General features: G+C 45.1%; 2 protein-coding genes across 2 annotated transcripts; both read left to right on the top strand.

Moving 5' to 3' along the window:
* The first annotated feature begins 20,418 nt into the window (after positions 1-20,418).
* On the top strand, positions 20,419-50,538 carry LOC119398718 (glucose dehydrogenase [FAD, quinone]-like). Its single transcript, XM_037665540.2, has 4 exons — positions 20,419-20,628; positions 28,607-28,809; positions 49,063-49,249; positions 50,528-50,538. Exons 1-4 carry the CDS (start codon positions 20,451-20,453, stop codon positions 50,536-50,538), a joined length of 579 nt encoding a protein of 192 aa, XP_037521468.1. The 5' UTR covers positions 20,419-20,450.
* Positions 50,539-54,761: 4,223 nt separating this feature from the next.
* Positions 54,762-63,905, top strand: LOC119400698 (L-sorbose 1-dehydrogenase-like). The gene is made up of 4 exons (XM_049417407.1): positions 54,762-54,894; positions 56,360-56,481; positions 61,816-61,983; positions 63,723-63,905. The coding sequence occupies exons 1-4, from the start codon at positions 54,762-54,764 to the stop codon at positions 63,903-63,905; spliced, it is 606 nt and encodes a 201-aa protein (XP_049273364.1).
* The last annotated feature ends 8,184 nt before the right edge of the window (positions 63,906-72,089 follow it).

Raw genomic sequence — 72,089 nt, 5'->3', positions numbered from 1 at the left:
TGAGCCATGTCGGTGCTTGAAACTACTCTGCAAAAAGGTCCTATACAGGTTTCATGTCGGGAAGGAACCACATTAGCATATGCAATATAGCGTAGTAGAAGAGTAAAATAAGCACCAAGCGTCGCACAACGCGAATTCTGTAACCAGGCGTCACACAATGCGAATTGCGCGACCAGTAGGTTGTGAAATCCTTCCAACTCATTACAAAGGGATCTGCCATAATACTTCGTCGTCATCAGGCACAGCATCAACAAAGTGCGCATAGTGCCTTACATGCGTTTAGCAGGTACGAACGCTCTCCGTAGAGTGACGAAAAATGGCACAGGGCCTACTGTCCTACTTCTAAAAAATTACAATGATTTATAGCGTAGTGGGTTCCTCGCAAGTGCACTTGTATTGGTTGCCAAGGAAGCCCATAAGCGCATGATCCATTTCCTCGGGGTCTGAGTAAAGTTATATAGTTTTATATAGTTTTTTGTATATAGTAAGTTTATATAGTTTTTATCTTAACTGTTTTTTATGCAGTCGGAGCGTAAGTCTTGTCCGATCAATGTTTTCGTTACGCTGTTCAAAACGCCTTGCGTGGTATCTTTTACTCATTATTTGGACCGATAATGCTTAACAATATAACGCCAAATTTACGAAATTATTTATTTCCGAACCTGAAAAAAAAAATAAAACTACTGATTTGTAATTCTTGGAGAATAAGCATGAATGCATCGTCACCCTGTGCACATAATTTTTGCCAACACATCAGTCCGCCTTGCGGGAAGGCTTAATAAAAACGATGCAGTTATGTTTCTCGGAGGACCGCGCCACCACAGCCCTCTGATAAGATGTGCATTGACTGTTGCACGAAAAAGTTGTTGCTACATATATTACCAACATACCCATGCATACACTCTTGTTCAATGCAGCTAAGCAGCGACGATTACACCATTCGGAAGAAAATTATTACGCATTAAACTTGAGATCTAAAGTTTGTGTGTTCGCAGTGTTAGTAGAATATGCCTATGCACAGAATCACTGAATTAGCATCGACTATCTGGAGCGGTATTTTTCTCGCTGAATAACGCCAGCTGAAAATGAACGAGGTTTTTATTGTGTCTGCATGAAAAGTCACAAAGGTGTCAATACCAACGCCTGGTAACGTGTTATTTGGTGTATTATAATTTTTCCCCAGCAGTGATTTATTATTGTCTACGTCAATATAGATTCAATGCTGTTCTCATGAAAATTTAGTTTTTTTTTTGGCTTGCACGGTCATTTACGCCCGTGCGTAAATGGTTAGGTATGTGAAACAAGTACATCGCTAAGGCATCTGTCCATGTTACACAGTAAACACAATCCGGTATTTCGATAACTAGGCAACTTTAAAAAGTATAACGGCAAGCAAAAGATCGATGTTGTGCTTTCTTAAAGAATACGTTGCTCTCATCCCTTCAATAACATTTAGCGAACATCCGCCACTTTGAGGATTTCTGTCTACGTATCTATCTAGCCGCCTACGTCTGGGTGCTGTCATGATCGCCTCCTTAACTTGGTGTAGACCGAAATTGGCATGGGAGGATAATAGCATTTGACGAATATGACTGGCGGGCCCTGAATAACGTAAAAATGCCGTCGCGTACGTCGTCAAACCCTTTCCTCCAGACACGTGCACACATACCCGTTTGCCACGCGCCGAGGTGTACGGGTATGCGCCACAGGTGATTGACAGTTTATATCTCCCCGAAACGGCGAGACCAGACATTGGTAATTTAAATGCCAGAGCGTTAAGAAAATCTGACATCGGTAGCGTTGACCCGACGAGTAAAAAGAATAAAAATTTGGATCCCATAGGAATCGAACCCAAGCATTCGGCGTGGCAATCTGGTATTCCACCAAAGAGGCACGCCAGGTCTATAAAGTGGTTTGGAAAAAGAGCCTATGCATGCGTAATGGCGGTGCAACAACGTCCATTCTGGTTTTGGTGCGGGCTGTCTAATTTTGCAAGAAAACAATAAACACTACATATGTCCTGCTATGATACAGGCGTCATATCAGATTAACGCCTTTGGTTGAAGTGTTGGCTCCCCTTTTATGGTGGTCTAGTGAATAGTACATTTCTATTCATATGATTCAGCAAGCTATGTTGAACTAACACGGCGATCTGGGTGAGTTGGTAGATGAATATCTTCGGGTAGACGTGCAACGGGGTTGAGAGTCAGCGCTCGTGTCGTCCGTTTCTCGGCCTTTTCTTTGACGCATTGCTCAAACCCGGAGGAATACATTAATGAAAGTTACGTATGTGGGCGAGGCAACAGCGGTGTGGGCACCATGCTAATCCGCTGTCTGTTCATCACGCAGTTTGCCGGCTACCTTGCTGCCTCGATGTTCGGGGATGCCACAGCGCATGCTCCTTACGTCATGCAGTGGAGAGCGTGGTCAACGTTCCCTCGCCGTGTCATGGATGTGAACGACAGCGCACGTGTGGACTGCCCTATCTTCCTTGCGGATAACAGCCATGATTTCACCTTCGCTTCTTCGACTTTCACCCTGGATCCTGCACCGGACAAGGCTAACGTCACACTCGACGGCCCAATCATCGACAGACCTAGTTCGACGTCTGCATGGTCTACAGCTATAAAAGCGTCCCCGGTGGATTCTTTCATCAGTGGGCGAGGCAACAGCGGTGTGGGCACCATGCTAATCCGCTGTCTGTTCATCACGCAGTTTGCCGGCTACCTTGCTGCCTCGATGTTCGGGGATGCCACAGCGCATGCTCCTTACGTCATGCAGTGGAGAGCGTGGTCAACGTTCCCTCGCCGTGTCATGGATGTGAACGACAGCGCACGTGTGGACTGCCCTATCTTCCTTGCGGATAACAGCCATGATTTCACCTTCGCTTCTTCGACTTTCACCCTGGATCCTGCACCGGACAAGGCTAACGTCACACTCGACGGCCCAATCATCGACAGACCTAGTTCGACGTCTGCATGGTCTACAGCTATAAAAGCGTCCCCGGTGGATTCTTTCATCAGTGGGCGAGGCAACAGCGGTGTGGGCACCATGCTAATCCGCTGTCTGTTCATCACGCAGTTTGCCGGCTACCTTGCTGCCTCGATGTTCGGGGATGCCACAGCGCATGCTCCTTACGTCATGCAGTGGAGAGCGTGGTCAACGTTCCCTCGCCGTGTCATGGATGTGAACGACAGCGCACGTGTGGACTGCCCTATCTTCCTTGCGGATAACAGCCATGATTTCACCTTCGCTTCTTCGACTTTCACCCTGGATCCTGCACCGGACAAGGCTAACGTCACACTCGACGGCCCAATCATCGACAGACCTAGTTCGACGTCTGCATGGTCTACAGCTATAAAAGCGTCCCCGGTGGATTCTTTCATCAGTGGGCGAGGCAACAGCGGTGTGGGCACCATGCTAATCCGCTGTCTGTTCATCACGCAGGTATGTTACCTTGCCAATCCTCGGTGCATTCGTTCGGATGACCGATGTATGCTGCTGTTCCCTCGCCCACATGATCGCTATCACGGTTTTGTTTATATTTCATTGTACTCTGTGCTTCTAAATGCCGCCCGCAGACTTTTACTGAGCGGTGATGTGGAATCTAACCCGGGTCCTAACACCCGTTCTCAGCGCGATGCTGCTTCACAACCTCAGTTGACAGATCTTAATAGTGAACCCACGGTAGTGGAAATGTTGGCTGAACTACTAAATGGTCAAAAGAAATTGGCTCAGGATATTGCTGAAATCAAAATGTTTCAGTCATCTGTCAATGCGAGGTTTGAAGCTTTGGAAGCTCGTGTATGTTCTCTGGAATCACCATCAACGTCTAGTGGTACGCAGATTTCGAATGATCACATGCATGCTCAAATTCAACAAATAAAGAGCGCCATATCAACTCTCTCTAACAAAAACGACAGCTTAGAAAACAGATCACGTAGAAACAATATTATCCTTCATGGCCTTAGTGAAGGACCTGGCGAGAATCGTGAGGAACTATCCGCCATCATTTCCAAGTGGTTCGACGACACTCTTAAGGTTGCATGTCCGCGCATAGAAAGATGCCACAGGCTTGGCAGTAATGTTAGAGACCGCCCACGTCCCGTTATCATGAAGCTCTTGGATTTTCAGGATAAGGTGGTCGTGTTAAAAAATTGCTATAAACTTAAAAACACTGGCTTCCGGGTCTCCGAAGACTTCTCTCCCCAGGTTCGTAATATTCGCAAAAGGCTCTGGGAGGCATCCGCCTGTTATAGGAATAACGGTGCATCTGTCCAAATTCGTTTTGATCATGTGTTCATTGACAAGGTGCGATACGACTGGGATAGTTCATCCAATACTCTTGTCAGATCATCCACTGGCTTAGCTAAACCCGCTGAATCAACCTCTGGGGAAACATCTTCTTGACCACGTGGCACCTACAATAAACTCTTCTTATTAAATATCAATGCCAGAAGTGTTGTTAGTAATTACTCCAAATTTCTTTCCCTCATCTCCTCTTATGCCCCACACATTGTCGGCGTTACTGAGACTTGGCTGCATGATGGAGTTCATGACTCTGAAATAACTCTCCCTGGCTTCAAGGTGGTTCGGAGAGACAGAGAATTCGGGAGAGGCGGCGGTGTGGCCCTATTTCTTCGGTCTCACCTGAACTTCTCTGTACTTCCTGCACCACCGAATACTGAGTCCTTGTGGTGTAAGGTCCAACTAGAAAATATGTCCTTGATTATCGGGGTCGTGTACCGACCGCCTGGTTCTGATGTAAAACATTTACATAATCTAAACCAATTTCTACAAAGTTATGTTGCTTCAGCGCCTAACATTATTTGCATGGGTGATTTTAATGCTCCTGGTGTGGACTGGTCATCTATGACAGTTAGTGGACATGAAGTATCCATCGGAAGAGAGCTAATCGACGTTTCGTTGTCTTGTGGCCTTCACCAAATTGTTAAGGACTCTACACGTAATGCTGCTATCCTGGACCTAGTTTTTGTCACTTCATCTCTAGCTAACTCCGGTTTTGAATGTGATATTATTGATGGCGTATCCGATCATAACGCTGTATTATTCTCAGTTCCGGGTATCGTCCCAAAATGCCGTTACACTTACTGCACGTTTCGTGACTTTAACCATGCTGATGATCTAGCAATTACAGACACCCTTTGCGACTCTTTTCAAGAATTTGAGCTAAAAAGCGCCACCAGTGATGTGAATACGTTATCAGCTTTTTTCGAAAGTCTTGTCAGTAAGTGTATCAATTGTTTCATTCCTTTGAAAACAAAGAAAACAAACACTGAAATACCTTGGATGACTAGGGACCTCTTGCATTTGTCGCGTCGTGTGACCAGACTACGTCGAGCAAGACGCTCTGGTGACTTAACAAAGCTCCAACAGTTTGTTAACGCCAAAAACGAACTTTGTGCTAAAATTAAGGCAGCGAAAGAATTTTATTACAGGGTTACCTTGCCGAGGCTAATGAAAGCAAATCCCCGTAAATTCTGGAAGGCTATCCAACCATCTGGGTCTTCATCACACACGATGACAATTGACAACGTTGCAGTTTCTGATCCACAGACAATCGCTTCTGCCTTCAACGCCTACTTCCACTCAGTCTTTACAACTGACAACTCGGACATCCCTGTTTTTCATTCAGAATCTCACCCCGGAATTGACGATGTGTCAGTGTCAATTGAGGGCGTACTCAATCTCATTTTAAATTTAGACACCAAGAAATCATGCGGTCCCGACGGCATCCCAACAGCTTTTCTAGTTAGATACTCTCTTTGGTGTAGCAGATACCTCACAATTATTTTTAGAAAATCTCTCTCGTCAGCCACACTTCCTTTCTCGTGGAAATGTGCTTCAATTCTGCCCTTATTTAAATCGGGTAATGCTCAATTATTAAGCAATTATAGACCAATCTCTTTAACAGCGCATTCATGTAAAATGCTAGAGCATATTATATTTAAACATATCATGGAATTCCTTGAAACGAACAAAATCTTAAGCACTTACCAGCACGGCTTCAGACGCGGTCTTAGCACTATTACTCAACTTACAGAATTCGTTCATGACATCAGCAGCTCGATGGACATAGGTGACCAGGTTGACACCATTTTCATAGACTTCGCCAAGGCATTCGACACTGTCTCACATCCTAAATTATTGCACAAGTTGTTTGCCATATTAAAGAACGTGTCCTTGGTTGGCTGGATATCCGACTTTCTTTCGCAGCGTTCACAGTATGTGTGCTTCAGCTCTACTAACTCGCCTTCGATGCCTGTTTCATCAGGTGTTCCCCAGGGTTCTGTGCTGGGCCCCCTTTTATTCCTGCTTTATATTAATGACCTCCCCTTGCACACCCCTGTGAAAATACGCCTTTTCGCAGATGACTGCGTCCTATATCATACTGTTAAATCTCCACTGGATCATGCCACTCTCAACAATTCCTTCTCTCACTTTTGTAGCTGGTCCAAATCTTGGCAAATGAATATTAACTTCTCCAAGACCGTCGTTATGTCATTTACCCGACGTTCATGCCCCTTGACTTTTGATTATGGTTTTAACAATGTTAGTTTGTGCAGGGTGAACGAATTCAAGTACCTCGGTATCCTTATGACACACAATCTCTCATGGTCTAAACACATTGATCACACATGCAACAAGGCTCTTAAGAAATTAGGCTATTTACATCGTACGCTCCGTCATGCTCCTCAAGAAACCAAACTGCTTACCTACAAAGCTCTCATTCGTCCCATCCTTGAATATGGTTGCGTGGTGTGGAACCCACATAAGAAATGTGACATTAAAAAACTAGAACGCGTTCAAAAAAGAGCTGTGCGTTTTGTATGCAAAAGATATGTCACGGATTTTTCTCCGTCGAATTGTCTTCCTCACCTAGGTCTCACTACACTTGCGAAGCGTCGCCACGTTGAATGCCTCAAATTCCTTTACAATCTGATCAATTCTCCCCGCCTCGACACTCTAGACAGCTATCTTCAGTTCTCCAGACCTTTATCTACGCGGAGTGACCACGCCCTTAACATTACAACTTTTTTCACCCGCACTGACATGTTCAAATATAGCTTTTTTCCTGCAACTATAGAAGCCTGGAATTTGTTGCCCGGAAGTGTGCGTTGCTTACCACTGAAAGAATTTCTGGAAGCATGTTCATGAATGTTGATTTGCTGTTATTGTTTTGTTTTCTTTTCCCACTCCTGCAATAGCCTCATTGAGGCTGCAGTATGTAAAAATAAATAAATAAATAAATAAATAAATAAATAAATATGCAGATGATTGCACCATAAATGACGGCGAAGCGACGGCAGCGAGCCGAAGACCCCGAATACGTACAACGAGAGAATACTATATGGGAACGGGAATGGCAACTGCGGCTGCGAGTAGACCCTGAAGCGACGGAAAGCCTACGCCAACGACGACGTGCCCGTGTCGTGCCTGTGAATGTCTGTGGTTTAACCTCTCTGGGCTGAGAAAACGTCGAAACGACCTATCATAATCTCACTAAGGCCAAGCATTGACCTAGCAGCAACGTCGAAACAACCTGCCTCACTTAGCTAAGGCCAAGAAACAAGTTTAATCTTCAGAATCGTCCACTTTCGTTCTTTCAAGCCTGGCTCAGCTTAGTGCAAGCTTCGATAATTATTTTGCGGTGTAATTTGCGAAGATGTGCCCTTCACCCTCCTTTAATTAAACAAGGGTGTTGGAAGGGAGTGTATTCGTGATATTACACCATTTAGAAAAAAAGATGCTAAAACAATGGTATGTCAACGGCGTCTGCGATCTCATAGCAGACGTGCATCTAGTATTTCGCCTCCGTCCAAATCCCGACATCGAACCCGCGTCTTTCTGGTCTACAGCCCAACGGAGTAACCACTGCGCAACCGAGGCGCCCTGTCAGCTTTGCGTGTTTTGCGGTACACAGGTTCTTCCGAAAAGCGTTACAGACAACATGTGAAAAATGTCAAGAACCATCAACAGTTACACACATCCTGACCACATGTCCCCATACTGTTACGCAGAGACAAACATATTTCAGTCACCTATACAAACACACGCCTATCCACCCTGCTCTACTTCTCGGAGATGACCGTCTCGTACACTTGCCTGCTGTGTTGAACTTTTTAAAATGTTTTTGTGGCATATTTAAATAGCTTCAGTGTGGAATCTTCTAACTGTCTCTCGCGTATATTTTCATAAAAAAAAAGAAAAGAAGCAGCGCCAGGCGTAGCGGGAAAAGAATCTTTATAAGGAAAGCTGACGTTTAGAAAACAAAACTACAGGCATCTTGCTCACAACGAATAAATATTGAAGATTCTCATGAGTTCTCGTTTTTTAGGCATAACAATCTTTTAGAAGAAAATATGCCATTCACTTGTATGCTGTACTGAGCAGTTCGCCTGGTATCTGACCTGAAATGCGCTGCCACCTTGCGGATACCATTGTTAAGCTGCATTCTTTTTTCATTCATTTGTTCCCATATGAATGTGTATTTATTATCGACTGTATGTTTTAGTGCAACTATGTTTGCTGGTACTTAATGGCACGAATGCACCCCGTGACCCTTAGAAATATGTGTGAAGGTCAAGGAACACGAAAAAAGGCGTTCTTCTACCATTTTTTTTTTTGTGACTCGTGGTCGAGATAACGACTGCTACCCCCCTCTCCCCCAAAGCTCCCCGAACTTCTTGTGATTCGTTACACAGGTTATCGTATTAACGGCAATCCGTCCCCACTTTACTTCATTTTCTTTCTTTGGGCGCAGCTGCGAAATTTTAGGTAGCTGCCGGATATAGGATGAGAGAGAATGAGAGTGAGTAAATGTTGACGCGCGAAGCTTTTCCTTCTCGTCCTCTTCTTCGTTCAGGCAAAAGATTTTACTGTTCAGTGCGAGAAAAGTGGGAGGTGCAAGGGATCTTGGAGTGAACGTTTTCATGTTCCCTATCTTTACCAACAATATGGGCCCGTCAAATTTTGTGGACAAACATAGCTACTTTGGCGAATTCATAAAGCTGCAAGGCAGTGGTATAGTGGTTAGTGCGACCTCTTTCATTGCGGGAGGCACGGACTTAGCATTAGAAAACTGATGCCGTTTGTTCCATTCCGAGAGGAGGTTCCTTGGCCTAGGGCTAGCTGTTCCTAGAACTCAATTCATGAGAAGGTGCCTATCGTTACGCCTTTGATTCGCTCACTTTTGCCCTCCAGCAAAAAATGCAGTGAAGTGTTCAAGGATAGGTTGCAAAAGAAAGGCATCTTTTTTATTTATCCTCAAGGTAGAGCACTGTCGATGTATATAGCAAAAACCGGCCTCTATCTGTATATTTAACTATGTATGCCTTTGGGCAAACTCTAAAAAAAAATGTTAATTTGAAATCTTTGCTTCGTTTTTGGAATGATACACGTAAATGCCCGTGTTGCAATTGCGAAATTCTATCACAGGTGCTTCTAAATATCGTGTTCCATATTTAGCAACACAGACAAAAATTGAATTCACTAATCATAAAGCAGACATAAACTTTGTTGGCTCACTCGAGATTAATGGAACATGGCGTTTATGTAAAATATATTTAAAAGATTTTAGCCTGTTTGTTTCTGTTCAGGAAATTGTACACATATAAAAGTATTTTGCGCACTTGATCAGTTGGTAAGAAACAGTGTTATAGGCGTTATTCAAAAAAAAATAACTAAATACGTTACTCGTTACACTATAAAAAAAGGAACGCGTTACCGCCCTACGTTACCTACAAGAAAATATAACGCGTTACCGCTACTGAAAAAAGAGTAACGGACGTTACCTCTGCCGTTACTCCGCAATCATAAATTTTAATCAACGTCTGTTTGCTGCATGACACAATAAGAATTTTTAAACCCCAAATTTACGTTTCACATAAAACTTTTAACCCAAACAGCGATTATGCCCAAAATGCTGATTTAACGAAAGAAAGAGAGAGAGAGTGAACACCTTTATTTCGGTAATATTTAAGCGTCGTCTTCGGGGGTGGTCTCCCCCTTCTAGGAAACCATAGGCTTTCGCCGCTTCGACAGCCCTCGCTATCAGCTGGCGCTGGTCTTAGAGGGTGGGGCTGGCTAAGGATCGCTCCCAAAGCTCAGGCGTCTATATGGGTTGGAATATTTGCACAAATGTACCAGACCTTAGCAGTGTTATAGTGGCTTAAAGTTGCCTGTAGAGCTACGTGTGATGGCTTCGGATTCTGGCACATGGTGAAGCCATTTTTCTCAATTTGAGATTATACGCAATACGAGATTCAATCATCAATGCTACCCGCAAAGAAATCATCAGTGAACTCTCAAGAAATTTACAGTAATTCTAACGGCGTGCTTCTAGTAGCACAATAGATGGGCAAATTTTGTAGTAGTAAAGAAATGCTTTAATGGCCTAGTCACGGAAAAAAATATCTGTGCATAAACATCTTTTGTTCACTTTAACCTGTATAATTACCGCAAGGATTGCGAGCGTTTATGTGAGGGTGTTCAAGATCAGCCTCGCTCGCGAAATTTAGCTGCAGTTGCGGATAGATAGAAGCAAAACTTATTTTCAAAACAAAGTTGATAAGCCTTATCAACTTTGTAGCAACTATAATAAAATTTCGCATATCTAGGCGTATTTAAAAAACTAGTTTCCTTCGCTCTACAAGTTTCAAACAACGTTACTTTACTATTTGTGGCGCAGGCATTTCATACACAAAATGTCTTCTTTTCAACGGCAAATATTTGTGTTTTACATCGCCGTGAACTTTCGAAAACGACAGGTAATGAAATTGGTCACTCCGTATTGAATATGGTCGATATTTTCTCCCTCGTAAATTATGCAGTTAATAAGTAAAAAAGTTCCTTTCCGGGCTGTTGGGTGGTATGTGCACAAGATGTAAAATACTCAATCAAATCTAAAATATCCATTTTCAGATCCGTGTCGATCTCTCGTGGAATCACTCGTTCGCGATAACCACGGTGAGGAGTCTAACTGCGGTTATGTCTGCCATGTAGCTACCTGTAACCGTGGTTAGGCCGTAACAGTAGTTAGCTTAACCGCGGTTAAGGCTGTTCGTGTGACAGCGGTATTAATGGGCTTTGGTTGAAACAGAGGGACGCCAACCAAGGTAATGAGTAAAAAGATCTTTTTTTGCGTAACAAGAAAAAAATCCGACGTTTCGCGTCCCACTCGCGTTCTTTTTCAGGGTTTTCTTCCTGCCGTGGGGTCACCCCCATTCTTTATGATGTGCAGAATTCCATTGAGGCAGACTCTTGATCGGCCGCGCACCTGTAGACCAGTTGACGTTACCGGCTGTCTCCTGGATGGGCAAGGATTCCACAAAAAGCCGCTTATAGTAATTGGCCTCTAAGTCGACGACGCGGGAGTTCTCAAATTCGATGCGGCGATCTTTCACCACGCTGTGGCCGGCGAGTGTGCTCCACTGTCACTCGAACTTGCGGACGTCGTTTTTATGTTGTCGCAGCCTCTCGGGGAAGGTCTTTGTTTCTCCCACGTACCAAGGTCACGATCAGCACATGGTATGGTGTAACCAGCCCTTGCGCTTTCTCTTCGGGCGGCCTTTCTTTTGGGCGCCAAAAAGGCAGGTGCTAGCAAGGAATGCACCTGCTACAAACCACTTCCACGAAAAGCAATTCCGTACAGTTTCTCAATGCGGATTTCGCTGCTTTCTTCAAGCTTTGCGTGGCAACAAACGATTCCGCCCGGGCTTTGTTTGTCAATGCCTGGCAGGCGGACAGCAGTCTAAAGCTGCGACAAAAGAATTCGTCGGGGCGAGCTCTGGGAAAATGGCACCGACAGGATTAAAAAGTAACGAGTAACGTGACACCCCACGTTACCGAAAAATGTTAACGTAAGTACGTTACCCGTTACAGTTTCGAAATTGTAACGAGTACGTTACTAAGTTACCGAAAAAAGTAACGCGTTACCGGTAACGCCGTTACTTGTAACGCATTACCGCCAACACTGGTAAGAAATGGTGAAGAACTTTATCCAAGTTTACGAAAAAAAAAAGGTTTACATAAAACAGGGGCGATGCATGATCCCTACCAGCGTTTTGAAGAAAAAAGTGCTGGACAAGTTTTAAAAAAGCGGACTTTAATTAAAAGTTTATATCGTATAAAAAGCTGGCAATAAAAATACCGGCATAGTGGCAGTAAAAGATTAGGATCATACTATGCAGGGAACTAGAGGAAAGAAGATCACTTTTAAGGGCTCGTTTTTATTTGCTAGACACAATATTAATGGGAACTAACAGGCAATAAAGCCAAGACAATAATGTACTTACTTGGCATTATTGTCTGTTAGTTCTCAATAATACAGGGAACTAGTGACACACAGTTACTTGTGGCAATTCATAATATCGACAAACTTATACGGAGATACGCATCCACCTAGTGGTTGTCTCCAAGATGAATTTTGCCGTTTAGACCTCTTACAATCAAAATAGCGGTCCAGCCGGGCTGGCTCCTTTAATATAAGTACTTCCAAGCCTTAGCTGATAAAGTTTAGCAGAACATAGTATGTTAAAGTAAGCTACGTCGTTGTAGCACGCGAGTTATTCCTGCACCTCTGGGTATTTTTAGCCTTTCAGCTCTGAACTTATCGTGGACCCTCATTCACTAGAATTTCTGTTAAACAATGTGCCCACTTTCTTTTATTTATCGGACAAGAGCGATACAAGGTAGTAGAATGTATTAGTGCTTTCAGAATAGGAATGAGGATTCCTTGTGAAACCCATGAGTAATCGCTGCGCAACGTTGTTGGCGGGAGCGTAAAAAATAGTGTAATAGGAGCAGAAAAAGGAGACCACTTTCTCGAGAAGTGAGTGCCGGGAACAGGCAGTGCTAAGCCGTGAAACCGTTTTAGCCAGAAGAAAAACCGCCATCTCCTGCATCGCTGGCCGACACATTCACCACTTGTAGACGCCTATGTATGTAAACTGATTAAAAAAATTAAATACGGTTATCTAGGTAATTTTAGGTGGCCTGTGTTCGAAGCGGGTTTTTAGAAAGCGGTATTCTATTCGAACATTGCAAGCGCGAGATAAGAAAGCGAAGGACGTTGAGAAACAAAAATGGTTCTCGGTGCATGCATCAACCGTGCCGTAAGCAAACGAACGACTGTGCGCGAAACATTGGCCGTTTCACACTATACTAGAACGCTTACTTCAAGTACAGTTGTTATGTGCCCACTACGCCGTAATTCTTCCTTTTGCGAATCAGCCAAGGGGCCACTACGCGTCCTTCAGGCAACACGCCAACTTACGCAGCTTCTCACTTTGTTGATGCTTTTCTAGCTAATGATGATTAAATATGTCTACATTTTTCTCGATTTTTCGGTCACGGACAAGATGATGATTGTTCGCTCACAATCAACGACACCGACGCCGGAATGTCTCCGAAACGAGCTGTTTAACTCTGTCGCGTTAAAATAACATTTGTGATGTGGTGCTGGAACTCATCGCTATGTTGTCCATGACTGGAAACGATGGCTTTCGCTGGTTAGTACCCAATCGGGATACATCGATACCACCTATTACTATTCATAATAAGTTTCTTGGTGAAACTGCTGCATTACTGCCGATTGAAAGCAGCTGTTGCCGAAAGCCTTCCACGCGCACTGACAAAATAATGGACTTTGTTGTCTTCCGCTTGTTCATTACTTTTTTACTGTCTGTTTTCTAATTGCAATGGCAACGTAGCTCCAAAGTGCAACGCGGGAATATTTGTGACCCTAAAGGAGCAGCAACGCTAAATCTCATATGAAAATGCAAATAAACGCGCATTACACGACCAGCCGGCGCGTCAATCTACTGCGAATGACGACAGCTATACCGTCACTTTGGCTTTCTTTCGGACCGAAGGAAAGCCTTGAAATATGTATAAGACAACTGGCTAATCAATTTCAGTAAAGCTAATTAATTGTACTACTTCAAGGAAAATGTTGTGAGGGTGCAGAACCGGGATCACGCTGGGTGAGCTCAGCCAAAGCAGATCTTGGGTGGCCCTGAAAAGGGCCTTTTGAGAAATCTCACAGTGAAGAGGTGACGCTTCTTCACGTGCAAGTGCTTGCGAGCACAGAACAAGGTGCAACAAAGGCGTCGAAGGTAACCCACCCAATGGGCGAATATAGAGTGCGCAGCAGCATCAGAAGCTCACCACTGACGGCGTAGCCGCAGTACGTGAGAGCTGTCTGGAGGTGCCTGCCAGGCATACAGGCGCGTTGCTCAAGGTCGAACTCCCTGAACAATCTCGACCAATCCTCAACAGCTTGGCAGGCCATGTCAAGCACACTGTAAACAAAAATTAGCCGAGATGGGAGCTTTTCCAGCATATAAATAAATAAATCATAATGTTTATTTGCCATCAGTACGAAAATAATGATGGAGGGGGCGGGAATAAAAGCCACAATCCGCTTGACGAAGTTCCCACTCCCGTACAGGTAACAGCAGCGAGGCACATGAAAAAATACAGTTCTATGTATGTATTGAATAATATTGGTCTGCATTTAAACAAGCGCAGAAAGAAAAAAAGAAAAAAAAACATACACACATAGAGCACTACCATTTGCTCCTAGAAAAGGAAAATTAAACATACAGTTATATATATATATATATATATATATATATATATATATATATATATATATATATATATATATATATATATATATATATATATATATATATATATACATGTACATGACATGAGCCCCTAAAATATATATATACATGAGCCCCTAAAACCCCCATGCCCCAATCATTTACTCCGTGGTAGTGGAGTGAAGTCGGCACATGTCGTCGTAAAACGCCCCTGTCTTAATGAGGGAGTTTATGAACGACATGACCTTGTTAAACTCCCCACGGAGTTTTAGATCACGTGGTTAGAAACTCCCTATGGGAGGTTTAAAAAGTATTTTTGGTCGTGACGTGCGTGTCACGTGGTTAGAAACTCCCTATGGTAGTTTTAAAAACAATTTTTGATCGTGACGTGCGTGCGTGTGTGTACGGGCATCTTTTTAGCACGCCGGTGTGAAGCTCCAGTGCCTTGTGTGGGTCACCGTGTGAGCATTTGTTGACAGACAACGAAATTATCAGTGCAGCGAGGATTTGCAACGGCCGGTTGGTTTGTGTAGACGTGTAGGACTATTTTCTTCACTGAACCGTTCTGGTCAGAGACAAGTTCAACTCGTGCCAGCGTCCGACCGCGAACACATCGAGCTGGCTGTCCCGTGTTTATCCTCCCGTCAAGCGGCAAGGCCCATAACGTGTCGAGTTACGAAGAAGTGCGAAGAATAATTTCATTGGTAACAAAAGTAAGCTGTTGCGATCGTCAGCGGGTTGTTTCTGTAGTTTCACCGGCTACAACTTCGAAGCACTAAGAAGTAGGCTTCGGTACGTTGTCGGCATCAAGCCGGCCGGCGGCCGGTGTGAGAGCTGTGCCGGCGACGCGCTTGCCCCGACCACCGGCAACGCTTGCTTCTCGGAGTGTCAACGAACCATGTTTCACTGGCTGCAACTTCTAAGCGGTAAGAACGCTTCGCTACGTCGTCCGTACCAAGCTGGCGGCGTAGCGATCGAACTCGCACCGCCACACCGGTCGCCGTGGTGAGTTCTACGAGCTCGCACCGGCCACCGCTGAAGCAATGAATATGTTTCACATAAAATAAAAGCTGCTGGAATGAATAAGTTTAAATTGTCTCTTTTGCGCCATGCAACCACCGCTGTCAAACGTCTAGCGAGAAGGCGAGCGCCGATACGAGACAGATTGAACCAACATGCGACCGCCGATGCACGGCGAGCAACAGGAACCGCGACTACGAGCCGTCTCGTTCGTTGTAAGTGCATCGCTCCGTAGCTTAACGCGGATAGCGGACTCGGATAGCGGCAGTGTGTGTGTAAAATAACGGCGACGAAAACTGCACACCAGCAAGCATTTTGTGATCGCGAGCTGTCATTCATCGTATAGCCGTGCCGTACTCCTGGGAGAGGCCTAGCGACGCCGTCGGCGACAACGCGGTATACATGGCTTGCACGTGACGTCAGAGAATTCTTTAGTGCTATGTGTTCGTCATTGTGTCACGATGCGAGCAGAAGGAATATTCGCAATGCCCACGAATTATAGGTGGCGCACCGTGCGATTCAAGATGGCGCCCGGAGGAGAGTCAACCCGTTTGTTAGCATAGGAACAGAGAGGACGTGCGGACGTACGGCCCGTGCCACTTTCACCGGATGAAGTCCTGAGCTGTATTGAACTGGACACGAGACCAAAATACTTTCCCAAATCATGGATAGCGCTAATTGCTCGCTACACAATTATTTCCTGTAAAAGGTTATATTCCTGTAAAAGGTGTAAAAGGTTATATTTAAGCTCCGTTATATTGCATCAACGACAACAACAAGAAAACTGCATGAATTAGAATTGGCGTATGAACTGAACGGCACATCCAGGTAGTACGTACCGAGCCTGACTGACGGATTTGCCGCAGTAGCAGGCCGCTAGCGAGTAGCGCCATCGCTGCTGCACCGGACCACATGTTTGACGTACGTGGTGCTGGTTTGCAAGCATATTACGCCGTCGTTATTAATTGCGCAGTCAGGATCGCGGAGTTACTCCTTCAACGGAACACAAGCATTTAATATTCTCATACAGTAGCGCTTGTGTCACAGCCGTGCTGAGACTCTAGCCGTGTGCAATTCACTTCACTCGTTTGTTGCAGGTTGGATCAGCACGATCGAAACATGAATATCGAAAAGAATGCACACGTATGCTTTTCGCAACATCGAAGCAATCGTCGGACAACAGTGCCGTTCGGAAGGCACCGGTGAAGTACAGGAAAAGTTAGCCAAGAGGCATGGATTGTGGCCGTGACTGCACGTTTCATCGCACAAACCATTTCGCTTCCCTGGTCGTGCTCGAGCTTGTTGGCAGCATGTGGCGCTCTCATAATATCCACGATAATTGCACTGCATGCAATGAAGAAAAATTATGCTTTTATTTGGATCTCGCTCAAGGATATTATACATTAATTGCAATCAAAGTGACTTACGAGCGCAAAAGAACGTTAAAGGGGACGTGAAGTGCAACTCACTCCTCGTGAGTTAGCAGCTGATCGTTCATCGCCGCTGTCACTCACGGTGCGTTCACAGCCTTCTGCGTCCAGTGAAAAATCTTGGTCGTGAAGATGGTGTCTTTCAACATCACTGCTGAAAGCAATCTGAAGAATTTCCTCCGCCAAACGACTTCGACCACTCAGCATCACCATGTTAATAATGAGACGTCTGCTCGCGGAGAACTTTTCGCTCGCAAACCGGTCAACAAGCAAATAACGCAAATAACAAATCGCTTGCAGTGTGCTGCCACCTATCAACAAGCGCACAAAAACAAGCGGCACAGCGCTGGCTATGAAACCAACACAACACTGGTGAAGGGCGGCGTTGAGCGTTCGCTTCACGAAAGGCGTGGAGCGGACGCGTCTTCGAATGACTGAATCGCCGCTCACACCATTCATAACAACGCTTTGCTGTTAAAGAATAGAGACCCTATTTTAATGTATCGCCAACTTGAGATACGCACATCGCGAGCCCGCGCGACCTCCCGTGTACAATGTTATGGCATTGATGCACTGCGAGAAACACTGACGAATGCTATATGCAAGTAAAACAGGGCGAGCTTCAACTGAAAATATCAGACAATAGCATTTAATTAACCTACGTGGCTACAGAAAGCCTCGCGAAGCTGATAGTATGTGTACGCTGTGGGCTAGCATTCAAAGTGCGAGTTTTCACGAAAACTACGCGTCTCGCAAGAACGAATCAGATTTCTCGCGTCACGGAGGGCGCGGTTTGTTCACTGATGCAGGGAACATGCAAAGTCGCAGTGTTCCTTTCTTGCCAACGCGTTAACACTGAGGCTAGCACAGCCGAACAAGGGAGCGACTGGGTAGTGCTGCCACTCTGTCGTCTACTAACTCTGCTCGAGAGGATGCTCCTGAATTCAGCTCGGTGGCGTGACAGTCTATGGGGATTACGAAGACTTGTTCTCTGAGGGTATCTAATTTCACCGAAGTGCCTTATCTATTTTCAGCAAATACCATGAAAGAAAAGGTGGATCTGTGGTAGAATACCTGAATACTACAGAAAATTGCTGGGTTCAAGTCGGGCTCGAAACTTTTTTTTTTACTGCGTAAGCTGTTATGAGCTCACAATAACATCCCATTTCAGTGGCGATCGCGTACGCCGCCGCTGGTGTCCATCGCAGCTAGCGTGCACAATGAGAAAAAAAAATCGAAAGGTCGCAGGCAGGGTCAAGGCCCGAAATTCTCCTTCGCAATCAAGTATGCTGCCACAGAGCTACACCAGCTCTTACAAATGCTTCGAAAAAGCGAGCCATAGGGACTTCATTTCTGCCGAAGAGTCACACAGCCGTGGCGCTAAAGCTCCTTAGGTGTGGTTCTTTGACAATTTTAATAATTCTGAAATTTGAAGTTGGTAGAGGAGCCGGTCACACAGTGGTTGCCACTTCTATTTACTATTTCACTCGAACAGTGGTAACATCTGGAGGACGCCAGGCAGAACTGCGCCTTCGTGAATTTTGCCCCTACAAGGTACTTTTTTTCTGCAAGGCAAGGCGACATGAGGGAGCTTTTTATGTCATTAAAATATCGAATCTGATCGCTGTTGTCGCGCATTGAAATCTTATGAGTTTGCTAATTACTAAGCCTCCGCGGTGATTTGGATAGTATTTATTCATAGCAAAATTGTGCACAAATCGATGCACATACCTAGCTCCTGAGGGAAAGGAGAACCTTCCGAGAACTTAATTTTAAACAATAAGGCGGGAAGTTTGCCCTAAGTCGCGCAAAGCATGGCGCAGCCTAGCAGAGGCCCGTCGCCGCTGGTACTCCCCGTCGATCGACACGTCCAGCTTCTAGATGCGCGGCTGCCTCCTCGGGCGCACGCACTTTCTTAGGACGCCAAATGACTCTCTGCATACGATCACCCCGCCAGGGTGGTCTAGTGGTTATGGCGCTCGACTGCTGACCCGAAGGTCGCGGGATCGAATCCCGGCTGCGGGGGCTGCATTTTCGATGGAGGCGAAAATGTTCGAGGCCCATGTACTTAGATTTGGGTGCGCGTTAAAGAACCCCAGGTGGTCGAAATTTCCGGAGCCTTCCACTACGGCGTCTCTCATAATCATATCGTGGTTTTGGGACGTTAAACCCCAGATATTATTATTATCTCAGGACACGATCGGGCACAGCCAGGCTATGCACTTTAGAGCGGAGGTTGCGCGCGATGTCCCCATCAGTTGGCGTGGCTTAGTTACTGCGAACGCGCACCTTGACCAGGTGGTGCGGTAAATGGTCGCTAGCCAGCGCGATGCTTGCTTCAGGTTTTTTTAATCCCTTTTCCTCTCTATCTACTTCTTTCTCTCGCTTTCGTTGATGTTCTCCGTGTCACTTTCTTTCTAGATTCCTTGCTCTCTATTTCTTTCTTTATCATTCTTTCTGTGCTACGCTTCACTCTCTCCCCTCCTCCTCACCATCACATGTCTCCTCTAACGCTCGCTTCCCTTTCCCACACCCTTTGCTATACTATAGAAGGCTGTGCTCTGCTAGCGTGCCTGGATAGCCGAGAGGTTAGCGCGCTCGCCTTTGGATCGAGGGTACGCAGGTTCAAATCCCTCCTCGTGAAGATTTTTATGTGCAAGGATTTTTCTCCCTCTCTTTCATTCTCTCTCTCTCCCGGTACTCGTTGTCACGGTTATTACAGGCGCGCCGTAGCCGTGAGTGGTGGGATTTGCCGAAATTCTGTTGCACGTACCCGTTCATGATGATGATAGTTTTCGGCCATGATCAAACTTTTTACTCCGAGCTAGAACACCTTCGCTGTTAATACTTGCGGCAGCGATCTTTTTATTGTTTTGTTTATGTAAAAATGCAAACATGAATCTGTAGCATTTGTTCTCAGGGATGTGGTATTCGTACTTGTGGTAAGTAGCATGAAATTTTGCTAACAGTATGTAGGAACGAAGATAACAGCATTGCTGTAATAAATTTCTCTGTACAACTCACAGTCCACTGGAGAACATACTAGCAGTATCCGCGCCTGCGCACCAGGCGTGCTGTTCGGCATAATATTTTTTTTTTCACCGAAAGCTGATTAGGCGCAACGTCAGCACGTGGAAACGTTGTTCCTGTTGTCACCACAGGAAGCACTCCTTAATGCGTCTAATTCAGGCGTTAGCAGAAAAAACGCCAACGTGAAAACATGCAAATGATAGCAGAAGGCCAGTTCATTCATCGATTATAGTTGTCGGCCACGTGACTACCTTCCGCCGAGCGCTCGCAAGCAGTTACCTCGTTTGCGAGCAAGTGGTCCACACGTGCTGTTTCGCAGCAGAACGTTTAACAAACGATGCTTCTCGATTTTACCTGGGACACTCTGGGGGGTGCAGTTAGCGTATTTGGCTACGGCTTTGAACCGCTGCTCACTTTCCTCGGCACTTTGGTATCAATCTTTCGACTGGTGAACTTGCCCACGGATCTGGCCGTCGACACGCCCATCCTTTATCACCATTATGACTACGTGATCGGTAAGCAAAGCTGCGTTGTATTATTTCACATAATCTGTTGCGTCCATCATTAAGGCACATGTTTCGCACCTACGGCCCAATCATGCCTCGTGTCGTTTCGCGAACATGCACTCATGTGCTATGGGGTGTCAAAGCCACCCTCATAGCGAGGGGTAGGGGGCTTATGAAGCCTCAAGCCTTACTCCCCTTTCCCTTCGACTTTACGTGTACGCGGCGGAAATCAACTTGTATTTTGTCCGGAATGTATCTGCACGCTTGAGAGAACACTTCGACGGGAACATTGTGCTTTCGGGCTCGCTGTCGCCAGGCCTATGCACCCTTAGCTGCCTACCCCTAAGAGCTCCATCGCATACAGCGCGAGGTTTTGGCAGCGTTTTGATGGCGAGCGTGTGCATGGCAACCCGTGGCCGTGTTGTGTATGACTGCGAGTGTTCGACAGGCAAAATTACGTCTCAAAACGAAATACATTCTTGCTATGAAGCTACAAATATAAGACTAAAAGTATCATGCTGAAAAGTTACACCTACTAACACGTTGTAGTGTTCTTGCGTGTCCCAAGTTGCCTGCCTTTATCTAGCGCTCTATCTACATACGTGGTAGTGTACACCCTTCCAATTTTTTAATACTATCGTGCGAACGTCGAACATGGGATACGGTAGTTCCTAATATAGGCCAGAAGTAACGATATCGGCAGTACGACAATCACCGTCATACAGGTTTTCCGATCACCTGATCGCACTTCTCAGGCTGACAGTGCGTATACATCTCTAAGCAAACGTCGTAGCAGACGGCGCTCGCGCCCGAGTGTGCTCTCTGCACTTGCTCATCATGAAGGAAATCTCGCCACCTTCCGCCAATGTTAGTCGCTGAAATGGCAGGGGTCAATGCGTGCATTAAATTATTAAAAAAATTGCAAGGGTGGGCAAGCAAGCTTAAACATCATTTCTGCATAGCTTCAAATGGAAATGACGCTCTTAAAAGAAAGCAAATATACTTGAAAACGGTAATGTAAACAAAAATTGCGGCAGATCCCAAGCATTGTCAGAATTTATTTCATTGAGGTCACTCAGCGAGAAGCTGCTTTTTTTAGCTGTGAGCGACGCGTTAGTCTATAGACCAACGTCTATTTGTTAATTGAGTGGTTGTGTGCGTATGTGGGCTTACTGAGCATGTCGACTGCACTGGGGCGTAAGACATCATTCACACAGCCTCAAACGCTCCGTCGCGTCACTGTTACGTCAAAAAAACTTTGAGCAGGCGCGATGGATCAGTGTATAAACAGGCGACGGCGGTGGCAACGTCGATAGTGGCACGTTTTTATGCAGTGTTGACTGACTGGTCCCATGGTCGCCTAAACCTAGAGAAAGGAAATCAACATTATGGATTAAATATGTGAAATAACTTCTTGTCTGTGTAAGGTTTGCGTAAACTAAGAATAAACTGTTTAGTAGTACACCACGAAGAGAACGTTTATATTACTGTAACGCACCAATTTGAAGGATTTTCTTCACGTCGCCTGCCATGACAACCACGTAACAGCTTTCGTGGTGCTGAGCACTTTTATGATGCTGCCGTTGCTTTGCAAGAGGGCAGAGCGACGACCGCACGAAGCTCGGCGACGAAGATATATGTGGTTGTGAAATATGTGCACGCATCGCACTGGGTGAATACATCTGATTGGTGCAATCTGCACCGTGCCTGCGACCTAAACGTAGAGCACCGCGATACGTCGTTATGAACCCGTTTTCGAGGAGAAAACTACCAGGAAATCCTCTCCCCTGAAGAAAAGCGGTGTCGTGACGGTGACTCGACGGAGCGTTTGACGGCTGTGTGAATGAGGCATAAAGTGTAACTTATGGTACGACGCAACGTCGGCACTCCGTTAGAACACAGACGTCATTTTTATCATGTTCGAAACGAAGTCCACGCTACGGTGCGATGATGAACCGATGATTAGTGGCGTTCGTTGGCGTATTGCCGCAGAGATGAGCAACGGTTGAATACGTTGCTTCCTGTGTTATAGATGTACTACATATCTTGACACCATTATTATGGAAGATGATAGCCGAAGCGGCACCCACAATGGACGTTAGAGATGAACGGCCACCCTAACTGATGTAACATAATCGTCAGCACAACCGCTTATTCAGCGCATTTATTTGCAATCTGCACCGCATCACTGATTGGTGAGGGTCGTCGCAGCATGTTTGTCAGCGCTTGTCTGCTATATTAAGATCGCCGACATGTCTTTCTTTTGCTTTAACCGCGCAAAGTGCCCTACAATATTTCCAGTTTTGTAAATTTTCGCATTTCTTTTGTTTGTAGAATAGACTATCAATCGCGTGTGGCGTATACTGGCCCATCATGACCTGCTCTATGCGGGTAGCTGTCACCAGGGCTGGGCAGAGATACTCAGAAAAGTATTCCGGAATACAGATATCGAAATACATGAACTGGAAGCCTAAAATACAGATATGAGATACATTTGCCTTTAACGTAACGGAATATTTCGGAGATACTTTTGCAATAAGACGAAAAAAGTATTCCGGAATACAGTTACAGTGATACAGATACTGGAATACTTTTTTATTTGAAGGATGCTCGTACTACACAAAGACACTTATTAGTGCAGCAGTTACAGCGCATCGAAACGTTCAGTTCATTTATTTATTTATTTATTATAGTACACTCAGCGTCATTAAGATATTGCAGGGGACAGGGGAGGGGTGGACAAAGTACATAGTTAGCAATAATGACATAATTACAAGCATCAACTGCAATAAAAATACACTATTTCACAGCAACAGTAACAAGGATTGGACACCCAAATCGACACACTTGGCGAACAAACTAAGCTATGCTAGAAATAGCACACTAAGCAAATCACTCGAATCACTAATGAACGCCCGTGAATTCAGAAAAAGCACACATTTGTTTTGAAGATCTGCTTTGCTGATAAGGTTGCTGTGTAGGCTTCTCAAATAGGCTGTCTTCTAACAGTGTCGGTTCAGCCTCAGCACAAGACTGACGAAAGAAAAAAGTCTACCTATCGCTGAAGGCGAGCACAAATTCGTGTTATAGTGAATAGATATCGCCTTCATAGCCGGATTGCCCAGCAGCGTGGCGCTATCTCTTCTCGGGCCATCTAGATACCGAAACGCTTCCGCCCTCACGTGGGTTGTTCTGAATATTCAGAATTCGAAGTCTCTCCCCATCTTCGGAATCCACAGCCGTCTGACCCTATCGGCTTCAATGGAGCTGTCACCACCACCGACGCTACCAGCACCCATTTCAGAAAGCCGCAACAAGCGAAGTCGGCTCCGGCGGTGGGGGAGCCTGCTACCACAAAAGACCGTTTCACGTATGTAATCAATTAGGAACGCACCTTGACATTGGAGAGGTGGCTGAAAGCACGTCAAAGATAGCCATCTTCTAGTCACTTCCGCCGCGACTACGGGAACTGCTTTTGGAAGTGCCGCCGCTTTGAGAACTGAATGCACGCGCAGCATTGCAAAGCCTGTTCCAAGGCGGTATCCGCGCAGGGGGTCGCGAAGTAATAGCTTGCCACCCGAAAAAAATTAGGAATGCTGCACTGACCTTGACAGACAGCGACTTTCGTCGGAAGAGGCCGACAACACTGCCCCCGCGATTCTGCCATCTGCGGCGTCGCGCGCTTTACCACACGGACCATTCTGTGCTTCTGCGGAAACCATCGCCGCGCTATCTGTCGGCGACCGGCGGCGCGCCTTTGCTTGTCTTGGCCCAAAAAAGAAAAAAAAACGCCATTCCCCCATTGGAAACACGTCTCAACTCATTTCCGACACAAAAAAAACAATGTAACGAGATACCCGTGTCCAGCGTGGTATCGTGATACAGGCGATACATCGTAAATGTATTTCACTACTGAGATACAAATACATTTTTAAAGGTATCTCGATACAGAAATACAGATACTCAAAAGTATCTCTGAAATACTATCGCGATACTCTTGTATCGCGATACTGCCCAGCCCTGGCTGTCACACGTGAGGGGGTGAAAGGGTTTCATGATGCACATGAGACGTATATCACGCTGTTAGTTTCGTGACCTGTCGACCAGGTTCCCCAAACACTCGTGTCCTCGTATGCCAATTTTATTATTAACAATGTTAATGAGTTGATCAAGGCTATGACGTAATGACGTCGTGGGTGCGACTCCCGTTGACAAAACTTTTTTTCTTTGCCGTCTGATTGTGTGCATTTTTTCGACTTGAATTCCATCACGGAAATGCGTCACTGAAGTCTTGGTGGCCCCGGCATAAAACACGTTCGTGTTAAAAAAACCGCATGGAAATTACCAAGCACTGCAATGCGAACCACGGATCTCTCGACACGAACACGTGCGTGGAATAACCTCAAGCACAAATTAAACCGAGAGCACTACAAAACTGGTAAGCGCGACATGTACTGCATGCATGACAGGCTCATTCTGTCTATTATTTTTGGGATCGTCAACGTGTTTTGTATTCGGCATATGAGTCAGTGCTGAGCGTAAACACGGTCGTATTTTCGTTCAGACTTCCACGCCTTCACCGCCGGGGCTTTTATTGCGCACTTGTGAGCAGTAGACGCACCCTGTTACGTCAGCCAATGCGGCCACTTGACAAAAGTCCCGTAGAACATTAGCGAATCTCGCCGACAGCGCTAAGCGCGCCAGCTGGAAGTTCAGGTGCTTCGCGATGAGCAGAGTCACTTTTCCATCCGCACGGCACACCGTCACACCGGTGGCTGTCGCAAATGTACCAGCGCCGTAAAGCACGAGACCATGGGGGTCCCAGGCCGTCCTCTGTTGTCGCGCTTTCTTCGAGAGGCAAGATGTCAGGACTCGCCATAAACAGTCACAGCTACTCCTTAAAGAGTAGCGCCAGATTCCCCTCGAGTAATTAGTGTAAGGCACTGTTGGGTTAGAAGCAAGGGTGCTAAAAAGGGCGAAGAGAGGTCATATCTTAACGAAGGCTTGCGAACAATGCCGTAAAATCAGTGTTGTAGGCGTTACTGAAAAAAAGTAACTAAATACGTTACCCGTTACACTATAAAAAAAGGAACGCGTTACCGCCCTACGTTACCTACAAAAAAATGTAACGCGTTACCGTTACCGTTACCGAAAAAAAGTAACGGACGTTACCTCTGCCGTTACTCCGCAATCATAAATTATAATCGATGTGTCTTTGCTGCACGAACCCACAATAGCAATAATTTAAATCTGAAATTTGTTTCACATAAAACTTCTAACCCAAACAACGAATATACCCAAAATTCTGATCTAATGAGTATTACTTGCACAAATGTACCGGACCTCAGCAATGTTATAAGGGCTTAAAGTTGCCTTTAGAGTTACGTGTGATGGCTTCTGACTCTGACACATGGTGAAGCCGTTTTTGTCAATGTGACATTATACAGTATATGAGAGTCAATCATCAACGCTATTCGCAAAGAAAGCATCAATGAAATCTCAAGAAATTTACAATAATTCAGATGGTGTGCTTCTGCTAGCAAAATAAATGCGCGAATTTTGTAGTAATAAAGAAATGCTTAAACGGGCTAGTTACGTAAAAAAATATCTGTGCATAAACATTTTTTGTTCACTTTAACCTGTATATTTACCGCAAAAATTGCGAGCGTTTATGTGAGGGTGTTCAAGATCAGCCTCACTCGCTCAGGAGTTCAATAACCAGAAACTTCGCTGCAGTTGCAGATAGAAAAAGCAAAATTTATTTTTTAAAACAAAGTTGATAGGCCTTATCAACTTTGTAGCTACTATAAAACGTCGCATATTTAGACATTTTTCAAAAACAGTTTCCTTAGCTCTACAAGTTTCAAACAATGTTACTTTACTCTTTGTTGCGCATACATTTAATACACAAAATATCTTCTTTGTAACGATAATATTTGTGTTTTACAACGTCGTGAACTTTCGAGAACGACAGGTAATGAAATTGGTCCCTCCGGATTGAATGTGTTTGACATTTTTCCCTCGTAAATTATGCAGTTAATAAGGAAATTAAGTTCCTTTTCGGGCTACTGGCATGGGACATGCATAAAATATAAAATACTCAATTAAACTTAAAATGTTTGTTTTCGGATCCGTGTCGATCTCTCGTGTAATCACCGGTTTGCAATAACCACGATTAGTACACTAACTGCGGTAATGTCTGCCGTGTAGCTACCTGTAACCGTGGTTAGCCGTAACCGTAGTTAGCTCAACCGCAGTTAAGGCTGTTCGTGTGACAGCGGTATTAAGGTAGTGAGTAAAAAAAAAAGATTTTTTTGCGTTACAAGAAAAAGTTCTACGTTTCGCGTCCCGCTCGCACTCTTTTTCAGGGTTTTCTTCCAGCCGGGGGTCACCCCAATTCTCCACAATAAGGCAGACTCTTGATCGGCAGCGCACCTGACCGGTTGACGTCACCGGCTGTCGCCTGGATCGGCCAGAATTCCACAGAAAGCCGCTTAAGTCGACGACGTGGGAGTTGTCGAATTCGATGCGGTGGTCATTTACCATGCTATGCTCAGCGAGTGTACTCCTTTGTCACGCGAACTTGCGGGCATCGTTTTTATGTTGTCGCAGCCTTTCGGGGGAGTTCTTTGTTTCCCCCACGTACAAAATTTCACGACCAGCACGTGGTATGGAGTAAACCAGCCCCTGCGCTTTCTCTTCGGCCGGCCTGTCACTTGGGCACGAAAAGGCGCAGGTGCCAGCAATCCACCTGCTACATCCACTTCCACGAGAAGCATGTCCGTACAGTTTCTCATGGCGAATTATGCGGCTTTCATCAAGCTTTGTCTGGCGATGGCCAAAACCTCCACACAAGGAGTCGGCGCGTCTTAAGAAATTGGTCCCAACAATTTCCACAAAAAAGAAAAGCGATTCCGCCCGTGCTTTCTTGGTCAATGCCTGGCAGGCCGACAGCAGTCCGACGCTGCGACAAAAGAATTTGTCGGGGCGAGCTCTAAGAAGACTGCACCCCCAGGATGAAAAAGTAACGAGTAACGTGACACCACACGTTACCGAAAAATGTTAACGTAAGTACGTTACCCGTTACAGTTTCTAAATTGTGACGAGTACGTTACTAAGTTACCAAAAAAAGTAACGCGTTACCGGTAACGCCGTTACTTGTAACGCGTTACCGCCAACACTGCGTAAAATGTTGCGCAGTGTGCTGGAGCGGCCCCCACCTTCGGGTGCCTCGATTCCAGCGCCGCCACTTCAAGGCGGACACATCGAGGCGCCCTGACGTGTACGGATGCTATGAGCGTCCCCCTTTCCTACGGGGCGGTGACATGTGGGGCACCAGGCCCCATAAAAAAGAGCAAGCTTTTCTTTTCTTCTTTAAGCTGGCGTAATGCCTTCTCCACTACGATGAAATCAATCTTACTATAGAGAAAAACAAATTCACAGCCCACTTCTCTGCCCCTTACCGCAGATTGTCCTTACTTTTCCAACTATTCACTTTTGTCCTTTCTCTCTAGCTTTCTGCCACCAATACTCTAACCGTCTTTTTCTTATTTCTAACACGGGCTTGTTCACCTTTCCATACTTGTTCCTAAAACACAAGGCTTCATGTAGGCTCGTGCCCAAACGTGCACCTGGGCGTATATCTCCGTATTCAATCAGAACAGGCTTCGTCGTTTCCTTATCTTCCCCACAGCATGTGCATTGTTCTTCTTCTTTGCTGAATCTCGCTTTATAACTACGCGTTCTAAGGCAACCGGACCTCACTTCTAACAGTAAAGCGAAGTCGCTTTACTGTTTGCAGCGCTTAGTAAAGCCACACAGCTTTACTGAGTGCTGCCTGGCGGCGGCTGTATCCGAGACCGTGTCTATTCGAAACTTCTGCATTTCAAACGGTGTTTATTTGAGAATTCTGAAGTTGAGACTATGAAAGCATAAATACTGTTTATTTCGTTTCATGAATTCCTCTACACTTCACGCCGTCTTTCAGTAGGCGGAGGCTCGGCGGGATGCGTGCTAGCCAATCGCCTGTCGGCCGACCCAACCAGAACGGTGCTGTTGATCGAGGCCGGAGGAATGGAGAACGCTTTCGCGCAGGTTCCGCTGTTCGCGCCGCTGCTCATCGGGGACAGGTTCGACTGGAAATACTTGCCTGAGCCGCAAGAGCACGCCTGCCTTTCTATGAAGGATCAGGTGAGTATGGGAGCTCGCTACAATCACTGGCACGTGATCGGTTCTCCCCTTACGACACCTATTCCACCAACTTCGGTAGCGCTCCGCTAGTGAATACACAGGGTGTTACCAATAAAACCAATTCGGCAGATCCCATGCCTTGTCGGAATCGGCTTCATGCGAAGCGGTCAGCGAGTAGTTGTCTATGCTGCATTTTTTTTTAACTTTGAGCCAATCGTTACGAGGTGGATCGACGCCTTTTAGTAAGAGTAGTAGTTGTGTGCACATCGTGGCCTTATTAAGCATGCCGACTACACTGGCGTTTAAAGGGTATCTTACGGTCTGGCGTAACCTGAGCCCTCCCACACGTCAGTATTATCGAAACGAAGTGCACTTTACGGTGCGATGATGTGAATATCAAACGCAACTTTCGTTAGCCTATTCCTCCGAGGTCGAGCAACGCTTGAATATAGTTGCTGAATCATAGCGATAAAAAATCACAGCGTATCCACGGAGTGAATAATGATGAGTGGGCGAAGCTGCGGAGGTTCATCGGTAAAACGTGAATCTTCCGTGAATTCTGCCCAGTACATCATCACCGACGTCAGATCGGGGGCGTTTATACTAAAGGTTCGATGAGAGTTATGACGACTTGCAGCTCACTTTAATTTTACATGTACGCTGTGAATTTTCATTGTTTAGAAAACCATTGCTTTAGAAAGCATCTGGCGTCTTTCGTTAAGCAGCTGGCGTCTTTTCGTTTTGCTTTAGAAACATCTGGCGTCTTTTCGTTTTGCTTTTAGAAAACATCTGGCGTCTTTCGTTGGTTTATTTCATCAATCAACGGCGTTTTGAACAAAATTTTTATTGTTTAATCACGCACAGGAGAAATCTCACCAGGCACTACCTCGGAGGTAAACAATGGCTGCTAATGGGAATGAGAGACAGAAGAAGTCGGCTTTTAGCTAACACTTACACTTCTACTTCTACTAACGTTTCCTACTGGAACATGCCAATGGCTGCTAATGGGGAATGAGAGACAGAAGAATTCGGCTTTTAGTTAACGCGCACGCTGCGAATTTTTTATTGTTCAACAACGCACAGGAAAAGTCTCCCACCGGCACCACCTTGGAGGTCAAGATCTGGTACTAGCGTTACGACTGGTTACGCACTACGACTACGAGGGACGAACGGGTGCCGCTTTAAGGAGCTTCGCCCCTAAAAAGTAATGTTTATTAGACATCTATAAAAGCGGAGTTCAACTGGAACCACAATCGAAGCTAACCCGGCATGACGTGTGTATCACAGGGGTACATATGTAATGTTTATTGCTTTGTTATAAAATTACACAGGTAGCCAGCATTGCAACCACAGTTGACGTTGCACCGATATTAAGCCTGCATGGGGTCTTTTTCCAAAGCAGCTGCTCGACCTGACGTGGCTCTGCGGTAGAATAACTGACTGCCACGCAGAGCACTTGGGTTCAGTTCTTGCTGGGATCCTGATTTTCATTCTTCGCATTAATCGGGTCAATGCTGACGATGTAGGTTTTCTTTACACTCTCGCATTTAAATTGCCAATGGCTGTTCTTGCCGTTCCTGGGAAGATATTAACTATCAGTCACGTGTCTGTAGGAAAGGGTTTGACGACGTACCGACAGGATTCTTATGTAATTCATGTCATGACCAGACCATATTTTTCAAGCCCTCCTACGCTCCCACACCAATTTTGGTTTACCCCAAGCTAAGGAGACGATCACGAGAGCACCGAGACGTGGGCGGACAGACAGACAGACAGACAGACAGACAGACAGACAGACAGACAGACAGACAGACAGACAGACAGACAGACAGACAGACAGACAGATAGATAGACAGATAGATAGATAGATAGATAGATAGATAGATAGATAGATAGATAGATAGATAGATAGATAGATAGATAGATAGATAGATAGATAGATAGATAGATAGATAGATAGATAGATAGATAGATAGATGGATAGATAGATAGATAGATAGATAGATAGAAAACGCACAAAGTGCCTTGGGATTGCCAAGAAATGCTTCGCATCTAAAAAGCACCATGAATTAAACAAGTAAGCATAGGCGCTACGCGTCTCCACTTTGCGCAGTATTGTTCTGAGCTCATACAGAGCACGTCAGAATATTTTTCCAAGCCGCAAAGCTTGGCAACTAATGAAGATTGGTTAATAAACTTTTAAATAGTAACTCCTAAGAAAAATCTGAAATACTGAAGTTGTAGCGTTTGTTCACAAACAGTGTTTTCAATCCATGGTAAGACAACTCCCATGCTTAATTTTTTTCGCGGCCTTTATTAAAAGCGCGCGAATTTAAAAAAAAAATAACACGGGACTGCCGCCTAACACGCGGCACTTTTTTAGTGCCCTAAAATGTAAGTTGAGCGAAGGCTCATTCGCGTACGTAAATCGATTGAAAAGGCTGTCGGTGACAGCGATGGACGTTAAGCCAGGGGGAGGAAACTCCCTATACTTCCCATGGGACACGCTCTCGCATGCTGATACGCTGCGGCAGCGCCGCTTCCACCACTGGCGGCTGCTTGGTATCTGCTAGAAATAGTTCACAAACAAAACATTTCTTTCATGACGTCACTGGTGAGGTCATGGGAAAGGGAATAGTGGGAAAGGGCACGAAACCGAGAGGAGGAGGGTCGTCGAGGAAGCCCCCTTTGCCACTTCGCTTGCAAGCGGAATGTGTTCGTGCTATCTTGTAAGTCCGCTGGCCGCTCGGGCGACGCGGCCATTTGATAAATTTAGTTAACTACCTTTTTAATTTTGATCGTGCGTTGTGAAGTCGACAAAATAAAGCTGATCGGCTTCTCATAAGGCAAAACTTGATCAAGACAAGTAAAATTTAAATCTTTTTGTTGAATCATATCTTTTGTACTAAAAACAGAGACATACACGTAGTGTGAAAGTGTCAGTCTGCTAAAGCAGCTTTAATTCAAAACTGAAATATGCACATAATGAGCAAACATTGAACACAGAATATCCGAACCAATGCGAAAATTATTAACAATCAGAGCAGGCCACGTTGTACTTGACTCAACCACGTCTGTTACGACAGCGAACATATTTTTCCACAGAACTTACTACCAAACAAGACAGAAGTTCAGGGTAAGATGGGTGCTTGAATAGATGAGAAATCGTTGAACAGGGCATGTCGCTGGAGGCAATGCTTCGACAAGTTGACTTGTCTTCGTCAAGGCAGCAGCCTTGACGAAGACACTTGACCACTTGACGAAACGTTGGCCTCAGCGACATTCCCTGTTGAACGATTTCTCAAAGCATCAGTGAGTCCATTACATGTATTTCAGTGACAGTATTAGGAGTAAACGCCCACAAAGTTTCAAACTGGCTACATGCATTTCCGTGAACACGAAGGAGCCTATAATTGCTTAACATCATTTAAATACATGCCCTAAAATAAAAGATGAACAAACTGTGTCGCCGAACCAACACGCATCAAAGCCTTTCATTAAACGTATTTTGCCGGCAATAGGTAGGCTGTTGTGATGACAAATTAGTCTAGCGACACTAGGCTTATCTCAGTCTATTCAGGCTTGCAGATAACTGGATTCACTCATGTAATCATGCAGAATGAATACCTGCTCAAATAATGGACCCAAATACTTGTGCTCACCCGTTGTCACTAGGCAACCTGAAAAACCTTCCCGGAACTGCAAATCCCTGGGTTAACACACCACACTCTAAGCCAAATGAGAGCAACGGGGGTATAGGGGTTCCTCCTTTGAGGGAGTAAGTGCATTGCCACTCCGATTACTCTCCGAAAAGGAGCAACGGCAAGGGGATGAACCGTTGCTCTCCTTTCAGTTGCTCCTTGAGGGGATGAACGGTTAGTCCACCCAGTTGCTCCTTGAGGACAAACTGTTACTCCTTCCTGATGCTCCTCAAGGAAGCAACAGATGCTCCTTCCCGTTACTCCCTAGTTTCTACTTGGGTAAAAAAAAATCGTTTTTTTATTTACTTCTAGAGCATATTGAGGTTTATACATACATTTGTTTGGATGCACAAACGACATACAGACATCCCATTTAGAAAGAAATTTCAGAAAATTTGCAACAAACACACAGGATTCGAACTCGCGACCACTTAACCGCCATGCGCGTACGCTAGCCACTACGCCACCACACGCTACGGCGCTGTCTGAAAGGAAACGGGGTTATGTAGGTACCGACGGGTCGTTGCGCGTTCTGACACGCTAGTGAAATGAGCATAGGCGTGCAGAACCAGTGGTGATGCTAGAAAGAGAATAGAAAGTAACAATGTAAACATCTGAAAACGTCAAGGTAATGAGTGTCTCGCGAAAACACAGGCTTTGCCAATGCTCCTCTTTGCGCTAGCTAAAAGGCCAGCAATTTCTTTTTTTTATTTTTTGCCCCGAGGTGTGTTTTCTTCTTCTTTATTATCATTATTCTTATTATTATCAGTATAAATATAATAATAATATTATTTTTTTTTTTGTGGAAGAGTCGCCTCCCCTTTGAAAAGACAACACCACCCGAGCTGATAACGTCCATTTGCTCCGAGATTAAACACAAAGTCAAACTACCGGGACCGATTGCGATAGCTGCCCTCCCTCCAAAATCAGCCAGTGACAAGGTAGAGATAACCGGGGGGGGGGGGAGGCAGCGGCGTTAGTTCGCTGTCAGTCTTTCTATGCATCGCGATATAAGTGTGCGTTGCGTGATCTGTGCTGCAACCATGGGGTCGGTGCTTTTGCTGCTTTGTAGTGGAGACTGCCATTCAGCATAAAACCGCAAACGTAGTCTATCAACTGTTTACTTCTCTCAACCGCTTGTTTGTTGTGAAGTATACACGGAGTCTCGCGAAGCTTCGCATTTTATTGTCACATTCTCAAGCTATATATTTATGCCAAATGTTATACGCAAACACGTCATTTAACTTGCGACGACAGCAGCTTCAGGTGCTGGCGTTCAATGCAACCATGCCTTTTATTAGGAGCTTTTAGCTTGTATTAGGGGCTTTTAGCTTTACGTTACCGTGTTACGAGTTGCCGAAAGGAATCTGCGCAAGCGCGGGCCTTTACGGAACGTGGACTACTCGCCGGATTGACTTTGCGTTTACGGCCCTATCTCTCAAATCCACCATCGTTCACGGCTACTCGCGATACCCGCTTTGCCGAGGCTCCAGCCTCCTAGTAAAAATAAGCCGAAGTGCGAGCGCCAATTGCGATCGCACTTGTCTCAGCGGCTAAGTGACCTAGAACTAGAAATAGAATACCGAAGCCGTAAGAACGCGAGAAGCCTAAATACCCCGACAGGCTGGATAGGTGATGCCATCTAGCGGGAACAAGATGAACCAGGCAAGCAAAAAATTGTTATTGCAGAAACATCGTGCGTTCTACTTCTCTACTTCTGGTGTAGAAGCCTTGCCGCGGTATAATTACAAATAAGTTACCTTTTCAATCATTTTTCTTCCTGAAAAACACTATATAGGCGAAAACAAACGTCTCCATGACATTATGGTTGCACGAAGTGTCACAAGATGGCAACACTATCGTGATTTTGCCGCAGCGGTGATACAATCTTATCTAAATTAAATATAATTTAAATGCCGTTATCATCACCATCTCATGATTTATTCAAACGTAAAGGTATCCGTTTACGTACGTGCGTAAACGTTTACGTACGGGGAGCTAAAACTTTTCTAAAACATGGGTTCCGGTAACACGGTAACGTTAAAAAGTATGCGTACAAGCTAAATGTCCCTATTAGCGGATGTATCTCTCTGTTCAGTTTACAAAAAGTAGTTTCCTTACGCCAGCCCGCAAGAAAATGTGGCCCATGCATCGACCGATACAGGGTGCGTCCTGCAGGAGAGCAACGGTTGCGCGCCGAGTGCAACCGTTGCTCTCCTGCAGGACGAACCGTTGCCATTCGTCCTTCTGTTGCTCTCTTCCAACCTAACACTAAACGCTTACTCCCCCAACTTGAGACATGTCAGCCATCTTGTTCCAGTTGGTCTTTTTGGGGAGTAACAGTTGGTCTTTAGGACTAAAACCCGCCGTTACTCTCATTTTTTCCATTTTTGGCTTAGAGTGCACAGAGCCGCGCAAGACATGTGATGCCCTGATTTAGCCATCTTCGTGCAATAGTTGGTTCGCCTCCTCGATGTGGCTCCCTGCGACTTTCGTTCTCTACACGCCCTATCAGATGTCATATCTTTGCCGTATTCATACTTGGTAGGTGAACCGAGCGAAATAACCGAGCGCGATCCAGCTTGTGATATCGCGGAGCGAAGGGCGAGCGGAGGCAAGAGCTACGAACAGAAGTCGACCAGTTCGAGCGCTTCATCCGATTTAAAATTGACGAAATAAGAAAAGAAAAAATAAACAAAAGAAGAGTTCTTTACAGCTGAATGAATTTTTTTTTGTAAAATCTCGTGAAAGACAATAAATGTGAACATCCAGATCAACCTCATTTCGTTCAACCAGATCTTACGATGCGCGGCAACAGCTACAAGCGCGTATGTTCCTTGAAACCGAAACCGACGCCTGGTTAAGCGACAAAAGGAGCGTACCCTTTCAACAACAAGAAAAAAATTCTTCAACGAAAAAGCGGCGGCGTCGGAGCAAATGCCACATGAGACCATAGGCCTCACTTGGTGCAGCATAGGCCATTTTTCTGTCCTTTGTGTACCAATGAAGAAACGTATTGGAAGAGGCGAGGGTGACAATGTGACGGAAGGACCGAGATAAAAGATTCACTCACACGTGGCGGCTGCCCTTTCGTAGTTTTTTTTTTTAGACGGTACACCCCTACCATCACTTAGCGTCCATTGCACTCATCGACAGCCTGCTCAATAGACCTTCGTGCGGAGCAGCCTTTCGTAACTCGTTCAACTTACACTTGAGGGCGAATTTTTTAAATTCGCGTGCTTTAAGGAAAGGCCGGAAATAATTAAGCAGGGGAATTATCTAACCATTGTTTGAAAAGTTCGATGTTTCTGAACAAGCGCTGCAACTCTTGTATTGAAGATTTTTCTGTCGAGTTACTATTTAAAACGTTCATTCAGCAATCTTTTTTGATTACGGAGTTTTGTTTATTGGCAAAAATATTGGAGACGCGAATTGGAGACGCGTAGTGTCTACGCTTAACGTTTTTAATACGTGGTGCTTTTTATCAGAAACACAATGTATATACGCAGCAAGATCGTGGTTTTCGGCATGGGGTACAAAAACTTATCGTATAACAATGTGGGTGCAACATGCCAGTGAATAAGTGCGAACCCAGGACAGCAGGAGAGCTGAACTTAGTTTAATAAAAGGTGCCCCCAACTAATTCCCGGTCCTCAAGGAAGTTCATAAATTTTATTTCTATATCCAGCGGTTACCATGTCTTGTTCTTTGTGTTCGTGTTTTTTTTTTTCGCTGATACCTTCCACCTTCGTATGATGTACCAACGAAGCATGCAGCGTAACTAATATATGTCTCAACGCTAAAGTTATATCGCCACGCATTTGTGACAGTGCGGTATTCAGCAGTCTAAAGCTCGAACTCCCGACTGGGCGAACTTGTGCCCGGTAAAGCAAGTAACACTGACCGTACAATGATAGCGGCCAGCGAAGTCGTCTCCCGTCCAAATCTGCGCATATTAAGTGTCACCAACTCACGTATAAATCACGCTACATTTCAGCACACTCGCTGAATTTCCAACCCCCCGCGGTAGTCTAGTGGTTATGGTGCTCGACTGCTGACGCTCTGGTCGCGGGATCGAATCCCAGCCGCGGCGGCCCCATTTTGGATGGAGGTGAAAATGCTTGAGGCCCGTCTGCTTAGATTTAGGTACATGTTAGAGAACCCCAGGGTTTCAAAATTTCCCGAGCCCTCCAGTACGGCGCCTCTCATAACCATATCGTGGTTTTGGGACGTTACCTGCAACAATTATTATTATATTGCTGAATCTCGCCCCCGTACCAGATTAGCCCCCATCGTTCACGTGGTGCACGCAAACTAAGATGCTCCAGAAATGCCCGATACTTTCAGGGGCAGGTTGAGCCTAACGATGTCACGCGCAGCAGCTTCAGCCGGTGAAATCTAGTCATGGGGCAAAAGAAAAGAACAAGCGCAGCGTCGATATGCGACACTCGGACGCTTGCATTTCAGAGGAGACTGAACAAAAATGCTGCGCTAATGTGAGTTCTTGCTTAGACCCTGGTGTAGTTCTAAATCCCGCGCTAAATCGTGCGCTATTATCGTTCTTGTGTACGTCTTCGTGTAGTTCTTTTATTCTGCGCCTAATGCAGCTCCACTACCGTGAAACCTGAGAAAGTGCGTAGCACGGGAAACCCAGCGATTCCCTCCGCGATCGCGCTCTTGGGGAGGCGGTGGTGCCCTCTCTTGCGCGGTACGGGTATCCGCCGGATGGTTCAGAAGCTTGTTCGCAATTTCAGGCGAAATATTGTGATTAATTATTAGTAATTTTTTAGTTATATCATTCTGGGACTTCTCATTTTATATTGCACTGGTTTTGAGCATCTTTAGCCTTGCTTTAGGCCTGTATTCACTGTTGTGACCACTGCGTGACCATGTGGCATAAGACAGTCGACGGACGACAAGCCGGGCCTCTAAGTGTATATTATGTATACGCACGTAAGATACAAGCGCTCTTGCTTGCTTCCGCAGGTTGTGCGTTGAAGAATGCCGTGTGGCTAAAAAATGTTTAGCGGCCAACCATGGCGTGCGTTCTTCTCGATACGTGTTTGACTGCTCGAACCGCCCCTATGGCTTATCTGCTAAGGTGTCGTGCTACGAAGCTAACCAGCGCGGATTCTATTCCCGGCCTCAGGGGCCACATTTCGATAGCACTGAAATGTAGAGAAATGCCTTTGTACCCGCATCTAAGTGTCTGTCAGGAACCGCACAAGGCCATAAATAATCCGGGGTACCCCACTAAGGAACATCCCACAGTCATATCGTATGTTTGGCACTTAAAAGACCAGAACCCATTGCTGTTAGGCAGATGATTCGGGCTGCACTAGCCCTCAATGAGCACTCACTACGGCATGAGTCGTGAAAATCATTTTCGAATATCGACAAAACAAGTTACCCTACCACAGTTCTAGAAATCCGTCACTCTAACAACCAACTCTGCATGAACTACTCTAGTGATGAGAACTGTTACTCTGTGTCAGGGGCCTAGCGGAGGTTCAAGCCCCCCCCCCCCGAATTTTTTTCAATTACGCATGTGTATATGCACACGCATACATACAAACGCAAGCACGACCATACATAAAGTACGGTTGAACCCCCCCCCCCTCTCACAATAAAAAGTCTGGATACGTTCCTGTTCTGTGGTGTGAACGGCATTGTTTGCATCTATGTAAAGGTTTCCTTTCGCTATTTGCATGCGTTTCTTTCCAATGCCGCCGTTCTTCGTCATTGTCAGGTAGTGAATAGTATATTTGTACTCGTTAACTGTCCTACCTCCCCTTCATTAATTTCTGTCTACCAGCAAGATAACACCCAGAACTTAACTTGGTAATAGGGATGATCGAATAGTTAGTTGTAGAACCTAATCAAATACGAATCGAATAGGGGATGGATGGATGCCATGAGTGTCCCCTTTATAACGGGGTGGTGACATGTCTGCAACTAGGCTCGAAGAAAAAAACAAAAAAACCTTCCTTGTTTATGTTGGCCTAATACCTTATCTACATTGATTAAATCCATGTTATTATACCAAAAAATATAAATTCACGTTCCATCTCTCTGCCTCTCAAGGCAGAATGACCTTATTTTTCCCGATTATTTTTGTACTTTATCTCTGCTTTTCTGCCACCAATACTCTAACCATCTCTTACTTATTTCTATCGCGGACGTGTTCAGCTTTCCATTGTTGTCCCTAAAACCCAAGGCTTCCTGTAGACTCGTGCCCACTCGTATACCTGGGAGAATATCGCCACATTCAATCAGTACATGTTCCATCGTTTCCTTAGTTCCCCCGCAGCATGTACATTGTTCCTCTTCGTTACTGAATCTCGCTTTATAGCTACGCGTTTTAAGGCAGCCCGACCTTGCTTCAAACAGTAAAGCGCTTCCCCTTGAATTATCATAAAACCTTTCCCTCCTTATATCGTTTTTTCCCTTTCGGTAGTTACTCAGAGCCGGCTTCTTTTCCATCGCTGTCATCCAATAAGTCCTCTCCGCCTCTCTGACCTTCCGCTTAATGCTCCTTGTTGCCATATCGCCCGCACTGCTAGCCGTATATTTACTGGTGAGCCTCCTAGTTCTTTTTCTCCACTGCGTGTCAACGCTTTTTCTATACAAATACCTGAAAACCTTCTCTGCCCATCTACTCTTCTTCATTTTCCTCAGCCTCTCTTCGAATCTCATTTTGCTCAGAGCTTCCCTCACTTCAAAGCCTGTCCATCCCATATCACCCTTTACAGCCTCATTTGTCGTCTTCCCGTGAGCGCCCAACGCGAGGCGGCCCACCGTCCTTTGATTTACATCCATTCCTGATTGTACCTCTGACTTCATGCACACCACTGAGTTCCCAAATGTAAGCCCCGGGACCATCACACCTTTCCACAGCCCTCGAAGCACCTCGTACCTATTGTATCCCCATAAAGCTCTGTGCTTCATAATTGCAGCATTCCTCTTTCCCTTTCCTACCGATGCTTTCTCTTGTACCTCCATATATCTATCCCCCTCATTTACCCATGCTCCGAGGTACTTGTACTCGCTTACCCTCGGTATTTTTTGGCCCTGTATTAAGACCGCATGGTCTTCGTGATCATTGAATACCATCAATCCACATTTTGTTGCACTAAATCCTAGTCCTAGAGCCTCATTTTTCCCTTCCGCATATATCAGCCAGTCGCTGTATATCATCTTGACTGTCCGCAAATAAGACAATATCATCAGCATAAAATAGACATGGAAGCTTCTGCTCAACCATCGTGCCGACCTGTTTGTGCGATAAATTAAATCCAGTGTTGCTACCTTCTAGCGCTTTTTCCATCCTCACCATGTACAGCATGAATAACAGAGGGGACAAAGGACATCCCTGTCTCAGCCCCTTGCTAATTTCAACGCTGTCCTTGCTACTTATTCCTTCCCATTCTATACAAACTGTATTTTCTCGGTATATTTCCCTCAAAAGCTGTATACAGTCGTCGCCTATGCCCACTTCTTTCAATATATCCCACACAATTTCCTGATTAAAGTTGTCATACGCCCCGGTGATATCTAGATAAGCTACGTATAAGGGCCTGTTTTCTATTTTCGATATTTCTATACACTGGGTAAGAACAGATTATCGTCTAACCGCCTGTCGACTCGAAATCCATTCTGAAGTTCTCCCAAAATATTATTGTGTTCTACCCACGCTTCTATTTTTAATTTTACTGCCCGCATCGCCAACCTGTATAGCACCGATGTAATGGTTAGCGGACTATACGAGCGAATGTTATCCTTTTCTCCCCTGCCTTTAGAGATTAAGTTCATCCTACTTTTTCTCCAACTCTCTGGTATTTCCCTCTACTGTAAGCACTTTTCTACGGCTTTCAGCAGTGCTTCTTTAGTGTTATGTCCGAGTTGGTTAATGAGGCTGACCGGAACCCCATTTAAGCCCGGAGTAGTGCGCTTAGGAATTTTTCCTTCGGCCTTCTTCCAATTGAAATTCTGTGGTACTACATCTTCGTCGGTTGCACTCCTTTGCGTACTTTTACTCACCGGGGGAATCCCCTGGCGACCTTTTTAAACGAATCGGCTGTTATCTTTCGGATGTAACCTAGCGCTTCATACCCTTCCAAATGATTTCATCCTTCATCTACCATATGTTATTGCATTGTGACAGACTTCCTACCCAGCGCTTTTAGGTTGCTCCAAAATATCCTAGGCGCGGCCTTCCTCTTTTCGCGAATCTGTCATCCAGCGTTCACTTTCACCGTTAATTTTTGCCTCGACTAATTTCTGCACAATGGATTTTTGCTCTAAATATATTACCCATATTTGGTTGACTTCGTCCTGTGGCCGCTTCTCCTTTTTTGCCTGCCTGTGCTCCCGTGATGCCTCACGTCGCTTCTCGATTGCCTCCCGGATTTCTTTGTTCCACCAACTTTTCGGCTTTCTCTTTCCTTTCCAACAAGTAGTTTTCTTCTCTTTTTCCGTTTCTTTCGTGATTACATGTAGCAGCTCACTATACTTCCAGTCTTTGCCTGGTAGTTCGTCTACTATTTCCTCGACTCTTGCGGCTATATTTGTTATTTGTTTGTCATTTAGATACAAGCTGCCAAACTTTGATTCTATGTTCTTATTTTCAGTTTTATATCCCATTTGTAATATTATGCTTTTATGATCACTACCCAAGCTGTTAATGCCTTCCTCGTCTATTCTCATCTCTCTAAGTTTGTCATATATTCCTTCTCTCATGAGACAACAATCAATGCTCGATTGCCTGTTTCCGACTTCCCACGTGATCTGCCCCTCACACTTAGGCCCCACGTTAACTATCTCAAGACTATGTTGCTCGCAGAGATCTAGCAATAACTTGCCATTGGTGTCTGAATATCCGTCAAGGTCATGAATGTGAGCGTTCGTGTCCCCTAGAAGGATTATTTCGGCATTATGACCAAATTCTTTAATATCGGTGCTTATGCATTTCACTTTCACTATCTCCAGATTCTTTTCTCTGCAGTTATTCCCCGTCCACAAGTAAGCTACACCTAGCCACATTTTTTTTCCACTTACTGTGCCCGAAACCCATATGTGCTCTGAAAACGTTTGTTTCACTCTATCCCATTTTGTTCTGCTATGAATTAGCATTCCAACACCCCCACCTCTCCTTTCTGATGTGATCCTGTTACATCCTTCCCAAATATAATTGTCTATATGTGGTGGCTCTTCCAAGTCTCTAAGGTGTGTTTCTGTAACCGCATAAACACCTATCTGTTCCTTGTTTAACTGTCCCTCAATCTCTAACCATTTTGCCTTTTTTCTGCCACCCTGCATGTTTATGTAACAAATTGCAACACGCGCCTTCTCCCTTCTTTTGCCTTTTCTCTGGTTTTTCGCTATACTGCCTGTCAGAGTCCCCCTGGTTGTTTTCCTCATTACAAGCTACCCCGGCACCGAAGGGCCCGCGTGCCCCCCCAAAAAGCTACTGCGCGTCCTGGAAGTCGCCAACCCACCTCATGACTAAGCCTCCTATCGAAGTATATTCCGTCTCTTCGAAAACCACCCCACCTGTGCACCTCTCTGTTTATTTCAACTACCTCGATGCCTTTCTCTCGACTCATCTGCCATATCTCTTTGTTTGCGTCAACAACCGCTCTTTGCAGGTTGCCGTCACGCACCGGTACCTCCGGTATTGTGCATACCACTATCTGCACCTGAGGGGCAATGGCGCGCATCTCATCGACCCCTTTCGCCAATGCGGTCGCTAGTTCGGCTGATTCTTCATTCAAGACGTTGTTTAGACCTCCCGCGACTATCACGAGGTTACGTCCATTAGCCTTACTTGCGAGTTTTGCGCTAGCTTGTCTGATCACTGATCCCAGCCCATGTCCCGGGAACTTCCCTATTAAAACTCGTTTGTCGCCTCTCACCCTTTCCTTGACTGCTTCTGCGCATCTAACTAAATTCGAGTCCCCGGCGATCATCACGTGCTCCGCCTTTTCTGTTGGACTGTCCCGCACCTGGCCACTGCCTAGGTTAATAGCACGTGCCACTGCTGTTTTGTCCCTTCCCCTTCCCAAAACTACTTCTCGGAAGCTGGGTCCTGTGACCCTTGCGCCTGTCTTTTCCAAACATGTTTCCCCCTTTGCGTCTACCACTGTGGGGGTCGATGCCCCGCTGTTCCCGCTGTCGCTTGCTTCCTTGTTCATCATGACTACCTTTGCTAACCCCTCCTCGGCTGACTTAAGCCTTCCCCCCATAGCCATCGTTTTTTGCCGCTCTGTCGCCAACGCATTCTCCAGCTCGGCGATTCTTACCATGAGCTCATTCTGGGCAGCCATCATTATTTCCATTTTCGCCTCTAACTCGCATTGCTTACACTTGGCGTCAGCTCCCTCTGTCTTCTCATCCGTACAAACCTCTATTTTCCATCCCATTCCGCACCCTGAACACTTTACGGTCTTTTTGACCATGGCTAGATCGTTCACACGGCGGATTAGATACACTTAAAGCCAAATGGTATCACAAAACTCCGCAAGTATGCTACACTTCAAAGCACATGTGTACCTTTCAGCCACGTGGTGGCCGAACAAACAAATAATAAAAAAGGCCCAGGCGACTGTCACACAGGAAACAGTACAAAGTTGTAAGCCCTATTAAGCTTCAATCTAACGGCTTATGTACTCATATAACTAAAAAAGCAAGCTCGAACCATGCAAAAAAACAAACATATCTGACGCTGTCATTCCGGAGGCCACGAAAAATACGTCCGTCCTCTAGCAGCTATAGCCGGGGACTCAAAATGTATAGCGCCATCTGTCGACGAGCCCAAAAGCTCAATCGGCCATGCTTTGTTGGCCGTGAAAACGAAACCACTCGCATACCGCAGTCTTTCATATGCTAGCTACTGGTTTTTCATCTTCGTTATGCGATGACTTCCAATGCTTCGTGCGCTGTTCTGCCAACTAGAGAGCTCTGACAGTGCCCGGAATAATGTAACACTAATTTCAATCGAATTTGTCAGTTTCGGGAACAAAGAAAAGGAAAGTACCGACGCGAAGTTGTTTCGTCAACGAGATGGGCACTGTGCTTTGGTTCGGAAATTAGAGGCGCGAGCAGAAGCGCTCTTCAACTTCAGTTCTTATTTATCCGTGCAGTTTAGGTGCTCGCCTGCAACATAAGCTAGGCTTGGTGAACAATACGGCCAACGCCGCACACGCACTAGAAAGCGTGATTGATCAACATTAGCTTGTCGGTGTTGCAGATCTACGAAAGCAATGATTTGCGTATATAAATGTATGTAAGAAGTGCCACAGACGCTGCTGCGTGCGTCTGCGGAAAGTCAATGCCGCCACGCGAGGCTCGATCGGCGCAAAGATCCCAAGAGGCCTTTCTTGGCAAGCGTCGCAAGGCAGTGTGCGCCGAAGCCGAAGCGCCGGAGCTAAGAGTTACGGAGGCGTACAATAGATGGAGGAGTTTGTTCTGCATATCTTCAGGTAGATCATTGCACTCGTCATTCCGCTGAACGTGGCCCCTCGTTTGCACGGTAATGCAACGCCGCTGTGGGATGCTAAAGCAAAGAGCGCAGTATTTTGAAAAGATATGTCAACGAACGCACACTTACAGCGTTCAAGAAAACAAGAACAATAATAAATCTATAGAATACAACCACAAGGCATTATAAACTAGAGCACTGCACGGGCCGATTTTTTCCGGCCCGGGCCCGACCCGGCCCGAAAATGCCCCGCTCCGGCCCGCCCGAGCCCGGCCCGGTGTTCTTAAATGTGGCCCGTACCAGGCCCGGGCCCGAAAGGTATGGGCCCGGGCCGGCCCGGCCCGTTTCAGCTAGTTATGCATAAAGGAGGCACTGTCCAACCTTCGGTCATTGTGAAGATACCTGCCGCGCACAAGATATTTTCTAGAAATTGTTTTAGGAACTTCTTTCAGCGTCACGACTTTCACTGGTACTGTGTATAGATTCGGTTAAAGGGACACTAAACAGCAAAACGATTTTTCTCGCATTAGTAAAGTGGTCTTCCACGATACTAAAAACACCACGCTTGCTGCAAGAAGACGCTTAATAAGCGAGAAAACGCGCAAAAAGAAAATACAGGTGGCGACGCGACCTTGGAATTCCCGCACCATTTGCCGTGACGTCACATATTTTTGACGGCGCCTGCTTGGGCGTACGTAGCTCCTAATCGGTTAAATCGAAGTACATTGTCCTCTGAGGGGCCCAGAGACTTGACATAACGAGTTTGTGGAAATTTCGTCGAGCCAGTGGCGCCAAAATACGTTAAATGCTCTTGGAAATCCTTTACGTCTCGAATTACAAAGTTCGGCGCGAAATTTAAAAATGAAACTTTGAACTTGGTTTGCTCCTCTAATAATAAACCTATGGTGGTGAAATAAACTACACAAGTGTTCTCCGAGCACACTTTATCAATCTAAACCAATTCATTGTTTCTCTTTAGTCTCCCTTTAACCCTTTCAGTCCCAAATTATTTTAAATGTAAGCACCCGGTTTTTAAATTTTGAGATGTGCATGGTCATGGTAGTCCAAAAAAATGGAAAAAAATCTTTGCTCACACTTTTGAATGAAGAGTAATTAATGTCCAAATAATTTTTTAATATTATTATTTAATATTATTTCCATTATTTTTACTCGATTTATTACTTAAACAGTTATTTAGGTGGGATAGCATAATGCCCAATAGTCAACATTTCAATTTTCGGCACAAAACTAAAATAAATGCCCTATCTCTGCATGCTGAAAAAAAGCTGTCTCAGCGAAATGCATGAACAGCATAACCGCTTCTGTAATTTCTTTGTTCACACGTGACCTCGCTTTGTTGTATCTACCAGGTTGGCACCATATGTAAAGCAGATGCTAAATATGAGCTCTTAAAGAAGAACCAACGCTTTATCTTTACCAGGTGCTTGCTGAGTGACCTTAAAAATTGATGATTCCAATTGGAGTAACTGGGCCTGAAAGGGTTAATTACGCCCGTAACACTCGTGCGAAAGAATTGCAGGGCAATGTAAAATATAATTGGAGTCATAGCTGGCTATTTCATGTACGCACGCAGTGCTAACCACGCAATCTTACATCTGCGATGACGTTCGGGAGAATGGAGTGAGTATACGTGACTGTGGGAGCTATGTGCGGTAATTCTAGCATATGCCATGTCTGATGTCAACGTAGATGGCGTCCGCGCGCGTTGGTGTCGTTGGGGCGTTCGTACCCGCATGTGTTTAACTGAGTATTTAAGGATGCGTTACGTTTGTAAAACACGCGGTCAGTAACCGCTCACGGCGTGTCCCTGACTGCCAGAGGATGGGCTTCGTTGTCGGAATATGCCGGGAGCTTATTCTGAAAGCAAATTTTGAAGCGATTTCTCAGACAGAAGTGGTTTCATTCGTGCATAGCCAGTGCCTAAGCGAAACGAGTTCCCCTCCATCTTTTACGTGCAAAATTGTTTTCATTGCGAAGTTATTTAAAACGAAACACTCGTGTCAGACTTGTGCATAGTAACGGAGTATTGAATAAAGGGTGGTTTAAATAAAATAAATCAGTCTGTGTGTGTTTGTGTGTGTGTTGGTTATTCCCAGAATCCCGGATCGCTTCTCTAGCCTCATCACTCCAGTTGTGAGCCACACTCGGGGAAACGAGTGTCGCTATGGTCTGGCGCCTCACCACTAATGGGAAAATCAACAACGGCGTTCGCGCTGTGATAAGAGTCGCTCCGCATCTTGCCCTTAAACTGCACGAAAAACAGCTCCTGAGATATAATGACTCACAAGTCGCGTTGACCAGTCTACGGAGTCACGAAGGAGGAAACAGGCGCGGCGGGCATGCGAACGTAGCTGCATACTCGAAATGTTTACCTACGTACAAACGCGCACATCTTATATACACTAATCTAGGCAGTTTACCGTTGCTTTCCTTACACGGTACCCATGAACGACTTTCACTCACTATAATGGTGGAAACTTATATTAGGCGTTTCTTGAAATTACGTGTAGCATACCGATGGAGCAAAATTGTAGACGTCTTGTACTGTGCAATTTCTGTGCACGCCAATGCACTCCAGGTGGTTTAAATTACCCGGAGCCCTCAACGACGGCGTCTCATATAGCCTGGGTCGCTTCGGGAAGTTAAACCCCACAGAAGAACAAAAATAAAGCCAAACAACGTACACACGCAATTATACAGATACGTATGAGACCCGGGCCTAATACGGGCCTGGCTCAGGCCCGAGCCCGACCCGAGCGCGGCCCGGGCCCGATCCAACAATCCCTTACTCGGCCCGGCCCGCGGGCCGGGCCGGGCCCGGGCCCGTGCAGTGCTCTATTATAAACAAGTGTGCAGTAAGAGAACATTACTCGAGCCGCTCTGTTTTTCTACATTTAAAAAGCGTGATCTGTATTTTTGTTTGGTTTGTGGCACAGCACTCATGCGCATGTCTGTGTCTTGCTCATTTCGAAAAAACTGTAACACGCTATTGCGAAGGGTGTAGAGATACCTGTGGCTAAAGAAATGAGCCAATGAAAGCGTCACAGCATTGCTCAGGTCGCGAAGCAACGACGTGTTGCCGATAACTGACTATTGTTTATGACGCGGGCGTATATTCGCAGTCTGGAATGCAGTGGAGCTGTATTGTAGTGCAAGGTTATCTTAGAACTTTGACAGGCAGTAGACCTCTCTGCAACGAACACTTTTTTTTTAATGCCACTAGAGATAAGCAGTTAGACTTTGCGAAGCGGTGCACCTCTTGCAGCTGCCGTCCGGATGAGTTTTTAAGGGCGCAGAACTCCGATATTGTGTGCTGGCCAATTTGTGGCGGCACAGTGCGCTCCGCTGACCGTTCAGCGCTGGATGACGAAGGATACGACCGCATTTTCTTGATTCGAAAGCCCCGCCAACGACTGCGGCTCAGCTGCTCCGTGTCCTCTCCCTGTGGAGACGCTAGCAGACAATTACGCGACTGCGCGCAACAAAAAATGTCGGACGCACCCAGTGTTGCCGGAGCACCAAGCATTATGAATATCCCCTATAGCGATAACACCGAATCGAATACTAATATAAATGGAATAGTTTTCGAACAGCAACGCCACCAATTTCCATGCAGACCTAGAAGGGTTATGTAGCTCTTCAAGAAAGCCCAAGAATTCGATGACATTTTATTTGAAGTAAATATTTACAAGCTTTATCAAATGAGGGTTACAATTACTTTTAATCGACAAAAGGTACCACAATTATGTAAACTGACGCAAGCTCGTGTGAGCGCCCGCATGTTTCATCGCTGAGCGGCCTGGCTAATCACTAGCGCCACCTTCAGTGCCGTTTCGACACCTGAAGGCCAGGCCCAAGCGAGGGCCACGCGCTTCTCTCGCTGCCGCCTCCAGCGTGGGCGGTCACGTCTCGCCGCGTTCCACGATGTTCTAATAAACGCCTTATTCTTCTGTTCCTTGCGCTTCAGCCCTCATGTGCAGTCCTCACTCGTATAAAACAGTAACTTGAGCCTTATTAATAAGCACTAACAGACAATAATGCCAAGGAAAGTATAGGGGATGTTCTTAGTAGTAAACGTAATGTAAATGTGAAGAAAGAAAAGTGGACGAAAAGATAACTTGCCGCGGGCAGGGACCGAACCTGCGACCTTCTAATAACGTGTCCGATGCTCTACCAACTGAGCTACCGCGGCGGCAATCCGTTTTCGAATATTCGCACACCTCTACCTTAAAAGCTTAGTGCAGAGTGTTATACTTGGAGGACTGCTGATGTGGAACATATAGAAATATAGCAGGTTAATGATTTTTATGCGTTATTATTTTTCATGATGGTTAATGACGGTAATTACCTGCATTAGTTGTAGCAGGTTCAGATGATTCGAGCGTCAAGCCTTGTGTTCAGTTCAGGTCGCATTTAGGTCAGGGCGGAAGAGCGTTGCATTTAGTTCAAATTAAAAAAATGCTTGTGGTGAAATAGAATCTGTTCCTTATTACACATACAACTGGACGATTAACATACGCCTCAATCGCGGAGTCGTAATTAGCGACTTGGTATGTTTTATGAAACAAATTATCAGTTACTTCACTGGTGTAAAATGTATAAAATATTTTCACATTCCAAGCCTCTCGAATTTGAGATTTAGGCTGATAGCATACAGATGTTGTAATTTGGTTGAACAATCGTTACTTCGTTTCGCACCAAGATTACGTGTGCCAGTACAAGTAGCTATGTTGTTGACACGAAGCGGGTGGGCCTGCAAAAATAAACAGTGAGTCTTTCGTTGAAAAATTGACTTCATCAATGCTCATGTGTTGTCTTGTGAGGAGTTTGTGTTTGAATGTTTTTACCTAGCTGGAGTTTTTCTAAAGCAATTGCGACCCGCCTTCTGACAATTCAGCTGTAAGGAGCCCTTGTGTACAGTAGTACATTTATTTTTTCGATAGACAGCGTTGAAGTTTCAGACACTAAAATCATTTGTACGAATTTCAAATTGCATTGTAATTTGTACCCCGAGAAAACGCCTCGCTGTATATGTCTACTCTGTATTTCCAGAGGTGTCCGTGGGCACGCGGAAAAGCCTTGGGAGGTTCGAGCGCCATAAACTTCATGTTTTATGTTCGCGGGAACCGGCGCGACTACGACATTTGGAGGGACGAGTTCGGAGCGCACGGTTGGTCCTACGACGACGTGTTGCCGCACTTCAAGAACATTGAAACATCGAGAGTTCCTGGCCATGAAGGTGAGTTTCATTGTGCGCTGATTATCACGATACATATTAGCCGCAATAAATGACAAAAAAAGGCAAGGCATACAAGCATAAGCGCTACTTACAGACCGATCAGCCCTATATTCTGTCACACCGGAGTTGTGCGTTGAATCGCTGCTCGACCTTGAGTACCATTCACTACCTCGATGGCCATAGATTACAACAGCAACCGCATACTGCCAGAAGAATGCTGAAGCTGCTGCAGGTCCATTGCAATTTGCACATGCGAACACACTCGTTGGTTTCAGTAGAATGTCGCGCGAATGGGTGCCAAAACATACGGCGCTGATAGAGTGAAACGCGACGATTGGCGTGTATGGTGGCCGGCACTTTTCACACCACAGGCGATGAAATGGTAAGCAATCACTGTCACCACTGGGAAACAAGGCTCTCATTCCGAATACCATAATGAGACCGATCGCGAACCACCAGTGCTCACCTGCGCCTAATCAAAAGCAGTCACCACGGTGGCCAATTATTGCGTTTCATTTGCTGAGGACTTCCTTTTCATGTCTTGCCATAAATGGTTTCTTAGTTGGTAAACAAATACAGGTAATGCAAGTCCTTGGGGAAGCCTTCGTCACTGCATACTTAGCAGTTCTCACCGCTTAGCCTGCAGAGTTGGCTGTCGAATACATTTCACAGGTACGATGCGCAGTAACCTTGCACTTCCGACTTGAGTTGGTTAAGTTGAACATGAGTGGTGACTTACAAATTTTCAAAAAGATTTCCGAGAAATCCTCAGGCCAACATGTCGACAGTGTTATTAAATTGGTATAGGCTGTTATTTTGTTCTCATCAAATCAGAAAATTATCTACGACCAATTTCAGCCTTAAATGCACATGTTCTGCGTAAGAGGAAAGAGCCAAAAGAAAAATGCGAAGGCAGTTAGACAAACGAGAGTAAGCGTAGGCACAAATCCATGCTAATTATCCGTGTATGGGCTTTTGCCGCAACCAGTGCTGGGCAGCACCGAAGATACATGTATGTTCGATACTATCTTAGATACTCTTTGGGTATCTTGTATCTGTATCGCCATACGTCTCGCAAAACGAGTATCTGAATTTGTATTTCCGATAGATTCAACAATGTATCGTGTATCTTAAGATACAAGGTAATGCTATACAAACACCACCGTGCAAAACAATAAAGCGTCGACCTGAATTCCGGTTCTGAACCAGCTACTGCTGCCACTAAGCCACCTCAATAAACTATAACGACAGGGACATTCTTTTATATTTCCACCACAGTGCTCCAGTGAGCACAGGCGATGAGGGGCACGCGGCCCTATTGGTAGAGCAGAGTCATGTGATGGCGCTCGAGCAATCTCGACAAAAAAAAGCACGCGAACTTCTACGCGCCGCCTACCTTTTGTTTTCTCGATGTTTTCTTTCTTTTTAGTTGTGTTGGTGCCATGACGCTTGTTCATGGCCACTGTACTGTGCTTTGTACTCCAATGCATGCGGCGTCTTTCGCACAAGTTCTGATGCCGCTATACCGTTGTTATCGAAGTATGTCTTGCGTGGTGCTTCATTACAAATTCTTAAGACTGCAAGAACGGCGCTGCCTTGAGTTTCGCAGTTTTCACACATAGGCGATTCGAAATATCTTGTGGATGTAAGCTTCGCGTACACACGGTGTTTCTGACTTGCATGCAAATGAGATTATAACAACAGTTGCGCTATCTGTACCGATGCTAGATACAATAGAACAAGCAATGACGTAACAGAAAACATTTTGACGTACTCTATCTTTGTTCTTCATGCTGAATTATTTAAGAAGTTATTTTAATGACAATTTGATTGTGAACACAAGCGATATCTTTGCTGTCCTCCGCTTGCACACCGTACGTTTCCTAGTAATGTGCATAGTTTTTGCCCGTCTTTATTGAATTATGCCTTTTGTAACCTGCTGCTTGAATATGTTTTCAGCTTTATTCTTATTTTTTAACTGTCTCCGTTATTGCTACTATTTACATAGCTCCATTTCATGTGAGTTCATTTTTATGTCATGGCGATGTTAAGGCCAAAGGTGTTGAATAATCTGAGCGTGCCTTGAGTGTACAGTAACGAAAATTGTGCTTACGATTTAGCATAACAGCTAAATTGAGTTCGCGTGATATTATTGGAAATTATAAGAAAAATCTTAAAGATGTTAGGACGGGGATTGCAGAAGCATAATACCAAGTACTTCTTAATCTCATCTACCCACCTAATTTTCTGTCTCCCCCTCACGCGTTTGCCATCTCTTTCAATCCAGTCAGTTACCCTTACTGACCACCGGTTATCCTGCCGACGTGCTACGTGCCCGGCCCATACCCATACCAGATTAAGAAGTTTCTAGGTATAACGTGGCAGCAGAAAGCACAGGACCAGGTTGATTGGCGGAACATGGGAGAGGCCTTTGCCCTGCAGTGGGCGTTGACAGGCTGATGATATATATGATAAAATACCAAGTACTCCGTTTTTCTCATTCGCGCCTCTACAAGCCGTTTTATGCTATTTTCCATTGGCACTGACTTCTCTATTGTCTGACCCTAACATACGAGTTGACAGTACATGATGCTCTATTGCCATAGCTGTTAGGGGTGCCGCCTGTATCGTGTTTATACAGGATGTATCAAGTAAGTGGGACCAAATATATACAAAAGACTGGTTAACCTCAATTGCATAAATATATCGAAATGAGTTGGTGTCATGTGGCCCTCCTTAGGGTATATTTGTATCGCGCTTATTGTGTTAATTAACTAAGACGAATTATGCAACGTTTGTTTCAGGGCAAAGTGCGTTTAATTACGTTCTAGAGGGCATTCCGAAACGACGGATAACATTTTTGATGGAAACGTATATGCTGAGTCGTGATTTTTTCCAGCGTTTACTGAAAACCCGAGAAATAGAACCACGCTACTACCCTCGTGCGCTAACTTACTGCAGCGCTCTCAAACGTGCTTCCAGCGAAACAACCGGTGCGTGGACCATGGCGAAATGAGCGGCCGCTCATCTAGGCATCGGCTCCTTAGTGTGTCAACATCCCTGACGGCCGCACACGGCCAGGAAACGCCACTGTCCCTGAGAAGCGATAGGCCGACGATCCGCGCGCCAGTTGTTTCAGCACGTTTAAGAACGCCACAGTACTAATATAATACGCTTGCCGACAAGGTACGGCTGCACAGTGGTATTTGCGTCATCATGCGAAGGCTTCTTAATGACGTGGTTAAAAGTAAATGGCGACCCACTAGCTGGCCGCCAAGTGGAGTAGCGACGCCCGTCAGTTAAAAAAGTGCCAAGCAAAAACCACTAACAGCGCAACAATTAAAGAGCTGTAATGTTAAGTAGCCAAAGAAATCCAAATAAGTCGTTTCGGAATGATACTATGTACCCTGAGCAAGAAAGAGAAAAATCTTGCGGTACAAAGAGGTATTTCGTTAAAATGAAACAAAGTTAGTCACAGTTAAGAAATTTTAACTAAACGCTTTTGTACATAAGCCTTTGCTGCTTCATTAGATATTCTATAACAGCTAATTTGCAGATGTATCCAAGTATCTTCAGATACATTTGGGAAGTTTCGTATCTGATATAATAATTCCAAAATTATCTTTTATCTATATCTCACATACTTCTCGCCCGAGTGTTCTGTATCATATAGCGATACAATTTCAAAGTATCTTTGCCCAGCTCTGGCCGCATTATATACAAGAAATGCCGTGTTTTCCTCGTAAGAACATTTTATTTACATTTTTCGTGGTATACTTTTATGAACTATTCTATCACATCCGCGAGGTAGTGAAGATGTCTGACTTTCTTACGAGCCCTTAAAAGTCACCTTTTTTCCTTCTTGCCCTCTTGCGTTTACAGAGGAGTCTGACTGCATTGCTACTACGGCATACGGATCAGTCAGAATAAGTGGTACAGGGCGTGCGCTAGTTAGGTATACTGAGACGACAACGTCCACTGCGTGGATCGACCTATGAAACCATCGTTGGCCATGTCACTCGGTCAACACGCTGCTCCACGAGAGTGACGTGCTCGTCACGGCACCACAGAAAGAGAAGACGATGTTGAGCATCGTGTAGGACGACCACGCATCGTCGTACCCGTTCTTCAAGATTTAGCACTGCGTGCATCGTAATATCAATCCCCTCAGTTTGTCCAGCGTGTTCACCGTAGCGTCAAGTCAGTGACGCCACGGTGAACACGCTGGGCAAGTCAGTGAGTTGATCGAATGGGCGCGAGAGTTTGCCACGTACTGCATACGGCTGCAAAAGTCATACGTCCGCATTTTACGTCATATGTAAAAGTCGCCTTTCGGTACAAATCCAGCATAGGCCCCGTGACCAAGGCGCGGCTGAAAGAGCGGGATTTCGTCGGGAAGGCTGTCTGTCGATCATCACATCGCATTCATCAAAGGCTGGGTGCACTCTAGTACTCGCGCCGACAGAATTCGATTTGCGGGAATGTCGAAAAGAGAGAGAAAAGAGAAAATTTAAGGAACAGAGAATATTGAAGAAGAGCTACAGGACTGTGGTGATCACTTGTCTCAACGAAGAGTCTAAAATTCGTACCTTTTCACAAAAAGTCCCTGGCGTGTCGCGAGACATAAATGCCGTGTGCCTGAAGAGTACCACAAAGAGCATGACAACGGGATGATCTCACTCCCCTGGTAAATGTAAACGTGAAGCGTCCCTTCAGTTTATTTGCTTCCATAAGAAAGGCAGCACCACGTATCCTCCTAAGCAGATTATACGTTCCACTATATCGAGGATGACAATACCCTGTAGGCTGTATACAATGGTGCTTCCGTGAACCCACATGTACTGATCTGTTATGGACCTTGTGGCATATTTTGGAGAGATCCAGAGAAGATACCATTCACTCACGTGTTATACAGATGTAAAAGTACCTTTTCATCTGACTTTTTTTGGTGAACAAACTCGAATCATTTCATAAAAAATCACCGCATGCAAGATATCTTCATTCGCCCATGGTGCACGAATGATTCATGATGAACGGAACTTTCCGTATTAGTTGGTTTAAGGCTTTCATCATGACGTGTGCTATAAAAACAAAGACTCTCCACAATTACAGCGCAGCACATCTGCATTTCTGGTCTCCAAAAATCAGTTCTAAAACCCGATGGAGGTAATGCCTATAGAAGCTCACAATAGCGAAAATTCACCGCTGTATTCGCACCTCTCATTCCATTCTGTGCCCTTCGACCTGGTGTTATCCATAACGCAGAACTGTCTTGCATGATATCTTCTAATACAAGCTCGAAATATACGATAAGAAACAATAACCTCGATGAAATAACCTCGCGGTTATAAGACTTAAGACTCCGCCAGATGGATAAAGATGCGCTCTTCTTAAAAACTGCTGTGTAGAAATCTTCGGACATTCCAAATACCAATAAACGTATGGCTAGCGGATGATTGAAAATTCGCCTCTAATATAAAAATGCACCGTTTGTGTTATTTCTAACGCAGAGATGTATCGTGGCACTACCGGAGAAATACCCGTGGTGTATGCTAATACGCATACTCGTCTGAGCGAAGCGTTCTTGGAAGCCTGCAAGGAAAATGGCTACCCCATCATTGACTACAACGGAAGATCACAGGCGGGTGAGTTCCCCTCTGTCAACTGACTATGGCGCTGGGCAATGAGGGTAACGATGCTTCACCATGGGCGTCCGGAGGGGGAGGTGGCCTGGAATTGCATATAATATTTTCTTATACAGTAGCAATAAGCTACACAGCTTGACTAGCACACTCCGGTCCCGCACATCCGTGTGAAACGGCCTTCAGAATTGCCAGCCGAATTTTCAAGTCGTCGGTCAGGTCAGGGCAATGAAAGAATGGCCGCCTGTTCTGGAAGCCCCCTACGCGTATGCACCCACCTGCAAAACGTTTTGCGGACGCCCTTGTCCTTCACTGTTACTGTCTTCAGCGCTACGCACTGATACCGTGGAAGATATTTACATGTGGCGACGGCAATAGCTCCAGTGTCCCTTGGGAGTAATCTCTAGGTGTGCAATCAATTACCTTGACCGCGATTGGGATTGTGATCGCTCACACATGAACGGCTTGCGTTGAGGTGGGGGCGTGTACGTTGATTTAGGTGTTCGTATAGAAAACCCAGGCGGTCATAATTTTTCCGGTTTTGATTCAGGCGCACTATCACGTACCTCACCATCATATCGTGGTTATGGCACACAATACACCCGAATTTATTATTATTCGTTGTAATAGCCAGAAGTCAGTAAGAGAAAGTAGAGAGCATCAGCGACAAGCCTATTGCAGTCTACGTCTGTGCTCACAACAGCGACTATTGCTGTAATGTCCCGATTTCGTGCACAGCGGTGTCGTGAGTACACCACAGCTAGTGGGCAGGTTATGTCATTGTGGCCGAGGGACATTGTCGATTGATTGAAATCAACCATTTGGCAGCATCCTCGCCCCCCTCCTGCCCTTCATTTTTACGGGCCTCTGTGTTCCTCGTGTTCTTTGTGTAGCTTGACATGTGGGAAGAGTGGAGAGAAAAGAACCATTCTTGTACTAAGTGGTTTACATAGCAGAAACGTTTAAATTCAATATAATCTTCCTGTTCACTGTAAGCCGCATCTAACATCGCGAGTATATGATGGGTATTTCAGATTCATATAAGGTTGTAGTGCGTAGCACGGTAAAGCTATGGTTCGCTAAGATATATCGCTATGCTACACACCCGAACTTGATTCTATTAGCAGGGCACGAAGAAATGTTTAATGGGAAGTGCGTCTCTACATTTTAGAATTAACATGTACACGACGAACGCATTCCTTAATATGTCTACAGGGTAACGAAATAATTGTGATTGATTGCCATGCTATTGAAGCAACACAAGATGACATGTCGTATGCGAGTGAGTCGCAGTTGGATCTTAATTATGAGCGGGAAATTCTAAGAAATTATGCGTGTATACGTGAAGGCATCCAAGAACGCAGAGGAAGCCGTCTTTCAGCAGCGGTACCAAAATTACGATGTTGGTGATCTCATGAAAATGCATTCTTCAGAAATACTGTGACGCTGTAATTGTTCTCTCTTACAGGGTGCTCCAGACTGCAAGCCAATATGCTCCACGGCGAGCGCTGCAGCGCTAGCAAATGTTTCATCACTCCTATACTACATAGGAAAAATTTGCACATTTCTCTACACAGCCATGCTACAAAGGTGAGTGAGAAATTTTGGTCACCGGAACATTGAAACCAGAGCAAGGGAATTGCGTAGGATCGATTTGTAGCTACGATACTTGCTTTGTGTTTCGTATACAGCTGCCTATTCAGGAACCTTCGGCGACATGTATTGCCTGCGAACGCACTGGAGGAGGTTGTCCCTATAGAGTTATTCTGGGAAAGATGATACGTTAGAGATAACTTAATTGCCCTGCTTGGAAGGTGTGAGGCCGCATGTAGAGGAAGCAATGTTCGTTACTTCTTTTGCTTATTCTCTTGAAAGATTCATCAGTCAAGCAAATCGGTCTGCTCTGTTGGCAGGCCGCTAATAGAGCTATAACCAATGTGTGCTCTTATTTGCCTCTGGCCGGAGAAATAATGCCAAGAAAGTTGTAAGTTTATGGTCTTTTGATCTGTAATGGGCATGTTTGGTCTAGTTGGTATTCCATTGATACTACTCGAGCATAAACTTCAGAGACAAGGGACGAAAAATTGCAACTTACACAAGCGCCAGCTTCGAAATGAATACTTATTGTTCAGGCACATATTTACAATGGTAAGCGCGAGCCTGCAGCACTCCGCTTCCACAAATCACGACACCCCAGAGAGATAACTAGTCAGCTTACAAGATGAAAAGCATCAGTTACACGCAAAATTAAAACTTGTTCATAGTTCACCTGGCACTATCACTTGCTGCACCTAGAAAGCAATTCCTTCTTTGACAGGGCAATGAACAGCACACTGATACACTGGTGATCGTCCTTGGCCATTTCTACTGCTTCTATTATTTGTCGTGATCTTTGCGCAGGAATGAGTGTAGAGCACTGCACATATTCAAATTCAGGGGTACAAACACAGCTGAGGACGTACGCCTGAATTTGCCCGCCAAAGAAAGAATTGCACTTTCTAGGTGCTGCACCTGATATTACCAGGTGAACTATGTACATGCTTTAATCTTGCATGTAACTGAGGCTTTTTGTATTAGAAACTCACTAGTTATCACTTCAGTGTGTCGTGATTTGTGGAAGCGGAGTGGCGCAGCGCTCGGTTACCGTTATAAATATGTGTCTGTATAACAAATATTCAGTTGGAAGTGAGCGCTTGTGCGTGTCGCAGTTTCCCGTTCTTTGTGTCTGAAATTGGCGCTAAAGTAGGATCTCTGATCTGTGGTTGCATACAACAATCCCTGCGGAAAGGATCATGCGAGCACGTGGTGAAATAACCTGATCGAATACGCGACATACTGATTAAAAAAGCTGTGAAGAGAAATAAGCGACACAGGTTTCTACAGCGGCTTGTTTCCATGGTGCTTCGTTTGCGCCTCGATAAATCACATGCGAAAGTGAAAACATTGAAGAATATTCTGAGGTCATCCTGACGGCTACCACTCTTGCTGTTTACTTCGATTGCTTTCGCAGCTGCTAAAGCTACAGTGCGCCGATATGAAATTCAGCTAGATAGTTTCGGTTCACGGGTACAGCCTCTTTTAGGAATGGGTTTCGGTGCCGCCGCCTTGAGCTATTAAACTCGCCGTTTTTTATCGTTAACAACTAAACGAAGAGTTCTACGGTACACGCCTTCACATGAAAGCTGTTGGGGTGGTGCATTCGACGAGCGACGTTTCACGGCCTTATTAATTCATCTCGCGATATAGAAAAAAAGATGGGGCAGTTACGCACTAGTGGTTCGAAGACTGAGGAATCAGTAGAGCTGGTGGCGACCTTTCGCCTATCTCTCCTTCTCACCCGCCCTTCCCTTTCCCACCCCTTGCTATGCTATACTACGCATGGCTGTGGTCTCTTCACCCTTTGCTCTTCTCCTTCCCTCCTCCGCACCATCAGTTCGCTTTCTCACCCATTCATATACTATACTATTCATGGCTACCCCTTGCAATACTATAGATGGCCGTGCTATGCTTCACCCTTCCCCTCCTCCTGTCCCTACTCCTCACCCTCACTTCGCTATCCCCATCCTAGCTGTACCGTACTATACGTGGCTGTGGTATGCTTTCTTTCTCTTCCTTTCGTTCTCTCTCTCGCTATTATTTCGCTCTCTTCGTTTTTTTTCTGTCTGTATTTCTTAGTATGTTTATTTCTATCTTTCTCTGTTTTGTTCTTTTTTTATCGTTTTTATCTGTTAATGACACTCTTCCATTTCTTTCGCTCTATTTTTCTGTTTCTCTTTTTTTGTCGCTTCCTCTTTTTTTTCTCTCTGTCTCTGTACTTATTCTCTCACTCATTGCATCCCACGCCGGACAAATCGGTGCACGTGTTGTGGGAAGCAGAAGATTAAGAAGAGGACGATGAGAGTGCGTGCCAGTTTTCAATGATGACAATTTGTGTTCGCACTACCCGGCGCAACGAAAATCTTCAACAGCTGCGCTGTTAAAAAAGTAAATATTTATTTAACATCTCAAGGGGCGGCGCCCATGTGTCTTACGCAAACTCGTCTATATACTACGATGATCCATGAGAAAGAAACATGGCACGCCGTGTGCGAGCGTATGGGCCGAGGAACAGCATGGTTCACTAATTTCTTCGGGCATTCCCCCCCCCCCCTTGCGCCTCTAAACACGCACTCATCTATAATTTACTTACCACGTGCTTACATGTTCTTTTTTTTTCATAAATAATATTGCGCTAACAGATGTAGTCAGCGCAGAAAACTTTCCTCTTAGGCGAATTATCTTAATTCTGAATTAATAACGGTTTCTTGAATTTATATCCTTGTTCACCGTTAATGTCTACTCTTGTGAAAACTGCGTTAAACAATAAATTACAAGCTGTAAGAACAGATGGACGTTGTGCATGTCTTCCACATTCTCTTCTGTTCAGCGCTTCCTTCGCCTGCATGAAAGATCAATACAAACGTGCTTTAGCAGCCTGTGTCGCAATGGTTACAGCGTTCAGCTGTTGCCCCGAAATTACATTCAGAACAGCTTGTCAGTTGTTAGATGCGCTTCGTCTGCGTTGCAGACGAAGCGCATCTGCAGAAAGGTATGTTGTAAGTGTTCTGTGACAAAACGGAGGCGTTGACGGAACGAAACTCCGCGAGAGGACGGGAGGGAGCCGCGCGGCGCTGGACGACGCTCGTATGACGGTCAAGACGTGATAATAGCAACCGGAAACGGCAGTGCTGCCAATCATTCTGGCACAGAACGGACGGTGGCCCCATTCTGTTCGACAGAACGGATACGAAGTGAACTCCGGACGACTTGGATTGGATTGAAACGTAAGCGCTGGGGCCGGAGAATCGCATTCGGCTGCTTTGTGTCTGGCTTACCCCAATCCCATGCCGATAGTTTGCGAAAATTGCAACCGGCCCCCAGCACCGAACGACTCGTCAAATTGCGACACCACTCAGTGTCCACTCAAGACATTAAGAAAAATAATGTAATAGTCATCGCGCTCATCCGTTTCAAGCTTTGAAAAACAATGCCTGCCAATACTGGTGTTCAGATATAATAATTCTTTATTTCTTCATGCGCTGAGAGCGTAGCTGAATTCTCTCAGCACGCCTATTGGCTGTTTGCTGCCTTTCGTCCTCGCGAGATGTTTTGTTCCGTCAACGCCTCCGTTTTGCGACAGAACGCTTACGAAACAGCCCCGTTGCTTTACAAATAATTTTAGTTGTTTTATTCAACCGTGCTACTTTTCTGTCTTGGAAACCCAATGAACAGGCGGCAGCCGAGTAATGAAAGCACAATGTGTGTAGAAGTTATCTGAACAGGATTGAAGTCCACAGGCAGGCTGGCCGACGTTTCGATTGGCGGACGCATCTCATCATTCATTTGTGTCAGTAATAAAATTGTTTGAAAGGGCCTGCGGTTTAAAGCATTTTGACAGATTGATGCGCGACTGAACATCGCTACAAGGTAAAGAACGGTTCGACCAAATTTGGCGATCCCGATTGTGTCATTCGCAAAAGCCGGTTCCTCTTGGCACGCGCTATAAGATGCGTGCGGCCATTATGTCGCGAAGGTCATGAAAATTACCTAAATGCTTGACGTGAACGAACGGCTAATAGAGTGACTGCTATTTAGATGAGCTGTGTGCGATCGGCAGAGACCCTGGCGGCCACAAACTGTGTTGTTGTGGCAGCAAGTCACTTTGTTCCTTTTTAAGCTGCCGTTTTGCGGTCACCTGTTTGCCACATGGAAGTTGTTGCTCTCAGTCTAATTTCCTAATGAATTTATAGAGCAGTTGTCATAGCAATTCACATTTCGCGCGGTAATGGAACGCCGCATCCCGTGAATGACGTCTTTGTACAGCCACTGAAGAAAAATTGTTCTACCGGAGCGAAAAAAAACTCGCCTGACATATCGGAAAGCGCGACAGCTAACGCCGCATGTGCGCATGAGGGTTCCTATACGTGGCGAGATCAGACAGTTCGCATCCATGTTTGTACAGTAAACGCACATCCCGCTTTGCCGCCTGAGGCATGTGATCAGAATGTCCAATTTATCCAATTTGGCAAGCACGGTCTTATTTCTCATCGCACAGCTTTTGCCCACGTGGTGGTCATTATAGGCGGAACAGGAGATGCATAATCATGCTCATGAGCTAGTTTGAACAAAAAAAAAATGAAGTATCAGAAATTGCCAAGAAGTGTGTGGCAAATATAAGCGTGAGCTTCAGCAGGTAGCCAATACATGCATCTGCCAAGGCGAAAATGAGATTGGTCTGGCCTTCCAATAACTGCTGTTAACCTGGGCACTAATCTAGGGCTCTCTAGGGTTAAGCAATTCCTTCGCGGTTCGGCCGTCACTGGCGTCGCGCGCTTTACCACATGAACAAATCCGTCAACACAATTTTTTCCAGGGGGGGGGGTGTAAATTTCTCGTGCGACGATATGTGATGAAGCAGTGACGTCTTAAACAGTCCCGGGAGCACCGGCAGAACACCAAGGCAGATCGCGCGCTCAGCAACAGACGTAGGAAGTCCTCTACTTCCTCATCCTTACTACATCTTTTATAATATGCATATGTGTCCGTAACATGAATATTTTCTAAGATGCATCGATATTGATGTCGTTCCGGTTGTATTTGGCACAATTGCACTTGCAATCCTTTTCATCGCCTTAATACATCGTTAACTGTGTCTGTGAAATGGAATGTGTTCGTAGAAGGTTCGGGATGCGGGATAGTTGATACACGTTCATTTTCACAGTGCAAAAAGCAAAAGAAAGTCTTGGCCAATCTCCCAGATTGGGTATGTGCCATAGTTTTGAAGGTACACACACACAAACAGGCAAGCTGCGGGACAAGCGCTGAACCGCAACGTCCGTCCCCTTTTTTTTCGGTCTTCAAAAAATATGTCTTGGTTTCTTCCAGGTGCTTTTTGATCGAAAACGTGCCACCGGAATACGTTTTGTCAATCACGGTAGGGTGTACCAAGTTAACGCTACTCGCGAGGTGGTCATCTCGGCCGGAGCCATCGGTTCTCCTCAGTTGCTCTTGCTGTCAGGCATCGGCCCTCGTCATGACCTGGAGCAGCTGAAGGTTTGTTATAACTTGGCTGAATGCTTTAAGAGCGGAGTTATAAATGACCCTTTATCATTTAGCCATCGGTGAAAACATTACTCGCTTACGCTAATCTAAGAAGCTTCAAGTTTCTAACTGCCTTTTGAAATGTACAAAAAGGTATAAAAATATTTAAGAGCTTAGCAAACGTGTAACATTTCACGAAACGTCGATCCTAATTTTCACCTGCATCAGTGGGAGAGTCTAAATCGAACTAGTTTACCATGTCCACAGGGAATGCAGAATCATTTTCTACGTCTTAGCTATTCTAGAAATTGGGCAGAAAAGACAATTTAGCTTGCAATGAAACGTATAATGTTGCTTCTTTTTACTTTAATAACATTTGCTGGCAGGCTAGTTGGTGATGCATAGCTCATAGGTAAAAACAACTTCGAAAATGTGTAACATTTCAACATTTCACAAAACGCAGATTCTAATTTTCACCTGTATCAGTAGGAGAGTCTAAGTCGAATTAGTTTATCGTGTAACATTTTAGACGTTGTACTTCGAGTAATTCTCAAAACTTCTGCCAGAACTGTCACGTTTCCTTTAAAAGCGGAGCTCTTTCAGCTTTTGGGTGCGCCGGGTAGTGCGTACAGAAACTATCATCATCATGAATCGACACGCGCTCTCCTCATCCTCTTCTACCTCTTGTGCTTCACTCCCAAAACACGTGGGCCAATTTCTCCGGCGTGGGAAGGGATAACACTCACGGTTGAGAGAACGATTACAAAGAGACAGAAAGAAAGAGAAAAAACACAGCGGAAGAAACAAAAAGTTGTCTAAAAAAAAATTTCTTGGCGAGGCGGGGTTCGAACACGAGCACCCACGATCCGAAGGCGAGCGTCCTAACCACTCGGCTATCTAGGCACGCTAGCAGAACATAGCGTAGCCTTGCATAGTATAGTATAGCAAGGTGAAGTGAAAGGGAAGTGAGGTTGAGAAGAAGGGAAAGGAGGAGGAGAGAGAGTAAAGCGTAGCATAGAAAGAAAAAGTGAAATAGATACGAAGAGAGAGAAAGGAAGAGACGGAAATAAATAGAGAGAGAACGAAAGCGAGAGAAAGAGCCAAAGCAAGAAGGGGAAGAAAGAGAAAGATAGAAAGAGCGAGAAGGACAAATACATAGAGAAATAAATAGAAGTAGTGACCAAAAGACAGCAAAAACAGAGAGAGGAGAGAAAAACAAACAGATGAGGAAAAAAGCGAAACCTAAAAAGAAAGAAGGAAGACCTTCCACTTCGCACTTCAGGCTTGGCACCCTAGTGCGAAGCTGTCTTCATTGTTTCGTTTTTTCACAGTGCCGCCCACAAAGTAGTACCTAACATTTCATTTCTAAGCCTCCATTGCGCAGAACTGAGTGTAAATGAAGTCAGTTGCTGGCGGAGTAGGATAGTGTTGCGCTTTGCACATAACTGAACGGAACTTGGTCAACAATACGCTCTGCCACAGTGGTCTAGTGGTTACGGCGCTCCACAACTGACCCGAAGGTCGCGGTATCGGCTCCCGGTCGCGGCGGCTGCATTTTAGATGGAGGGGAATAGGTTTGAGGTACGTGTTCTTAGGTTTAGGTGCACGTTAAGGAACCCCTGGTGGTCGAAATTTCCGGAGCCCTCCACCATGGTGTCTCTCATAATCATATCGTGGTATTGGGACGTTAAACGGCAGACATTATTACTGTTATTGGTCGAGAATACCTTTCCGGTAAATCTCTCATACAGATTCCTGTCGTCGCTGATCTACCGGTGGGCGAAAACCTTCAGGACCATATGCACGTCAACGGCATCGCTGGCACGCTTCGTTGGCCAACCGGCATTAACATTTTCAGGCTTTCGACGGTGACTAACTACACGTTGAAGCGCTCAGGTAACGACACCTTCATGTTCACCGGAAAGAAAAACTAAAGCATTTTGGCGCTGGTCGCAGTGCACACTATCATGTACCGCATCCGGTGAAAATGGTTTTGAGATGCCCTCGTGCAATTCTTAAAAAATAAGAGTTCAAGAAACAATTCCTTACCAGAGGAAAAGAGGCCGTCCATCGCCCTGTGTGATATTTAGCATTGGTTATCAGAGGCCCATCATTTATCATTTCAACGCTAATGATCTTACACTTGAGACGACGTTCTATATTAAAATACTTAGGTAGGGGGCACGGAAATGACATCTGATTGCATTAAATATGTCCCTCCTCAATTATGCCTCAGCTATTAACTAGCAATGTCGTTTTGCTTAATATTCCAATTTCATCTGTTCTAATTGGCTGGCTGGTTCAAATGCGCACCCTCTCGGTTTCTTGCCATTTCAAGTACGTGCTATGAAAATTAATCATACAAAGGCAGCTAATTAAGATGTCAAGAGTTAACGTCCGCCTTCTTGTCCCTTATAATTCCTGTCGATGATCACTCCGAGGACATACGGAGTTGGATTTGGGAATAAGTCGTACCTAAATTAGAGGCCAATACTTACAATTTAAACAATAATATGGAAATAAGACTGCTGGTTCTTCGCGTTGTGGTTCCTCACTTTCTCCATTCCTGAATTCCTTAATTTATTTAGGCAATTCTCATTTTTGGGAGTGTTTTGCTTAACTTGTCCGAACTACCATAGTTGTTTGCTGTCCCTGCAGTACTCGTAGGAAAGAAATATTATGAACACTCAATATTTCGTGAAACTTCACATGCTTACAGCATTCTGATTCTGTGGTCAACTCGTGTCGTAAATATAAATTAGCATGGGCTCACGGCTTCACCACTTACCTCATATCTTAGATGTGTTTTATGTATCGATCAATACGAACTACACCACCATTTAACGTTGAATTAGCAGGAACTACTTAAGCTTTCCCAACGCTGCTTCAAATGCGAGGCATTTCGTTGCGAATAAAAGACACTTGGACCACATGTCTGTCTGTCTGTCTGTCTGTCTGTCTGTCTGTCTGTCTGTCTGTCTGTCTGTCTGTCTGTCTGTCTGTCTGTCTGTCTGTCTGTCTGTCTGTCTGTCTGTCTGTCTGTCTGTCTGTCTGTCTGTGTGGCCTCGTGGTCGTCTCCTTAACTTGTTGTAAGCGAAAATTAGCATAAGAGAATGGGAGTGCGTGACAATCTTGATTCACAGTTCATGACATGAATAACATGAAATGTCGAGCTACGGTTGTTGACGCTGTTATTTTCCACCTTCTCCCAGTCTCGTTATATGTAGTGGTGTGGGAAGGGCTTCCTCCTTTCTTAAAGTTATTGTTTCACCCCGATTTAACGCATTATCCTTCCCAGCGCCAACACCGCGCGTACCCTGAACGCCCCTTAAGGGACTGCCCGCCCACTCCCCAGCACTGCCGTTCCCTTTCCCTCACTGCCTTCGTGCACCACCGCTGACATTTCAACATCATAGCGTTAAAGAGCTCGTTTCGCAGAAATTCTAGTGTCGGTGCCGGCGGCGGCGTTGTTGATTGAGAGCGAAAGTCGGTGTTGCATTTCGCCGAGGCAGCTTCTGTTTTCAGCATGCAGAGATACGGCATTTATTTTAGTTTTGTGTCGAAAATTGGAACGTTGACTACTGGGCATTATGCTATCCCATCTAAATAACTGTTTAGTAAGAAATCGAGTAAAAATAATGGAAATATTATTAAAATATATTTATTAATTAAATTATTTGGACAATCATTACTCTTCATTGAAAAGTGTGAGCAGAGATTTTTTTCATTTTTTTGGACTGCCATGACCATGCACATCTCAAAATTTAAAAACCGGGTGCTTTCATTTAAAATAATTAATTTGGGACTGAAAGGGTTAAAGGGACACTAAAGAGAAACAATGAATTGGTTTAGATCGATAAATTGTGCCCTGAGAACTCTAATGTCGTTATTTTCGCGATCATAGGTTTATTATTAGAGGAGAAAATCAAGTTCAAAGTTTCATTTTTTAATTTTGCGTCTAAATCATCCCGCGTGACGTCACGGATTTCAAAGTGTGTTTATGGTATTTTGACGCCATTGGCTCAACAAATTACCAAAAACTTGGTATGTTAGGTCTATGGCCTCCTCAGAGGACAATGTACTTCATTGTGACCAATTAGGAACTACGTAGTCCCTAGTAGGCGCCGTCAACCATTTAACGTCACGGCGAATAGTGCGGAAATGTCAAGGTGGCGTCGCCACCCACATTTTGTTTTTGCCTGTTTTCTCGCTTAAAAGCGTCTTCTCGCAGGGAGCGTAGTGTTTTTGGCATCGTCAAAGAGTACTTTACTAATATGAGCAGCGGCTTCCGAGCGGCCGCTGCTTGTTTGGCGCATACAGCTTCATCGGCCCTGCGTCGGCGTTTTCTAAAGCCATCGCGCACCGTTTGCTCTCTTGCCACACGGCGCGCGCTCATTGGCGCCGGCGAAGCGCCGGTGGGAGCAACAATTGCGCCCATGCCGAGGCGGTGGCGCCCTCTTTTGCGTTAAACCGGTTAGAATCATTTAAATGAGAGACAGGCTTGCCGTAAGTAGTCTTCCTGATTCACACCGCAGCATGCTACGAAGTATGCTTTACAGAAGAAAACTTGGCATTTGAAACCAATTTCGAGACACATGTGCTCAAAATTTCTGTTAAGTAATGCAAATAAATCGTGACAATTCCTTTAATATAAAATACTTTCAATCATGTTAGTTTATTCTAAACCGGCTTTGACCAGATATACACTTGTTTTTAACCATAGTTTGGCAACCTGATTTACCGCGGCGACGACATGACACGCCGACAAGCCGAGACCCTGAGGTGCTTCGCCCTTAAAATGCGTGGGAGTGATATCAGGCAGAAGTTTTGGAAGCCGCCACATCCATGTATTAGGCGTCACATCTTCAGGCATAGGAGCTTCAATTATGAAGTCATGCTTTGAGTTCATACATACTTCACCATGGGTAGTCCGAAATAAAAGCAGTTCGAAGACGTTCAATTCACTGTTTAAACGATGGACATTTTACAGAGCTCTAGACGATGTAAAAATATACATTACTTCTTTCATAGGTGACACTGCATCTAAGGATTCCACCGGAACACTTACTGTCGTTTGTTCTACAGGTCCATTTTCCATCCCTGGATCCATTGAAGCTCTTGCGTTTGTTAGTACGTCGTTCGTGAATGAATCGATGGAATTCCCGGATGCAGAGATCGCCTTGCAGTCGCTGCCTTCCTCAGCGCTACCGTTGGAATGCTACCTGTCAAGTACGGCTCTACGGAAAGATGTAATTTTCTATCTTTTATTATCTTTCATTTGGGCTTGAATTGTCTACGCGGAAGAAATCTAAGTGGGAGCGAACGATCAATGTTGCAGTACTTTGTGACAAAATTCACATCATCCTTGTGCTTTCATCGTTGCCGTTGTTTGTTGCATAGGCGTGATGGCAAAGACTACTCTTAGAGAGCGAGTGGTCTTTCCTGGCAACAGGTGCACTCTTCTGGACAGTCCGCAGAGTTTCCTTGTTTCTTAACACATATTGCATGGTTCTAAAAATTCTTCAGCTCTACTTCTTCGTCTCAGCTTCTTGTCACTTGGTTCGTTTGTTTGTTTGCCTTAAGGAGACTGAATGGCTTGCCATTTGGATCCCTTCTTCTTCTTCAGGGTAGAGATCGGCGCCCAATATCATAATTTTCGTTGTCGTACATTTCACATATACCGCCTTGGAGCATGATATTCTAATCACGTCCAAGACGATATATTATCAAGGCGCTGGAGTATCGTGCCTTAAGCAGGACATCATACCATAGCGCAAAACTCGAAAAGAAACACTAACAGGCAGGAAGAAGTAGGAAAGTCGGTTACTTTGTCTTCCTCTTCGACTTTTGCGCGACAATATTGTGTCCTTCAGTAAGTACCGACTCGGCCATGAAAAGCGCCAGGCCTGCGCGGAAAGCGCAGCACAGTCACAGCGAAAGCTTGAAGACCAGCATTTCTAGAGCCCGTTATAAACTCTCTTGTGGCTACCAACACAATACACTAGCAACGTATCCACTACGCCACAAATCATAATTTTTGTGAACTTTGGAAGCACCCACCACGACATTACTCATCATTCTGCGGAGAAGCGAGGTACCATCTGTAAGGCATTAAGAGCACTTTCTTGATGCGATGGTTGATGACGATGAAAAATTACAAATGAGCATTTGTAAAGGGTTGCAAGCTTTAAAGGACCTACTAGTTACTTAATTCGCATGGTGTGACGCTCGGCCGTTATGTTACTTTCCCACCACGCTTTATAACATACGCTAATGTGAGAAAGAGATAGAGAAAGGGAATTAACTTTATTGAGACCCTTAGGAAGTGGATCATGGGAGACTTATGGGCTTCCTTGGCAACCAATACAAGTGCACTTGCGAGGAATCCACTAGGCCATAAATCATAATTTTTGTGAAGTAGGGAAGCAGCCACTATGCAATTTTTCGTAATTTTGCGGAGAACCGTGGTACACGCTAAACACTTGTAGGTACTATGTGCACGTTGTTGATGCTGTGGCTGATGACGATGGAGAATTATGGCAGAGCCCTTTGTAATGGGTCAGAAGCATTCAACAACCTACTCGTTGCGCAATTCGCATTGTGTGACGCCTGGCTACAGAATTCGCGTTGTGTCACGCTTGGTTGTTGTTTACTCTTCTACCACGCTACATTAGATATGTTAATGTGGTTCCTTCCCGACATGAAGCCGGTATAGGGTGTTTTTGCAAAGCAGTTTCAAGCACCGGCATGGCTTTGAGGTAGGACACTGGGCTCCCACTCAGAGGGTCGAGGTTCGAACCTCGTTTCATCCTAGAAGATTTTTTTTTATTTTGGTTTTTTTTTTATTTCGAGCGATAGTGGGTACGGACACCGGCGGCGGATCACTACGGTGCCAAAACGGCCCTTGTTGTGATCTCATAACAGCTTTCGCTGTAAAAGTAATTGTGGAGCGAAAGCTTGCCAGCAAAGCAAGTTGGTCACAATTGAAACATATTGGATGTGGTCTGGTTAGTTGTTTTACAGCGAAAGCTGTTATGAGGTCATTTCAACGGCCGTTTTTTGGTGCCGTATTTGTCCGCCGCCGCCGCCGGTGTCCGTAACCGCTATCGCACGAAATAAGAAAAAAAAAGGGAAATAAGAAAAAAAAATTCAGGATGGAACGAGGTTCAAACCTTGGTCCTCTGCGTGGGAGCCCAGTGTTCGACCTCAGGGTCATGCCGGTGCTTGAAACTGCGTTGCAAAAAGACCCTATACAGGCTTCATGTCGGGAAGGAACCACATTAACATATGTAAAATAGTGTGGTAGAAGAGCAAAATAACAACCAGGTGTCACACAAACGCGAATTCTGTAACCGGGCATCACACAATGCGAATTGCGCAACGAGTGGGCTGTTGAATGCTTCCAACCCATTATAAAGGCCTCTGCGATAACTGTTCATCGTAATTAGCCACAGCATCAACAAAGTGCACATAATGCATTACATGTGTTTGGCGAGTACCATGGTTCTCCACAGAATGACGAAAAATTGCATAGTGGCTGCTTCCCTACTTCACTAAAATTATGATTCATAGCGCAGTGGGTTTCTCGCAAGTGCACTTCGATTGATTGCCAAGGAAGCCCATAACGCTCTCATGATCCATTTCCCCAGGCTCTCAATAAAGTTAATTCCTTCTATCTTTCTCACTCTCCGTTTCTGCGGTTAACGTAGGCTATAAAGCGTGGTGGGAAAGTGAAATAACGACCGGGCATCACACAATATGAATTACGTAACTAGTGGGCCGTTTAAAGCTTCCAACCCATTAGAAAGGGCTCAGCCATAATTCTTCATCGTCATCAACCGTCGCATCAACAAAATGCGCATAATGCCTTACAGATGGTACCTCGCTTCTCCGCAGAATAACGAATAATGTCGTTGTGGGTGCTTCCCAACTTCCGAAAAATGATGATTTGTGGCGTAATGGGTACGTTGCTAATGTACTTGTATTTGTAACCACAAGAGAGTTTATAACGGGCTCTAGAAATGCCGCTCTTCCAGCTTTCCCTGTGACTTGTGCTGCGCTTTCCGCGCAGGCCTGGCGTGTTTTGTTACAAGGTGCTGATGTAGAGCTGATTTACTGGATCTAGCTCTGTTTGATTTAAACAGATGCGGAATCTGGATCATATTTTTATTCGAAACTGCTTGTTTGAGTCCGCAAGTTACAATCAGGAATCGCGCTAGAGAGACTCCACGGTACATCGAACATGCATGTCCGCTCAATATTTTTGTTTCGTCTGTGTTATTATATTTTATGTCGGTATATTAAAAGTGCACGGGACCGAAAATTTTATTTGCGGGAAAAACGCTCCAAGTGTGCCAATACAATATCTGAATGCGTCGGCGCGGGCTTCTCCGTATTGCTTACCGCAATGTTTTCCCATATTATACACTTTCACGATCGAATTTAACACATAGTATAAACGCTGTGTCGAATCTTTTATGCGGGTTTCAAATAGAATATCTGTGAACTACATCCGTGCTTTCCATATGCTCTCTAGAAAAACAAAAACAAAACGTGGGAAAATGGCAATCGCGGCCCAAATCGAAAAAGTTTGCTAAGTTTGATGCGCCTAGGCACGTTCTCAATTTAACACTGAAACTTGAAGAAGTGTCAAACATGGAGCGGGGCCTTCGCAACATTTCTGCAAAATATTGTTTTCTTACATGCAGTGCCAAAGAAGAAAAAATAATAACGTAGCGAATCTCTTTCAAAAAGTTAATTCTAAAAATAAAAAAACAACTGCGGTTCCAATTTTAACAAAACTTTTTGATCGAAAACCGCCTATGTCAGTGGAAACATGGTTTCAATATTATGTGTGCTAATTTGATTTCTTCTTAAAATAGAAAAGACCAATTTATTCTGGGCTCAGTTTACTGGTTTGAGTGCCTTTGCTGGTTTTTATCCGCTCGCATTGTGTGCAAATCTACGTTTTTAATTATATTTATGCAGCACAACTTTGCTCTGGTGACTTGTATGCAACCAAAATGTATTCTTAAATTTTATTTGTGTCTGTCGTGTACGGGCGTGGGCTGCTCCCGCCCTCTAAAGGCTAAAGCGTACACTGTTTGCAGCCTACAACCTCAACTTTTCCCCTCCATTATTCGCTAGTCAGATTGCATGGCGTTTCGTTTTCAATATATTGCTTGTTGTTAGTCATAAGCGCCATGACGTGGCTGCCAGAAATCGGCGTTGATTTATATATGATGCGTCACGTGCCGGTTTCCTTCACATTGATCAGTTTTCGGGACATGCTAATCAAAACACCTGCTTCCATATTTCTCACTTCACATCGTTTCAACTAGAAGATGCTCAGCTATATTTATTTTCATTATTTAGTGTGAACTAAGCAAGGTAAATTGTTCACGTTGAGAGGACGGAATATTTTAAGGCCACCTCTAGGACCACGAGGAACACTTCGGATCCAAATATAGGGAGTCTGTAGAAACATTTTACGTGCTGTCCTGATGTCAAACTTTAATGCACCCATGTTAGCCTCCGTAAAATCGTTTAATATCATTTATCCAATTTATCTTAGAAAAACTCGCAGTAATCTCAGCTAACGCCTCCTCTAGAGAGATCCATGCGACGCGAGCCGAAAAGCTGGTTGCCAGCCCTCTCCTTCTCCCTCCTCCTCTGCTCCACAACAAGGGTGTCGCATGCGAACGCTCGTTGCGGTGGCCGCTCTAAACCTTTACGCCTTCGAGACCAAAGTAATGTCGATTGCAGTCCCGGAGGCAACGTCCGCCGCACACGCTGCGCCAGTGTGTGTGACGACGTCACTTTGGACGCTACCGGAAGTAGTGTCGGCTACGAGCGCTCCTTGCGGAGACTACACTGAACTACGAGGACCCTCCCCTTCTCAATGAAAAAGCGAGTGACGTCGCAGGCATGAAGAGGCATTGCGTGAGCTTATTGGCGTCGGTTACTAGGTTATTATGTTAAAGCTGGCAATGTGCCCTCGCAGAACATTCAGGGGTGTTAATGTAATAAACTTGAAACGGGCGCGAACATTTAGTCATTAAAAAAATCAATTGTCACAGCCCTCACTATCGCTTATAATGCGCTTGTCTGTTTATCTT

Source organism: Rhipicephalus sanguineus, chromosome 7 (genome assembly GCF_013339695.2).
Source record: "Rhipicephalus sanguineus isolate Rsan-2018 chromosome 7, BIME_Rsan_1.4, whole genome shotgun sequence".
NCBI lineage: Eukaryota > Metazoa > Arthropoda > Arachnida > Ixodida > Ixodidae > Rhipicephalus > Rhipicephalus sanguineus.
This window is presented reverse-complemented; position numbering and strand designations above follow the sequence as displayed.

Excerpts from the sequence above, each read along its gene's own strand:
- LOC119398718 (XM_037665540.2), top strand. The coding sequence starts at position 20,451 with ATGCTTCTCGATTTTACCTGGGACACTCTGGGGGGTGCAGTTAGCGTA. Across the intron at positions 20,629-28,606 it reads CCATTATGACTACGTGATCG|TAGGCGGAGGCTCGGCGGGA; the intron begins GTAAGCAAAGCT and ends GCCGTCTTTCAG. Across the intron at positions 28,810-49,062 it reads GCCTTTCTATGAAGGATCAG|AGGTGTCCGTGGGCACGCGG; the intron begins GTGAGTATGGGA and ends CTGTATTTCCAG.
- LOC119400698 (XM_049417407.1), top strand. The coding sequence starts at position 54,762 with ATGTATCGTGGCACTACCGGAGAAATACCCGTGGTGTATGCTAATACG. Across the intron at positions 54,895-56,359 it reads CAACGGAAGATCACAGGCGG|GGTGCTCCAGACTGCAAGCC; the intron begins GTGAGTTCCCCT and ends TCTCTCTTACAG. Across the intron at positions 61,984-63,722 it reads ATGACCTGGAGCAGCTGAAG|ATTCCTGTCGTCGCTGATCT; the intron begins GTTTGTTATAAC and ends TCTCTCATACAG.